The sequence below is a fragment of the Coregonus lavaretus genome, assembly GCF_964263955.1.
Source record: "Coregonus lavaretus genome assembly, chromosome: 1".
Taxonomy (NCBI): domain Eukaryota; kingdom Metazoa; phylum Chordata; class Actinopteri; order Salmoniformes; family Salmonidae; genus Coregonus; species Coregonus lavaretus.
In genome coordinates, this window is record NC_139988.1 from 70872541 (window position 1) to 70944629 (window position 72089).

The 72089-nt window shown below is 43.6% G+C and overlaps 1 protein-coding gene across 1 annotated transcript; it reads right to left on the bottom strand.

Annotated features, from left to right (window-relative positions):
* Positions 1 to 18466: 18466 nt before the first annotated feature.
* On the bottom strand, positions 18467 to 60108 carry kcnj19b (potassium inwardly rectifying channel subfamily J member 19b; the record flags this gene model as incomplete). Its single annotated transcript, XM_084167512.1, has 3 exons — positions 18467 to 18981; positions 21035 to 21251; positions 59440 to 60108. 3 exons carry the CDS (start codon positions 60106 to 60108, stop codon positions 18467 to 18469), a joined length of 1401 nt encoding a protein of 466 aa, XP_084023638.1.
* Positions 60109 to 72089: the final 11981 nt, after the last annotated feature.

Genomic DNA, 72089 nt, shown 5'->3' on the forward strand with positions numbered 1-72089 from the left:
GTTTTGTGTCTCTGTTAGGAAGTAACGACCCAGTGCCAATGAAGATCCTGATGGACACAGGTGCCTCTGAGTTATTTGTGTTAGAGTCTGTGTTACCCTCCTCTGCTGAGACTGATTCGGGGAATAGTGTTTTAATTAGGGGAATCGGGTTGAACATTGTCAGTTACATTGCATAAACCGATGTTGGATTCTGAACTGGTGAAAGGAGAGGTTGTTGTAAGGGTGCGTCCTTCGTTGCCTGTTGAGGGTATCGACGTTATCCTTGGGAATAACTTGGCTGGTGATGTGTCTGTATGGCCTGATGTGTCTCCACCTCTAGTGGTTTCCACTAAGCTGTCGTTTGTAGGGATTCCCGATGAGAGCGCACAGAGTTTCCCAGAGGTGTTCTCTGCTTGCGCGGTGTGACAGAAAAAAGGTTCATATAAATTATAGGTGTGTACAATCCTGTTACTCTGGTTGTGTAAGTTGCTGTTTTAACTTAACTTTGTACCTAATCAACCACGGCTGTGCACATCTCGTGTTCTTACCCCCACCCTCTGTACTCTGAAACTTGCATGTTCGGATACAAGGTATCTCTGTTCCAAACAAAGTCCCTCCTTATCCTCTATTCTAAGAACAAACAGTTCTTAGTACCCACATGAGAACACAGAGGACTCAGAATGTTTGGCCACCTCATCCAGTAGATTTCTGTTGCTTCGACACATTGAGACAGTTGTGGTGGAACCAGCCATGACTAAGCATTTGTGGGTCTATTATATAAGACTCTGTTTATCTCTGTATGTCAGAGCTCTCAGCCCAACACTCAAGAGTGTGGGGTCGACCAGCCTCATTATTGCAGAGCACTTACTCTATTCATTTGTGTGTATAGTGTGACCTGCTCCCTTATTAATACGTTTTGAATAAAGTAATATCCTGATTGGTGATTGACCTTATCTCTCCTCATTAATTAATTAGAATTTCCACGACAGCGGGGATGCATTCCATGAGTCGTGGCGACCTGGTCACTGCACCTGCTAATGATAATGTTACAAAGAAATCTGTCACTACTTTCCCTGTTATCCCGTTATCTGTGCCCCGCTCCGATCTAATCAAGGAGCAGTGGGCTGACCCCACATTAGAAGAGTTGCTTGACCAAATTGTGCCTGTGGAACAGTTGGGAGATGTCGCCCATGGCTATTTTCTCCAGGATGATGTCCTGATGAGAAAATGGGTACCTCATAGTAGTTGTTTTGTGGGGGAGGCTATTAGTCAGGTTGTTGTACCAGTTAGGTTTCGTGAGTTGGTGTTGAAAACTTCCCACAACAATTTTGCTGGACATCTGGGTGTGAGGAAAACCAACAATCGCATACTGAGACATGTATATGTTGGCCAAGGTTAAAGAGGGATGTTTCTGTTGTAGTGTCTTAGAGTCTGTGATGTGCTGACCTTTGCAAAAAGTGTGTTAGAGGAAACTTGGCTCTAGGATTTTGCTGATGTTGCAAAATGGGGTAACAGATGAACTTTATTCTACTTTGCTGAAACATCTGGAAAGCATTACTAAAGTTCATGGAAAGATGATATGGGGAGAGATGTGAAAAAGACCAGGGATTGGATTTTAGAATCACACCATATTACGTCATAAATGATATAAAACCATGTCTTGAACAATAGGAGAGAGGAATAGCGAATTACAGAATTTGGCTCTTGCTGTTCTTAAGATATCTGCAGGTATCTGTAAAATCTGACGCTGAAAACTCTTTGTTATAATAAACCTTTATAAACAAAGTACAGTGTCGGCGGACTCCTTATCATCACAGCATGGATCAGCAAAGGTGTGTCTTTTGGACACTACATTAATGGCGACGAGGTTGTTTTATTTTTTTTGGGGCGTGATACATCTTTTCTCAGCATTCCATTCCTGGGCTACAAAGTGACTCCCGCTCAAGAAGCCGGCAAATAAGGTGAGTTTAATCCCTTACATTGGGCGCTGGCCGTTTTGTGAGTCCAGAGAGTGTGTGCATTCAAGATGTACCGTCAAAGAATCTGTGCGTGCGTTTTGCTGGTTTTTGCTGTGTGATAGGAATTCCGTTCTAAATTTTCTAAATTAGTTTGCGTTGAGAACAACGCAAAAAGTGGGGAGTGTCTATAGGGCACACCGATGGGGCACACCGATATTTTGGCTTGAATAAACGTACAAGGAGTGTCTAGAAGTGTCTAAAAGTACAAGGAATAAGGCTAGAAAATAAGTAAAAGTATACTTTAGGACGCCGTTAATTTAAGGAAGCCCTTGAAAAACAAGGCATCAATATGATGGCCATAAATCTTGATAGTTATTAGATTAACTCTCAAGTCAGTTCTGGGAACTGCATGTTGGAAGGTAATATGTTCAATTGTATGTTTACCGATCAGAATCTGTTTGACGAAGCATTTGTCTGAAGTAATCCTCTCTTTTGAATGCCTACAACCTGAAGGTAGCAGAAATTTAGGATGGAATATAAAGAAAATTAGGAACGGCGGTAAGCATGCTTTGCATGAACGGATGCATTCCTCTTGAACTGTGTGTGTGAGAGGAGGACAGCCTATGTCTCTCTGTGTGTGTGAAACAGAGAGAAGGGGGGCTGCGTCTCTGATGAGTTCCAGCTGTGTGTCGACTCATGTTAAAATAAGATCTATGTTAGAGATTTATACATATATATATATATATATATATATATATGTTTTGGTTGAGAACAGGGATGTTTTCATAAGAAGTTAAGCCCCTAGAAAAAAAAAAAAAAAAGCTAAGCCCCTACAACGAAGTTAAGGTTAAACATCTTATGAGTCTCTGTTTGTGAGAACGTTTATAATTCTTAAACTATATAAACTATGAGCCCCCTGGAAGGACAATAAGTTTAAAAATCTTATGAGTCTCTAGAAAAAGAGAACGTTTACTTACTAATCATGAGCCTACAGGGAGGACTTTTTAAGAGTGCATAGAGATGTTTTGTAATTGATAACAACATAACTATAGGTTAAGTGAAAGATAACAAGCTTGGAAGTGGGATTTGTGTTCTGTGTTCTGTGTGTTTCGTGTTCGTTTGTGAGTTCTGTAGAGTCTTGTTATTGTCTATGGGAGGAGAGAACGGAGCGACAGCGGGTCTGTCTACTCTGTAGTTCCTTTCACTCTGAAATCGCATGGGTGACTGAACTGCGCACGCGTAGGATTTTATGAGTTTAGAACAACAGATATGCCACTCCCCTGCACTGAACTGTTGGGAGAGGCAGTTTCAGAGCAGACAAAAAGAAAAGGGAGGGGGAATCTTGTACACAAGTGAAATGTTCTGTTGAATTAACTGTTGCTTGACTGTAAAATTCTTTGGTTGATAATCGGTTGAGTTGGTGAATGAGAGATATATTGACGGATTAAAAATAATAATAATAAAATAAATGAATAAAATAAAATGTTATTGAGCTATTTATAATATTCCTGAGTTAAGCTGTTTGCTTATTTCTTAGCGTGAATGTGAATTTTTTTTTTTTTATATATATATATAAATAATAATAAACTACATTCTTGTTTGTTCTTTTGTCTTTCTGTCATATGAGAGACGAGAAGGAGGAGACAGAGAGAGAGAGAGAGGAGGTGCTAACATCAGCTGGCATCAGTGACAACCACCCAGCCAAATCAAGGCCAGTACTGTTCTTATCCACAAAACCTACTTTCCCTTACAGGATTTAATTGATACATTGTGTCTACATAGAATATTTCATGTTGTGACCATTTCGCAGGAACTTGGCAACAGACTGATGAATTGATGTAATTGATAATTGCACATTAGAGTTTTTGTCAATGACTTGTTTTGATTAGAGTTGTGTTGGAATTCCAGCATTGACATTATTCTGTAAAATTAAGGTAATTAGGTGCTTATTAAGCAATTGGGTTGTGAGTTGGTACAGGTCTTTTATTTTTGAATTGCTCTGGAGTTGACTACTTTCCTTTACTCTTCCTCATCGGATGTGGTAAGACTGCCACTAATCAATAATTTGGTAAAATAAAATTCACAGAATAATTAGTTGATTGATTGAATTAGTTGGTTGGTTGGATTGATTGATTGATTGATTGAAGTAATTGATTGATTGATTTAGTTGATTAGTTGATTGATTGGATTAGTTGGTTGATTGGTTGAATTAGTTGATTGATTGATTTGATTAGTAATTGATTGATTGATTTGATTGATTAGTTGATTGATTGGATTAGTTGATTAGTTGATTGATTGGATTAGTTGGTTGATTGATTGATTGGATTGATTGATTGTTTGATTGATTTAGTTACTTGATTGATTGATTGAAATAAATTGGTTGATTGATTGATTGATTTAATTGGTTAATTGATTGATTGGATTAATTGATAAATTATTATTATTATATATTTAAAAATAAAAAAATAAAAAAAATAAAAAGGAGGGAAACAAGAGGGAAACAAGAGGGAAACACATAACATAGTCGTTACAATGGGGAAAAAGGACATCAAAACTACAAAAGCAATTACTCCTCTTCATGTAGTACAGAATAGTAATCCTCTAGTTAATGGTATAGCAAAATTATCTGAAAAATGGAATAAACGTTGGCCTGACATTGAACAACCATGGCCAGTGGAAGGGACTCTTAACCCAGACGTCATCAAGATAATGCAAGTGCTTGTATCCACGTATAAGGCAGATCAAAAGAAGGGGAAGACAGGAAAATTACGCAAAGAAAAAAGACAAAGAGAGCTGGGTGTTCTTAAGCTGTTTGAAAATGAAGGACAAAAACTGATAAAAGATACAAAAGATAAGAGAGACAGAGGTACAGAGAAAATGGCCAAAGAGGTGAAGGTGACAGAAAAACTAATTGCAGAAGTCAATACACCTTTCTCATATATGGATTCAGCAAAAACACCCCCACCTTATGAGAAAGAAGCCAAGTTTAAGGACGTTTATCCTCAGCTTCCAGTGATCATTCAGGAGGGTGATTATTGCATCAGAGATGAAGATGAACGAATAATAGAGAGAGGACAAGCAGAAACGACCATAAAGATGAATCCAAACTCCAAAAGCAGGAAGAAAACGAGATGTCTGGAGACTAAGGGTAGAGTGAGGTCAAGGAGGATGGAACTTGATGATGACGATGATGATGATGATGATGATCAGAGTGATTCAGAAGAGATCATGGGTGGATATGACCCTGTCATCAGACAGAGGTTGGCCAGAGCGGAAAGAAGGGGTGATGGAAGTTGGAAGAAGAAGAATACAAGCGATTCGAGTTCTGATGAAAACTAAGATGGAGACAACGATGAAGATTTGGAGACTAAAGGTGCTTCATATTCAAGAGGATTTTATCCTCCAATGACTAACACAGAAGAAATAGAAAGAGATATAGACCGATGCGTATCATTCCTGTATAAGGCCAATAATTTAGAAGAAGTAAAAGAACTGGAAGAACAACTCAAGAAGCTGAAGACGAAGGAAAAGAAGCTGCTGAGAAAAGAATCCCAAGAATCTGAGAAGAAATATACATTGAGGCCAAGGAAAGATGGCACTAGTAAGAAAATTATGCCGGTGATCATTCGAGGACAAAACCTAGAATATAAGCCTTTGCAGAACACCGATATGTCAGATATACTTGAGAAGCTGCCTACTCTTCAAGATGGAGCATATCCTTGGATTTCAAAGTTGGAAGAAATTACGGTGGGAACACAGTCTGCCATAGGAGACATTAAGAGACTTTTGGCTAATCTCCTTGGGATTCCAGGCATGGAAGAAATTTTTCAGAGAGCTGGACTTCATAGATATGTGGGAACTGCTGTGAATGATCCTGAATTGTTGGCTGCAAGCAGGAATCGGCTGTGGAGAGCACTGAAAGATACGTTTCCAACAAATGTGCATCCTGACAACATTCTGATTGACCCACTAGGACAACAAGAAAATCCGAGAGCCTACGTGTCAAGAGCAGTGGCGGCTCCTGAAAAAATTCTCAGGAGGGGCAATTTTTCTGATGATTTAGGTGACCTACACACATTTAAAAAAAGATATGTCCAGCAACAACATGAAGACAGGGGCAGCATATAAGTCAATACCAGAAGCATTTATTGACTGATCTGGGGAGATGGATTCCAGTTTCTGTGACAGATTATAAATAATCTCTGATGCCTTTGTTATATTAGCTTTTGGTTGAATGTACTGTCGTAGTAAATATATAATGTTATAGCTTGGTCTGACTAAAATCTTGTGCATGACCCATTTTGTGTTGGGCGTTTGTTTTCAATCAATGCTGTTCCTATCCTATAACAATGGACAAAAGAGTCCTATCTTGTCAGCCTTGTCAGCAGGTGGCCAAGGACAACACCCACGCCATAGGTCTCTCAGTTCTTCCAACTCACGAGTTCTTGCTCTGAGGACACACACACACACACACACACACACACACACACACACACATCATCACTGATAACACACACACACACACACACATCATCACTGTTAAACACACACACACACACACACACACACAAAAATCCCCTCTCTTTAGGCTGAACATTTGAAGACAGAGAACCCGATTCAGAGCCAATGCAACAGTGGAGGGGACCTCGCCCAACTCATCAGGACCAATCAGAAGATCAGAACTACTAGATTCAACCTACATCATTTATTGTATAAAATGTCTGCACACAATGTTTTCGGGGCTCTCTTCTCCCTAAGAGTTTGACGAACGAGTCCGTGCACGCGATTCCAGATATCTTTACCTCTGAATAAACTGCCTTTATTATACCATATCCACCCTGTCCAAAGTCTCTACTTGGTCTCAGTTCTCCAGTAAACTTGTGATTATCAACAGTACACAATGGTAACAAACAATTGGGGGAACTCACGGGGCAGATAGTAAGGTCGCAATGACACAGAAAGCAGTTCAATGTCGGGGTACAGAGTCGCTCTCTTACCAGGATCGCGGTCCGCTCTGACCAGGGTGAAGCCGGCCGGCTCCACTTCTCTGTCCGGGACTCTGTCATCCAGCCAAGTCTCCCAGCTGTATTGGATTCCGCTGCCAGCAGCGTTTTCATTATTTAGTCCGTTCGTAGCGGGTATGTACACGATCAACAAGATCAGTCCAAAACCCAACACTGGAAATCCATGGTTGGCAGAATGTTTGTAAACTAAGTCTACAAATTAAAAACATAAAATAACGCCACACTGCAGGTCGCAACAGAGACGCTGCTAGCCGCTATTGTCTTAGTTACGTTCATGGTTACGTCACGTATGACGAAAGCGCGTAAGTGCAAGCCCACAGACACCCATAGAGAATGTATTGAAAGCTTTGAAATTTGAAAAAAATAGATTTTACATGACAGGCTATGAGAGACTTCTGGGCGATTTTCAACCTGACTGAAATCGCCCCAAAAACGGGCGGGGCCATTTGAAGCACGACTTTAGCCTGATTTGACATTTAGTGGCTGGCAGATCAGACGTGAACACTGATAACTACTGTATAATTGATTAGAAAAAAAATCCCTTCCTTTTCCCGTTTGTCAGTGCGTCGCCCATATCGCCCTATTGAACAGGCCGTCCCTGGTCAAGAGTTCATCAAGTGTGGAGAAATATTACCGGAAATGATCCAGATGTGAGTCAAATTGAGCAGTCAATCTTGAGAGCTAAACTACAGATGGGACTGCCCTTACCGGTAAGGAGCAAACTGGCAGAAGTGGTTGGACTTGGGAGCATGACAAAAGGTGTCTATACAGATCATATAGCCCATCAAGTGGATCTGTACCGGAAAAAGGAACACAACCAGAAAGAACAGGACCAAGAAACTCTCAGAAAACTCAATCAAATACAACTGGTGGAGAAGAAGAAGGAGAAGAGAAGCTTTGGTTATGCAGAATCAGTGTGAACCAAATCAACAATCACTGCTACAGCTTCAACTGAACAAGGTCAAATACAATTATACCAGCCACAACAAGTGGTATAAATTGTTTCATATCCATAGATAGTTTCTGGAAAGAAAGAACTTCAGAGGAAGATAAAGGAGCAAGTGAAGATCACCGGTCCTCCAGGTGAACCCTATAGGAGAAAGGAGAAAGTATTCTAGGGGTGCCTAGAAGATCCGAAAGGAGGTTTCAGCTGGTAGCACCAGTTAGGGAAAAATATTCAACAATTGAAGTGAAAATAAACAATGGACTATGGGAAGTGATGATGGATAGCAGAAAGGCTTTTATCTGTGTTCAGCCTGAAGAGGTTACACATCTCACGATGTCAAATCAACTAATTAGGAGAAGGATTTGGAGGAGTGAAGATGGATTGAGAATCTATGGAAGAAGAGATGTTGAAAAAGGTTCAAGAATGTTTGAGATATTAAAGTAGGACTGATATTGGATTTGTGAAATCAGCTCAATTGAGGTGAAAGTTGAGGAGGCAGACCTCCTTGGAAGAATCAGTTTCCATTGAAAGATGAAGCAATCCAAGGGATTGAACCAGGAATTGAAGGACTTTCGAAAGCAAGTGTTTTGAAGACAAAGAAAAAACATCCTTAGAGTAGCAATCAATTATTGTTTTGGAGAAACCATGATGATTTAGTAAGCTATGGGTTAGCTTATGTTCTAAAGGGGAGTTTAGGATAAAGATCACAAAGGAGTATGGTTTTTGGGAACCATATTTTCTTGAATAGATTGACTATGTCATAGGTAGGTGCATAATCTGTCTGAAAAATAATGTGTGACTGTTATTCTTGGTTACATTTATATACCAAGAGGTGCATAAGATGTTCAACTAAGCTAAAATATGCTCAGTCGGTTGCAAAGTTGTTGTGTAAAGAAGTCATAAGCAGGTGGGAATTTCCCGATTTAATATCCTCAGAAAGAGAGTTTTGTGAATAAATCAGTGAAATGGTTTTTGAAAAAATTAGAGAAAAATAAAAATTGGAAAAAGTCAGACTAAAATGTTATGAAAACTAGGGTTGAAATAACTCTAGGAAATTTGGAATATCTGATTGTGGGATGATTATATTATTGTTATGAATCAAAGGGGGAATGTGATTCATTTTATATATAATCTTAAATATACATTCTTATATTATTGCTGATATTGATGTTTTAATTTGCATGTGTTGTTTTGCAAAAGATATTGTTTGGTATTTTCTTTTCTTCCAGAAGCATATGGGGGAATATGTAGAGGGACTCAAATACTCAAACATGGACAATATGAATGGACTGGAGGAAGTGGAACAAGGAAGGAGTGGAAATGTTCCGATTCCATCATCGACGTCGCATTGAAAGTCGACACTGTGGAGGAGATGAAGTGTAGTGGACTACATTCCAGTGTTATATTCTTTCTGTATTAATTTTTGAAGAATTATGTTTTCTGTTGTTGGGTACATGTGGGGACCTCAGATGTTTTTGTTTATTTCGTTGAAGTTTAGGGATATGGGGTCTAGGCAAGGACAGAGAGAATCCACAGGAGGGTCCGATGGGTCGACCAGCCTGAATGTGGACATTTTGATTGTATTTTGTTTGCTGGGGTTTTCATATGTATTCAATTGCATCATAGCTTAAAATGTATTGATAAAGATGTATAAATTGATCTGGAGTACTTAGGTGGTCGCCTAGGGCAGAGGGGCCGTGAGAGAATTTTCCTGTCTTGACTGACTGATGGATATTTGGAATGAAAGCTGCCAGACAGGTTTTTCGCTCTTACACTCCATAACAATTTATTTACACTCCATAACAGTTTATTTACACTCCATAACAATTTATTTACACTCCATAATAATGTATTTACACTATATACAAAAATGTGTCTATATAAACATGTGTTTACTCTCCATAAATTTTGGTTTATTGTTAAAGTTACTCAAGAACAAGAATTGTTGTTTGTCATAATCCTATTCTTTTTGTTTTCGAGACTTAATTAGTCTCGAAGGGGGGAAATATGTAGTGTCTTAGAGTCTGTGATGTGCTGACCTTTGCAAAAAGTGTGTTAGAGGAAACTTGGCTCTAGGATTTTGCTGATGTTGCAAAATGGGGTAACAGATGAACTTTATTCTACTTTGCTGAAACATCTGGAAAGCATTACTAAAGTTCATGGAAAGATGATATGGGGAGAGATGTGAAAAAGACCAGGGATTGGATTTTAGAATCACACCATATTACGTCATAAATGATATAAAACCATGTCTTGAACAATAGGAGAGAGGAATAGCGAATTACAGAATTTGGCTCTTGCTGTTCTTAAGATATCTGCAGGTATCTGTAAAATCTGACGCTGAAAACTCTTTGTTATAATAAACCTTTATAAACAAAGTACAGTGTCGGCGGACTCCTTATCATCACAGCATGGATCAGCAAAGGTGTGTCTTTTGGACACTACACTGTGTTCATCAAAACCTGTCACACCTGTAAATTAACGGGTAAACCTAATCAAGCTATTAAGCCGGTACTGCTGTTTCCTATTCCCGTAGTCAGCCAGCCTTTTGAGTATCTGATTGTCGACTGTGTTGGTCCTCTGCCTTGCTCTGTGAATGGTAGTAGTTACCTGTTCACTGTGATGTGTCATACCACTAGGTTTCCTGCTGCCTATCCTCTCCGGTCTATCACTACTTAGTCTGTGCTAAAAGCTTTGACTCAGTTTATCTCGCTGTTTGGAATCCATAAGGTTATTCAGAGTGACCAAGGTTCTAATTGCACCTCTAATCTGTTTAGACAGGTTCTCCAACAGCTCCATATTAAACACAATTTGGCTAGCGCCTATCACGCGCAGAGTCAAGGAGCGCTGGAATGTTTCCATCAAACACTTAAGTCTTTGTTGAAAGCTTATTGTACAGAGATGGATAAGGATCGCGAGGAGGGGTTGCATTGGTTACTGTTAGCTGCCAGGGAGGATTCACAGGAGAGCACAGGTTTCAGTCCAAATTACCTAGTGTTTGGACAGCTTCTAGCAGTGCTCCAGGATGACTGGAAGTCTCCTGAGCCACCTCAGTCCCTGTTATCTTATGTGTGTGATTTCTGGCGACGCCTGTACGCCGCTGGTGAGATGGCTAAAGATAAGCTGTCATCTTCACAGGGATGGATGAAAGGAACATTTGATTGACGAGCTGAGCCTCGTCAATTTAGTCCAGGTGACCCAGTTCCTGCTCTGCTGTAAATAGTTGGTTCTCCTTTTCAAGCCAAGTTTCAAGGTCCATATACTGTTGTGCGCCAGTGCACTGTGAAAAACGATCTAGTTGCTACTCCGGAACGGAGGAAAGCGCACCAACTGTGCTAAAACCCTATTACGCACGGGGGTGTATTCTTTCTCTCTGCTCTTGTTTTCCTTAATAGGATTACTTGTTACTTGTATATAGTTTACATTGTTTAATAATAAATATATTTTTGTTATTTCTTTATCTCCACGTTGTCTCCCTCTTTGTTACGGGCTACGAGCCGATTCGTAACATCTGTGTCAATCAGGGAAAATACATCCATAGTGTCTTTGCGTGGTAGGCTAGGGGGCACATATCATCAAACTTCTCATCATGTATTGTTTGACTGATACCCAGTCTAATGTTGGTTATCTTATCTCTGAAATATACCGTAAACTCATCACATTTAGATGTGGAGGAAAGTTCACATAGGTTTGCGGGTGTAGGATTTATCAGGCCATCAATGGTCAAGAAGAGCACTCTCAAATTATTCTGATTAATAGTGATCAAGTTAGAAAAATGAGCCCATCTGGCATTTCTAATTGCCTTGTTATATATGCCAAGTTGCTCTCTCAGAATATCATAATGGACCTGCAACTTTGACTTTCTCCACTTCCGCTCTGCCTTTCTCCAATTTCTCTTTAATTGATTAGTTTCCTCACTCATCAAAGGGGCTCTCCGTTTGGATGTGGCCTTCTTCAACTTTACTGGAATTATGGCATCAATGGTTTCCCTTAATTTGCTATTAAAGTTAACTAAATCATCACAAGAGGAAGGCAGAATAGGTGGTGGTGTATTGTTCATACACTCAAGAAAATCTGTAGCAACTTCAGAGGTAAGTATTACCCTGTGCTATGGGCAACAAGGTAGTAAAAAATACGTGGAGTGGTGATCAGATAAAGCAACATCAATAATAGAGGATATGTCAATAGAAAGCCCCTTAGTAATAACCAGGTCCAGACTATGGCAGCGGTTATGGGTGGGCCCATTACTGTAAAGTGAACCTCCAATCAGATATCAGATCTACAGGATGTAATGACAACAGAACCTCTGCCACCCAGAGGTGTGACAAGAGGGGGTTGGCAAGATAACACAGAGAATGCTGAATTGCTGAGGAGACAATAAAACCTTTTGCATAGAGTGTTGATAAGAGTCACTTCGTGGGCTGGGCCGCCCGAAAAATGTTTTATTCAATAAGAGAAAAGCTGCGAAATTGAGAGTTGAAAATAAAGAGAACAGTAGCCTAATGTTTGGTAAAGATGTTATGTGTGATGATTGTGAGGCGTTATACAAATTTCCACAGTCACAAGACAGGGACACAAATATGGCACGTCAAGGGAACTGTACTGTTTTTCAGATGGGCTCAATGGAATAGTAACTGAATTCTGGACACTGACTGTAGGTCTATAACCTCTCACATAGCCAATATAATATTAACTCCTGCAGAATTAAGCAGTTATTGCAGTAAAATGATACACCAAATGTAAATTTTGACTGGGAACATGAGTGGAGAAATGTGATTTATTATTTTCAGCGTCTTGAGAGAATGAATGTGAGGTTAGGGACCGTCTATAAAGGTACCATCTTTATCAGCATCATAAAAGCTGATTGTATTTCAACCACATAAAATATGCATTCAGACCGAACTGAAATCTTATCAGAAACATGTTGGGTCGTTTTCACAGCTTTTAATTCCCTTAAAACCGGTCAAACTGATGTCATTTGGAAATGTTGCACGGTAAATCATTCCAGTCTTTTTTTTCTTGCATTTTCTCCCTGGTCCCTAAACGTCTTTGCTGCGTGAGAGAAGCAGAGATGAAAGAGAACTTTACCGATATCACTTAGATTGAAGCATTCATTCTATCAATGTATGCCATATTTTATGGTGAGCAATGGTTTATTTACTCTTCTATGGCAACAAGTAATGACAGAAGAGAAGCTGCACGTATCTAGTTATAGAGAAACGTTTCTCTAGGACCATCAGGCAACATCCTGATGACTGATACACTGAATGTCCTGAGAATATCCTAAAAACGTCCTGACCTCGTCCTCAATGACATCCCAGGAACATAGAGGGAACTAGACAAAAGTCTCTTAGAAAATGTTCACTTATGACATCACACGACGTCCCAATTACAACAAAAAAATATGTATTGGGAACATCCTAAAAACGTATTTAGGGTTGTCCCCGGAAGATGCCAGGAACTAGAAAAAATCCTCCATGGGACCTTCACAAAACGTTCATAGAACGTCCTATAGATTTCCTTGGGGACGTCCCCAGAACAAATCGGGAACTAGACAAAAACCTCCATGGGACTATGATGCAACATCATTAGAACGTCCTTAAATCGTCCATGGGGACGTCCCCAGAAACAAACCGGGAACTAGAAAAAACTTCCACAGGACCATGACACAACGTTCTGACGACTTTAGGCGACCATTTTGTGAGGTTACGTCAGGGTAGTGCCATAGTGCAGAAAGGGTAAACATCTTCATGATTTATATCAGCCTCCAGACAACTAAATTAATTAAGCGACACCCACAAACGTCCTGAGGTGAAATCTATGGAGGTTGGAAAGGATAGCTGTGGTCTTCTGTAGAGTTCATTAGGCACCAAAATGGAAGAAAACAGACTGAAACAAGGAGGGACTACCTTGACTAACCAATAACACTCTTTTTCATTTTCAAACGTTTGCTTTTGCGTACCCTATAATGAACACGGCCCAGGTTTTCTCATTGATGCCTTTGGCAGGCAAAATGATATTGCTGGTCAAATCGTGAGGTCTTGCAAATGTGATAAGTGTTAGTTGTCTGCCATGGGAGGCTATGTTTGAGATGCTAATGCTAGTTTAAACATTACTCATGCACCTAAAGGCAAGTGTGGCACAAACATTAGTGAAGCAGTTAATGGTCTACTTAATTAATTAAGGGATGTCATTACTTAGAAATTAATAATTAATTGATCAATTAACAAATAAATGTGTGACACCTCCAACAAAATAATTTATTATTAGTTTGCTGTAATTTGTAGTACATTTTGAAGCGTGAAAAGGCTTTCATAATAAATTCAGACATCAATAACCCCAACCCCCAACAATATCATAGGCAAATTTCAATAAATCAATATGACGAGAATTAACCTTTTGTTTGCTCACACCTGCTCATAGTGGACAAGTTCAGGTACTGCAACCATAACACATTCCTGTAAAAACTGTACAAAAAAGAAATTCAAAATGTAATCAATAAACAACTCAAATAAGTTAATAAATACATATATCCATTCATTTAAGATACATAAATAAGGTCAGAAAAACATAATAATAACGTTGCACCATTAAAAAAGGAAATGCACCATTATGTTATTAGGAAAAGCAATTAATAATCAATTCAAAGGGGATCATTCAAAGTGGGACTGGTGTAAGTGGCATACAGAACTGTAACTGTAACAGATTAATACAAGGGCAGAGCTGTCAGAATCAATGGGGGCACCTGTTAAAAATAAGTCAAAGCTGATCGAATTGGATGAGTTGTCCAAGTTGTCCTTCTATTGTATGGCAATGGACGACTTGGTACAAAGCAGCCCACTGGGCACACCATGTCATTTCAACGGGGATAATTGAGTAATATTTGGGTAAAGCATTGATCAGTGAGATTACAACCTATATTCACCCACTCAAAAAGATAGCTAAAAGTGAGTTGAATTTCCAATGTGTTATCACTATTCTTTCAACCATCTAAAAGCACAACCAAATTCCAATGGAAAAACTATGTCTGATTTCTGGCTTAGTTGTCACCCAAATGTTTATCTCTGCAGGTTCAACCATTTAAAAGCACAGCAATATTCAAATGGGAATACAATGTCAGATATTTAGTTTATTTATACAGCAGGTTATTGTGTTATCACTGTGCATCATCTAATAGCAGAACCAAATGAAATGCATTGCAGTTGAGATTAAATTAAAAGTAGGCCTACATGGTGCAAGTAATCAATGCCGTTCAAGATTCTATATTATCTTGAACATACACACTTTATATGATTACATAAGAAGACATGTATAGTTACAGGAACCTCAAAATGTGGCCATGGATGTGTTACTAATTTTAAGGTTTGTAGGATAGCCTTAACTTTAGGCTATACTGTATTACAAAAGTAATGTTAAATTGTGTTTGGTTGACAACGCAACCAAATATCAACATTTAAAGGTGATGTGTCTTCTGCCTGGATAGTTCTATGAGTGCCACTGACTTAGTCTAGCTTTAATTCCAGTTTGTCTACAAATTAATACTTGATATGTTGGATTCACGTCTCCATCTCAACCAAAAATCTAAGTTAAAGAATAGGACTAGGGCTGTTACGGTGACCGTATTACCGCCACACCGGCGGTTATGAGTCATGACGACAGTCAAATACCACGTGACCGTTAGTCACGGTAATTAGGCTTCTCCAAGCTCTGATGCTGCTGATGGTCATTAGTAGCCTACCAAACTTGCTAACTGCCTGGTACTCAGCACTCTATTGTCCCTCTAATCATTCTGACATCAATGCAAATGTAATCAAAAATCTAATCAAAAACTTCATGAGAGCCCATGAGCTCATGTTGCGCAACATTTATATAGGCTATGCAATAGCGTGAGAAAACAGAGTGATGGCGTCAATTAAAAAGAGGAGGATCCCATCAGCTTTCTATAGGCTAGGCCTACTATATTTATTTATCAACTTTCCTAATATTAAGCACATTGCTTCTCTTTACAACAGGAGTATAGACTACCTGGCTGGCATGAAAACGAACCATGGGAAATGTGTCCTCCTTTCGCTATTTAAGTGCCTAGATGTCATGTTCTTGTTTTTTTGCTGCCCCTGTTTCGAGACATGTGCATGATAATGATCCATTCTAAATGAAAAACAAATTTCACACATATATTATTTAGTATATGTAAAGACAGGATTAAATCAAGAATAGTCTGATGGGTGACAATATTAGCCTATCATTTGTGAGTGATATATTATCACTTGTGAATGATGCCCAGATTAAGGCAAGAAAGAGCGCCTGCCTTTTTTTGCAACTTCTTCAAATCATAGTCGCATACTTCATGTAGTCTAGTCCGTAGGCCTATATGTTTTGAAAAGGTTTGTATCACAACTAAAGTGGCCAAATAACTTCTTAAAATGAAACACATTAATCCACTTTACAACGAGTGTAGAGCCTAACTGGCATACATACGATGAGTTTCAAGTTTGGGGAAGATAATTTTCACCATCAAAATGCACCTTTATAATAAAAGCATTATATGCATTATCGCACTTGCGGTCAATTTTGAGAATGGTGTTTTCCTTCTAATGGAACATTCACACTTATAGCCTACTGCCGTGTGCGCATTGCTGCACTTATAATGTGAAGAAATAGCCTAATAGTTCATCAACATTTTAAGCTAAATATTCTGATCTGTTGCATCAGCCTCATCATGTGACGGAGAGCCATGTGAGTGAGAGGTGCTTCGGAGCACGCAGCCGGGAGAAGGGAATTATAATTATTATATTCAGCCCTAGGGCACAACTGCCACTGGCCGTAAAAGGCATGGATTTTTTTAGGGGGCATTACGGCTACACAAAGGGGATGCTGCCGGGAAATTCAAGGCATTATCAAGTGCTTGTCAAATTATGAATGAGAGACTGATGAAGTGTGTAGAGCCTGCGTAAAAAATAAAGCAGAGCTCATGCATTTCATGCATCTTTTTTCAAATCATCATTAGAGTCACATCATGCAGCCTTAGAATGTATTAAAAATCTAAACATATAGCCCAACGTTTGTATCACAACTAAAGTTACATAAATAACTCTAAAGTAAGCATGTAGGAGTACCTGTTTCTACTACTCAACACAGAATAGCCGCATGTGCACACTCCCTCAAATCATTTGGAGAAAATATTATTTCTATTTTATTCAGCTATGTTCAATTGTATTATTCATACTATAAAATACTATAAAATAATGCCACGGAATTCTAAGCAAATCGTGTCTGCTAAATGAACTAGCATTGCCCACAGCCATATGGCATAGCCAGATTAGGGCCTAACATAAGGGCAACTCAGAGTTTGCTATTCTGTTCTTCTGAAATGTCTTACTTCATATCATATTTCTTTAGACCTGTCTAAAATAAATAATGGATTTATTGTGATGGTGTAGGCTATATTACATGGATTTATTAGACTTTTTAAAATGTAGATGTTCCAAAGGTCTGCATCAGTGGCTTGTAGGCTATGTGTGGAAGCCAGGTGATGCTAAATGTGTTTATGTTAATTAACGGTCAATTACCATGAGACCGGCAGTTAATTGCTTGACAATCACTAGCTGACAGAATTTCATGACCACCACAGCCCTAAATAGGACTAAACCAAATCAAACTTGATTTAAAGTGCATTTAAAGTTTGATTTGATTTAGTCCTATTCTTTAAAAGTTACATCTCCTTCAAATGTTGATTTTTGGTTGCTTTGACAACCAAACACTATTCAATATCACTAAATAGCATTACATTTTAAATCAACCAGAGCATGAAAACCTAGGCCTATTGCAATGTCTATTTTTAGTTGAATTCTGGAGTGAATTGAAACATTAGCTGTTGATGACGTTGCAAATGCTATATAGGCCTAAATAAATACCATAATTGATGATACATGAGTGATAAAGTATGGTCACATTTCATTTGTTCTGTTAAACCTAGCCTTTGGAATGATTTTGATAGCAACAGTGAATCTATTTAGTTTGTAAGTGGAGATCTCTCAACAATCATTCTCACTCACGATTGCACATTGGTAATAGTCAGTGACAAGTATCATAGCTAGGCAGAGCTGCGCGTAGTTAAAACTCTGGATGGGAGACCAAAGGGTAGCTGTAGATAGATCAATTCTCCAGTAGGACGTGCTGCCCAGCCTATAGTATTTTTTCTGATAGTGGATATAACGTTGAAGATCTGACGTTGTTTTAAAGGTACAAATTCAACATATTTTATACAAGGTTTGTCTATGTTGAAATTTGGTTAGGATGATGACATAATCCTGTGGTTGAAATTTCCCCTCAAAACAAAATGTATTTTCCGCGTAGATTCCACGTCACAATACGTTGACAAATTACATTGAATCAATGTTGACTCAACCAGTTAAAAGTCATCACAGTAGTCAAATTTCCTGTTGAAAACTGCGTTATCCATTAAGCATTGCTTCCTATATCTATTTAGAGTTTTTTGGGGAGTCTGTTTGTTTCCGCCGATTAATAGTCATTTAACGGTCAATTGTCCACGGTCAATGTCAACGGTCAGTGTTCATTCGGCGCAGTTTGGCAGGCAGGTTATCCTCCTGCCGCCCCCCACCCTCAGGCAAAGGGATCTGGACAATGGTTGGGTTTGGGGCCAGCATGGGGCTCAGGGCAGGGGGAAGTCTCCGCTCTGAATGAGTCAGGTCCTCCTTGTAAGAGCTCATACGCTGTAACTTGCTGGGCAGCCTCCCCATCGCTTGTTCCTGGGTAGCCTCTCCATGGTCGGCAAAGTCCACTGACAGCATCCTCTCCCTGCGGCCCCGGCCCTGGCCCCCATTCCCCAGGGGAGGGGAGGTGGGGACGCCTGGTGGAGGGTTGGGGGAAGTCAGGGAGTTCTTCTCCTCGTGCTCCTTGATGCTGTAAGGGGGAGTGTTGACCTCGAAGGTGTTGTGGAATTGGGAGTAGTCGACCCGGAAGAAGCCCTCCTCCAGGGACATGACGGGCAGGAAGCGGTGGCCCCACAACACCTCGTCCTCCGTGTAGGAGGTCCGTGCCTGACACGTCATACCTGGGACGAGGGAGGGAGGGAGGGAGAAAGAGTAGATGGGGAATACAGAGAACAGATGGGAAGATAAGGAGAAAAACAGAAGTTAAAGCGAGTGAGAGGTGCATAGAAGACAAGATGGAAAAAGAAGGACACAGAGACAAGGGGAGGGAAAGACGAAGAGAGAAATAGAGTGAGAGGGAGAAGTGTCGGAGAATGACAGAGATAAAAAAGAAAGCGAAAACCTATAATTTAATCTAATATTGAACCTTTTCACATGTGAGTTCCAAATATCTCTAACGGTCGCCCCAGCGTGAGTTGTTTTATGCACGTGATGTCAGAATGCATACACTATTCCAAAATGTGGTTGTTATGCAACTGGACAGTTAACACACACTGCCTGCTAATTATCTATAGGCTATGTTTCAACTTGTCAATTTCAAATTATTTTCTAACAAGTTGTATTTTCTAACAACAGTTTGAATTGAGGTGTGTTCCGCCTCCTCATTAATTCACATAGAAGTAGCCCATTTCAGTGTTGCGGACAATTTTATGTTTGAGGCTTTACTGAGCCGGACAAACTTCCCTCTTTGAGGAGAGCCCTTCCCCATTTTCTCCGCACATCAAGTATGCAGACATTTGCACAGTCTTGCACGAACTGGCTCATTTTCTGGCTGGCGCTCACATTGCCTCCATGTTTTCCTTACAAATAATAACTTTGGACATGTGTGCGTTCCTATCAAAGTAAGTGCCTTATTTTCTGTATATCGTGTTGTCGTTTCTACTGTAGCATGAAGTCTGTATGTATGTATGGAGCATAATGTATTTACAGTTTCATTCACATGTTTTCAAGTACTGGTGACAAATCATGCATTCAGATTATTGCATAGATTGTAATGGACACCTATGATGTGTGTAAAATACTTTTTTGAAGGTTGTACTGATTATAATGAGCTAATGCTAAGCTATTTAACAGCTATGTGTGGCGTCATGTTTGTTGACATTATACAATGCATTCTCTGTGTCACGTAAACGTCTGTCAGACCAAAGATGTTATAATGAGGTGAAGGAATGGTTCACTCATCTTTCGGGTAAACTTCCAGAAGTGAATGAAGGGAAGTGAATGATCATAGACGACACACCCCCTTCAGCATGCATACTGCAAACAGACCAAACTCATCTTGTCTCCTCTTATTATCTTTGGTTGACGTGAAAAACAAACTTGGCGACGCGCACTAACTACCCATTGTTGGTTTACTTTCGATTTCTAGAAAGTGTTTTACTCAATTATTTCGATCAATGTTGAGCACACCCATGATGTGATGAATTATAAATGGTAATTGCTATTAGCTAATTCATATTGTGGTTTCTGTCAGCCGAGAGTTATCTAAATATGACCGCTTGTGTTACATCAATCTTTCCTCAGTTAGCGCAAGGACTAATGTAGCCTATATTTTCCGGTTTGGATGATTGTGTTATGCTGTTGCTACTTCTGTGAATGTCTAAACATTGCATCCAAAAATAAATTGGTCACATTCAGGACATAACTTTGTAAGGACTGTGTTTGTGCAAAATGTTTCTGTGAAAAAACAGTGTGGCTAGCTCAAATGCTGACTGTTGCGTCAATCGAAACTGGACGTTCTAAATTAGCGTTCTAATCACACCGGTTTGAGCGTACGCTGCAGGGAACCCTTCAGAATGATCACACCCGTTTGTTGGTACGTGTGAAAAGGTTAAAGATAAATGTAATATTCTCTTAATATTTGATTTGATTATACTGGGAATGGTAGTCCTCATATTTTGCCTCAAAGAAATGGAGAAATATGTATTTTATTGTTTTTTATTGTTTTGAAAACAAAATACAAACAAGACTACAAAATATACACTATCAACAAGCTTAACAAGCTTATATTTTGGGTTCAGATGGGGTAAGGCAGTTGAACTAAACCCATGAGCCATTTACTGTATATTCTTCCATCAATGGCTATATATCATGAATTTAAAAGTCCAGAAATGGATGTACCCCAGAATGCCCATTTAAAGAACAGATTGAATTAAAGAAAGAGTCTGCTTTTACCAGTGGTTTCCACAATGCCCTCCAGGATGACCACGATCTCAAACTCATCGTTCATGAGCGAGCGCTGGGACAGGTCGAAGAAGGGGCTCTTGGAATTGATCTCGTGGCAGATAGTCAGAGGGGACACCAGGAAGAGCTGGTCTGCCCCCGTCCCGAATCCTACGTCTAGCTCACACTGGTCCAGAGGTAGAAACTCCCCCTCTGGAGTCTGACGAGACTGGAAAACAAAAGAGTGTGGCACATGTTATGCCTGTAAGAGGAGGGATGTTGTGTAAGAAACTGTACACTGTGATACTGCATTATGGTAGAAACTCAGTACTACTGTATAGGGATTCTCCCAAGTTTCAATACCGGGAATAATTCATACTTATCCCGAGAGTCTTGGGGAATACAGGAAAAATTGGAATTGCCCATTTAAAGCATTTAAAACCAAGATATGGTCACTATGCCAAGGTTCTCCCCAAATAAGAGGGGCAGTGCGCCACCTTGTCGGCTTGCCTGCGAAACTACAATAGGTAAAGATTGCAGAGCAAATTAAACTGACATTTAGTAATGATAGAGTAACTATCTTTGATCACCAATGATATTGGTTTGAATTGCCAAACAGGCCATTCATAAATTCTGAGCATGATCATGTTCCTCAATGAATTCAGCACATTTCAGCAGTAGGCTATCCCGACACAGAGCACACTCAGGACGCACAGAGCGCACCCCGAGTATAGCATTGTCGAATCATACAAACATTGTAACGGCAGTCAAATGACAAAAGTTGTTAAGTTTGCTAGATAACCTCCTTCAACAATGACAGAAATCTCCTACAGTGGGGAAAAAAAGTATTTAGTCAGCCACCAATTGTGCAAGTTCTCCCACTTAAAAAGATGAGAGAGGCCTGTAATTTTCATCATAGGTACACGTCAACTATGACAGACAAAATGAGAAAAATAAATCCAGAAAATCACATTGTAGGATTTTTTATGAATTTATTTGCAAATTATGGTGGAAAATAAGTATTTGGTCAATAACAAAAGTTTCTCAATACTTTGTTATATACCCTTTGTTGGCAATGACACAGGTCAAACGTTTTCTGTAAGTCTTCACAAGGTTTTCACACACTGTTGCTGGTATTTTGGCCCATTCCTCCATGCAGATCTCCTCTAGAGCAGTGATGTTTTGGGGCTGTCGCTGGGCAACACGGACTTTCAACTCCCTCCAAAGATTTTCTATGGGGTTGAGATCTGGAGACTGGCTAGGCCACTCCAGGACCTTGAAATGCTTCTTACGAAGCCACTCCTTCGTTGCCCGGGCGGTGTGTTTGGGATCATTGTCATGCTGAAAGACCAAGCCACGTTTCATCTTCAATGCCCTTGCTGATGGAAGGAGGTTTTCACTCAAAATATCATGATACATGGCCCCATTCATTCTTTCCTTTACACGGATCAGTCATCCTGGTCCCTTTGCAGAAAAACAGCCCCAAAGCATGATGTTTCCACCCCCATGCTTCACAGTAGGTATGGTGTTCTTTGGATGCAACTCAGCATTCTTTGTCCTCCAAACACGACGAGTTGAGTTTTTACCAAAAAGTTCTATTTTGGTTTCATCTGACCATATGACATTCTCCCAATCCTCTTCTGGATCATCCAAATGCACTCTAGCAAACTTCAGACGGGCCTGGACATGTACTGGCTTAAGCAGGGGGACACGTCTGGCACTGCAGGATTTGAGTCCCTGGCGGCGTAGTGTGTTACTGATGGTAGGCTTTGTTACTTTGGTCCCAGCTCTCTGCAGGTCATTCACTAGGTCCCCCCGTGTGGTTCTGGGATTTTTGCTCACCGTTCTTGTGATCATTTTGACCCCACGGGGTGAGATCTTGCGTGGAGCCCCAGATCGAGGGAGATTATCAGTGGTCTTGTATGTCTTTCATTTCCTAATAATTGCTCCCACAGTTGATTTCTTCAAACCAAGCTGCTTACCTATTGCAGATTCAGTCTTCCCAGCCTGGTGCAGGTCTACAATTTTGTTTCTGGTGTCCTTTGACAGCTCTTTGGTCTTGGCCATAGTGGAGTTTGGAGTGTGACTGTTTGAGGTTGTGGACAGGGGTCTTTTATACTGATAACAAGTTCAAACAGATGCCATTAATACAGGTAACGAGTGGAGCCTCTTAAAGAAGAAGTTACAGGTCTGTGAGAGCCAGAAATCTTGCTTGTTTGTAGGTGACCAAATACTTATTTTCCACCATAATTTGCAAATAAATTCATAAAAAATCCTACAATGTGATTATCTGGATTTCTTTTTCTCAATTTGTCTGTCATAGTTGACGTGTACCTATGATGAAAATTACAGGCCTCTCTCATCTTTTTAAGTGGGAGAACTTGCACAATTGGTGGCTGACTAAATACTATTTTTCCCCACTGTATATTTGGCAAAATCGAGTTAATGATTACACAGATAGCAGATCAGCTCATGAATAACGGGGAGGCGAAGAGTGCAAATAATTTAAATATTAACGTGTACCAACTCTGTTTAAAAAATATCCATATCTACTCTCATACCGTTTGTTGATCACACATTCTCTAGCGAAGCTCAGCAAGTACGAGGAAATGTTATAGCGGTATTTTGACATGCATAGGCGAGACAGGCTTTCATAATGCAACCTATATATTACAGAATAAAGTTAGGAATTTTCATGCAAGACATGTGTCAGGATTTTGGGTTTCTATGGAATTGGGACTGCATAGGAAAATAGCCTGGGCTCTAGGACAGGAGAAGATACTATAGCATTTTCCCTCATGCCTCTGAATTGTTAACAGACTTCATGTCTGTGACAGTGACACATAGTGAATTGTGCATAGACCTATCAAATTTGTATTAATGACAGCCCCGGGATTCCGGTTACCCATGTTAATCCCTACTACTGTATATGCCTTACAGATCCTTTCAGATCTATGAAGAGCTATCGTATAAAGAAGGGTCTAGAAGAGGGGGTAGGGGAAAGTGATTAATTTTGGACTGGGTGCAAGACTGAATCAGATAAAGACTGATCCCCTACTCCATTTCCTCTCCCGTGTAGCAATTACTAAGGACTTAAAACCAGCTCTGTATGCTGCATGAAGGAAGATAACTATTTTGGAAACCGAGTGCGTCTTCATCCTTACATTTTGCAAAACGTTTTAATCACTGTGGAAATAAAGACAATTAATTTCCTAAAATAACTTTACCCGACCCATTGTGCAACTGACACGTTTACTTTAGGCCTATAGCATTGGGTTCCTATAGTTCTCCCAAACTCTCCAGTAGCGTGCTCTAGCACAGAGAGCCTGGCCTCTTTGACAAGACTGCCAGGAGGACCACAGATGGCGAAACAGACTGCGATTCTTATTCACAGCGGCGTTGGGGACAGAAGGGTGCAACATTTCACAGGAAGGAGTCTGTACCCACAGCTCCCTCATCGCCTTGGCTTGGAAAAGCTGTTTTTTCCCAGTATCTTCACATTTTAGTGCCAGGCGCCTATGGTGCATCATTAAAATGTCTTATAGCCATTGATGGAGGCAGTGTGTAAGTTACATGTTTACGGTCAATGTTCCTGTTATGGTCCTGGTGTGAGCTCTTAACCTGAACGACATGCGATGGTCATAACCACTTTAAACACATAAACCCTTTATAAGGCATATGCTTCACAAATAAGTTATAGGCAAATGTCATGTCAATAACTGGCCTGCTACACCAGACGTGTAATGTTTGCAGAGCGTGATATGCTCCTACTCATTTCAATGACGTGCCGGCTTTGTGAGAGTAAAAAGTTACGCTTCCAGTGTAGCAAGTAAAAAAACTGTTTTCTAGATGCCCTAGTGTAGCTCCTAAATTAGACTATAAAGGGTGGCAAAAGGATTATACAGCATTTGGTCAAGCACCACATTTTATATCACCCTTTATGTAGTATGATCTTGCTTATTAATGCTTTATGAACACTCAATAAAGCCTTGATAAGTTGTTTTATTCAGATTAAAGTGGGATCCAATGGTCTAGTATACCAGAGAGACGTATGTTGAGAAGAAGGGAGCGGAGCAGAAGAGCAAGAGGTCAAAGAGAAGGAGTGGTGTGTGAGAGTGAGGGGAGAGCAATAGACAACAATGAGAGACAGAACATTAGAGAGAGAAGAGGGGAAGGAAAGAAAAAGGGAAGACAAAGTCATGAGGGAGAGAACGTGAGTCAGAGATAAGAAAGAAGAGACAGAAATAAATCAGGAGTGATGTGGGATTGAGAGTAGGGCTGTTACGGTGACCGTATTACCGCTACACTGGGGGGTCACGAGTCAGGATGGCAGTCAAATTCCACGTGGCCGTTAGTCACGGTAATTAGGCTTCTCCAAGCTCTGATGCTGCTGATGGTCATTAGTAGCCTACCAAACTTGCTAACTGCCTGGTACTCAGCTCTCTATTGTCCCTCTAATCACTCTAACATCAATGCAAATAGTTTCGAAAATCTAATCAAACACTTAATGAGAGCGCATGAGCTCATTTTGCTCAACAATTCTCTCTTTACAACAGGAGTATAGCCTACCTGGCTGGCATGAAAATGAACCACAGGAAAAGCGCCCTCCATTCGCTATTGAAGTGCATAGATGACGTATTTTTTCCCCTGCCCCTATTCCGACAGGTGCATGATAATGGTCCATTTTAAATCAAAACTAATTTCACACACATTACCAGTCAAAAGTTTGGACACTGTCACGGATGCCGCCGAGGCCGCTCCTCCTCCTTGCTCGGGCAGGCTTCGGCGTTCGTCGTCCCCGGAGTACTAGCTACTACCGCTCGATGTTTTCGATGTTTGTTTTGTAATGTCTAGTTGGTACACCTGTTTCGTATTCTGTATTGATTATGTTACATATAAGTTCCCTTGTTTTATGTTTGCCTTTGTGTGTTATTGTCCGCGTGTCCTGTATGTATGGTTGGCATTGATCATCCTGTTTATTACGCACTCCGCGTATTATCCTCCTCTTGTGTTTTGGAGGCTTTTGTTTTGTGCGTATTTTTGGAAAGTAAAGCAGTCGTTACTGATCTTCTGTGTCCTGCGCCTGACTTCACCGCTGCATACACTTCAGCATTTTGACAGAATAACACACCACCCATGGAGTCAGCAGGAGCAGCGGCGGTGACCGAGTCACTGGAGGATCGGGTCAGCAGCCAGGACGCCATGATCCATAGACTCGGCTCCGCCATGCAAGACGTGATGGACACCCTGCGCCGATGGGAAAGAGGAGGCTTGCCCACACCTCCTCCTACATTACCACCACCATCGGCCAGCCCCATCGTACCATCTCCGGAGTCCAGTGGGATTCGGCTCTCGCTCCCGAGGGCATTTGATGGCACCGCAGCCGGGTGTCAGGGGTTCCTACTTCAAGTGGAACTCTACCTGGCAACCATACACCCGGCGCCCTCGGGATACGAGAGCGTTTCCGCCCTCATCTCCTGTCTATCCGGCAAGGCGCTGGAGTGGGCCAATGCCGAATGGAGGGGAATAGACGCCGCCACCATCAGCTACGCGGAGTTCTCCCGCCGCTTCAGGGCTGTTTTCGATCATCCCCCAGAGGGTAAAGCGGCGGGGGAGCGTCTGTTCCACCTCCGACAGGGGAAGAGGAGCGCACAAGAGTTCGCCCTGGACTTCCGGACTCTAGCGACGGATGCGGGGTGGAATGAGAGGGCCCTCATCGACCACTATCGGTGCAGCCTGCGAGAGGACGTTCGACGAGAGTTGGCCTGCAGGGACACCAATCTAAACTTCGATCAGTTGGTGGACATGTCGATCCGTCTGGATACCCTGCTGGCTACCCGCGGACGTCCGGAGTTGGGGCCGTCCATTCCATCCCCCAGCACCTCCGAGCCGAGCCCTATGGAGCTCGGGTGTGCTGGCGCTATAGAGAGGAGGAGAGAGATCCGGAGGGAGGCCGTCCTCTGTACCAACTGTGGCCGTAGAGGACACACTGCGGTTCGGTGCTGGGGAGGGACTCCAGTGGATCGAGGCAACAGGTCACGCACTGGGGAGTCATTCCAGGTGAGTAGGCGCCCAACTCACCCAGAGCTCTCTGTTGTTCACCTGTGTATACCAGTAGTATTTCCCCAGGTTGCATCTCATTCCCAGCATAAGGCGCTAGTCGATTCAGGCGCAGCTGGGAATTTTATTGATCGTAATTTTTGTGTTAAGTTAGGGATTCCCCTCCTACCAGTAGATGTGCCCTTTCCTATTCATGCCCTAGATAGCCGTCCGTTGGGATCTGGGTTGATTAGGGAGGTCACAGCGCCACTAAAGATGAAGACGCAGGGGGGTCATGAGGAGATCATTCAGTTGTATCTGATCGACTCTCCTGCGTATCCCGTGGTGCTGGGACTTCCTTGGTTAATCTCCCATGAGCCCACCATTTTGTGGCAACAGAGGGCTCTCAAGGAGTGGTCTGACCAGTGTGTCGGGCGGTGTCTAGGTGTTTCCGTAGGGGCGACCACGGTGGAAAGTCCGAACCAAGTGCCCGCACTGCACATTCCTCCTGAGTATGATGATTTGGCACTCGTGTTCAGCAAGACGAGGGCGACGCGATTGCCACCTCATAGACAGGGGGATTGTGCGATAGACCTCCAGGCAGGTGCTGCACTTCCGCGTAGTCATGTGTATCCTCTGTCTCAAGAGGAGACGGCGGCTATGGAGACATACATAGCCGAGTCTCTGAGACAGGGATACATATGGCCCTCCACTTCTCCTGCGTCCTCGAGTTTCTTTTTTGTGAAGAAGAAGGATGGAGGGTTGCGCCCGTGTATTGATTACCGTAGTCTCAATCAGATCACTGTTAAATACAGTTATCCTCTCCCTCTGATTGCGAGTATGACGGAATCATTACACAGAGCGCGTTTCTTCACAAAACTGGATCTCAGGAGCGCCTACAACTTGGTGCACATTAGGGAGGGAGATGAATGGAAGACAGCATTTAGTACCACCTCGGGTCACTATGAGTATCTCGTCATGCCATACGGGTTAATGAATGCTCCTTCAGTCTTCCAATCCTTTGTGGACGAGATCTTCCGGGATTTGCATGGGCAGGGTTTAGTGGTGTATATTGACGACATTCTAGTGTACTCTTCTACACGAGCCGAGCATGTAGCCCTGGTGCGTCGAGTGTTGGGTAGGCTGTTGGAGCATGACTTGTATGTCATGCTTTAGCGTTCCAGGTGGAGGTGGACGCGTCAGAGGCCGGTATTGGGGCTGTACTGTCTCAACGCTCAGGCACGCCTCCTAAACTCTGGCCCTGCGCTTTTTACTCTAAGAAGCTCAGCCCGGCGGAACGTAATTATGACGTGGGGGACAGGGAGCTGCTAGCCGTGGTTCAAGCCCTAAAGGTGTGGAGGCATTGGCTTGAGGGGGCTCAACACCCTTTTCTCATTCTGACTGACCATCGTAACCTGGAGTACATCCAGGCAGCTAGGAGACTGAACCCTCGTCAGGCTAGGTGGGCCATGTTTCTGGCCCGGTTTGTTTTTAAGCTCACTTACATCCCAGGGTCCCAGAACGTTAAGGCAGACGCCCTGTCCCGGCGATATGACACAGAGGAGAGGTCCATTGAGCCCATTCCCATACTGCCAGAGTCTTGTCTGGTGGCACCGGTGGTGTGGGAGGTCGATGCGGAAATCGAGTGGGCGTTACGTACTGACCCTACTCCTCCAGAGTGTCCAGTGGGGCGGACGTACGTTCCGCTCGAGATTCGTGATCGTCTCATTTATTGGGCTCATACGTCACCCTCCTCTGGACATCCTGGTATTGGCCGGACAGTGCACTGCCTTAGTGAAAAGTACTGGTGGCCAACATTGGCTAAGGACGTGAGGGTTTATGTCTCCTCCTGCTCGGTGTGCGCTCAGTGTAAGGCGCCTAGACACCTGCCCAGGGGGAAGTTACAACCCCTACCCGTTCCACAACGGCCGTGGTCTCACCTATCGGTAGACTTTGTCACGGACCTTCCCCCCTCCCAGGGGAATACCACTATTCTGGTCGTTGTGGATCGGTTCTCTAAGGCCTGTCATCTCATCCCAATGTCGGGTCTCCCTACTGCCCTACAGACTGCTGAGGCTTTGTTTACCCATGTCTTCCGGCACTACGGGGTACCCGAGGATATAGTGTCTGATCGGGGTCCCCAATTCACCTCTAGAGTCTGGAGGGCGTTCATGGAATGCTTGGGGGTCTCGGTTAGCCTTACCTCGGGTTTCCACCCTGAGAGTAATGGGCAGGTGGAGAGAGTGAACCAGGATGTGGGTAGGTTTCTGAGATCTTATTGCCAGGACCGGCAGGAGGAGTGGTCGGGGTATATCCCCTGGGCAGAGATTGCCCAGAACTCCCTTCGCCATTCCTCTACGAATCTGACCCCTTTCCAGTGTGTGTTGGGGTATCAGCCGGTTCTGGCACCATGGCATCAGAGCCAGATCGAGGCTCCTGCGGTGGATGAGTGGTTTCGGCGCTCGGAGGAGACATGGAACGCTGCGCATGTACATCTGCAGCGGGCTATCCGTAGGCAGAAGGCGAGCGCCGATCTCCACCGCAGTGAGGGTCAAGTGTACGCACCTGGAGATCGAGTCTGGCTCTCGACTCGAAACCTGCTCCTTCGCCTGCCCTGCCGGAAGCTGGGTCGGCGGTTTGTGGGGCCATTTAAAGTCCTGAGGAGATTGAACGAGGTATGTTACAGGTTACAACTGCCTAATGATTATCACATTAACCCCTCGTTCCATGTGTCTCTCCTCAGGCCGGTGGTAGCTGGTCCACTCCAGGACAATGAGATACGGGAGACTCCTCCGCCCCCACTGGACATCGAGGGGGCTCCAGCGTACTCAGTCCGGTCCATCGTGGATTCGAGACGTCGGGTGGGGGGTCTGCAGTATCTCGTGGAGTGGGAGGGGTACGGTCCAGAGGAACGGTGCTGGGTGCCTAGGGGGGACATTTTAGATCCCTCCCTCCTGACGGAGTTCCACCGGAGTCATCCCACGCGCCCTGCTCCGTGTCCTCCTGGCCCTCCCCGAGGCCGGCTGGAGCCGCGCGTCAAGGGGGGGGTACTGTCACGGATGCCGCCGAGGCTGCTCCTCCTCCTTGCTCGAGCAGGCTTCGTCCCCGGAGTACTAGCTACTACCGCTCGATGTTTTCGATGTTTGTTTTGTAATGTCTAGTTGGTACACCTGTTTCGTATTCTGTATTGATTATGTTACATATAAGTTCCCTTGTTTTATGTTTGCCTTTGTGTGTTATTGTCCGCGTGTCCTGTATGTATGTGTCACGCCCTGGCTCTGGGGACTATGTTATGTTGAGCCAGGGTGTGTAAGTCTATGTTTTGTATATCTATGTTGGCCTGAGTGACTCCCAATCAGAGGCAACGAGTGTCAGCTGGTTGTCTCTGATTGGGAGCCATATTTAACTATCGGTCTTTTCACTTTGTGTTGTGGTTTCTTGTTCCTTTTGGTTTGTGTATCGAAGGACTTCACGTTTCGTTCATTGTTTTGATCGTGTGATCTAGTTAATAAATATAAATATGTTCACCCGCAACGCTGCGCCTTGGTCCACTCTGTTAGACGATCGTGACAGAAGAAACCACCAAGACAGGACCAAGCAGCATGAAGAGGAGAGAGGAAGGACCTGGGATCAGGGGAGTAGGAGTTTCGGCTGGGCCACGCTAAGTGAAGAGGAGAGAGGCTGGTCTATGAAGCAATGGATCGAGAGTCTGGCGAGAGCTAGGGAGGCCTGGTCCACGGGGAGGAGAGAACCCCAGAAATTTTTTAGGGGGGGGCTCACGACGTGGACGACGGGGCAGCAGGAGGCCGCGATGGAGCGGTCCAGCGGGTGTGAAGAGGAGGCCGCCAGGTTAAGGGGGCCACTGGTCACAGAGGAGAGGGAAAGTGTGGAGGCACGGCGAGAGGTACTGGGGTGTATTACCAGTCCGGTCCGGCCCGTTCCTGATCCCTGCATAGGGCCAGTGGCGTGTGTCCCCAGTACGGTTCGGCCTGTTCCTGCCTCTTGCACCGAGCCTGTGGTGCGCGTCGTCAGCCCTGTCCGGCCCGTTCCTGCTCTCCGTACCAAGTCGGTGGTGCGCGTCGCCAGCCCGGTCCGGCCCATTCCTGCTCTCCGCACCAAGTCTGTGGTGCGCGTCGCCAGCCCAGTCCGGCCCATCCAAGCTTCCCGCACCAAGCCAGTGGTGTGCGTCGTCAGTCCGGCACGGCCCGTTCCTGCTCTCCGCACCAAGTCTGTGGTGCGCGTCGCCAGGCCGGCCCATCCAAGCTTCCCGCACCAAGCCAGTGGTGTGCGTCGTCAGTCCGGCACGGCCCGTGCCTGCTCTCCGCACCAAGTCTATGGTGCGTTTCGTCAGCCCTGTCCGGCCCGTTCCTGCTCTCCGCACCAAGTCTGTGGTGCGCGTCGCCAGCCCAGTCCGGCCCATCCAAGCTCCCCGCACCAGGTCAGTGGTGCGCGTCGTCAGCCCGGTCCGGCTCATTCCTGCTCCCCGCACCAAGTCAGGGGTGCGCTTCGTCAGCCCGGTCCGGCCCGTTCCTCCTCCACGCATCAAGCCAGGGGTGTGCGTCGTCAGTCCAGCACAACCCGTGCCTGGGTCATGGCCGGAGCCGGATCCGCCGCCGAGGCGGAGTGCCCACCCGGTCCCTCCCCTGTTGTGGTTGTTTGGCGCGGCCGGAGTCCGCGCCTTTGGGGGGGGGTACTGTCACGCCCTGGCTCTGGGGACTATGTTATGTTGAGCCAGGGTGTGTAAGTCTATGTTTTGTATATCTATGTTGGCCTGAGTGACTCCCAATCAGAGGCAACGAGTGTCAGCTGGTTGTCTCTGATTGGGAGCCATATTTAACTATCGGTCTTTTCACTTTGTGTTGTGGTTTCTTGTTACTTTTGGTTTGTGTATCGAAGGACTTCACGTTTCGTTCATTGTTTTGATCGTGTGATCTAGTTAATAAATATAAATATGTTCACCCGCAACGCTGCGCCTTGGTCCACTCTGTTAGACGATCGTGACAGTATGGTTGGCATTGATCATCCTGTTTATTACGCACTCCGCGTATTATCCTCCTCTTGTGTTTTGGAGGCTTTTGTTTTGTGCGTATTTTTGGAAAGTAAAGCAGTCGTTACTGATCTTCTGTGTCCTGCGCCTGACTTCACCGCTGCATACACTTCAGCATTTTGACAGACACACCTACTCATTCAAGGGTTTTTCTTAATTTTTACTATTTTCTACAATGTATAATAATAGTGAAGACATCAAAACTATGAAATAACAGATATGGAATCATGTACTTACCAAAAAAGAGTTAAACAAATCAAAATATATTATATATTTGAGATTCTTCAAATAGACACCCTTTGCCTTCATGACAGCTTTGCACACTTGGCATTCTCTCAACCAGCTTCACCTGGAATGCTTTTCCAAAACTCTTGAAGGAGTTCCCACATATGCTGAGCACTTGTTGGCTGCTTTTCCTTCACTCTGCTGTCCGACTCATCCCAAACCATCTCAATTGGGTTGAGGTCGGGGGATTGTGGAGGCCAGGTCATCTGATGCAGCATTCCATCACTCTCCTTCTTGTTAAAATAGCCCTTACACCGCCTGGAGGTGTGTTGGGTCATTGTCCTGTTGAAAAACAATGATAGTTCCACTAAGCCCAAACCCGATGGGATGGCGTATCGCTGCAGAATGCTGTGGTAGCCTTGCTGGTTAAGTGTGCCTTGAATTCTAAATAAATCACTGACAGTGTCACCAGCAAAGCACCCCCACACCATAACACCTCCTCCTCCATGCTTTCCGGTGGGAACTACACAAGCGGAGATCATCCATTCACCCACACCGCGTCTCACAAAGACACAGCAGTTGGAACCAAAAATCTCCAATTTGGACTCCAGACCAAAGGACAAATTTCCACCGGTCTAATGTCCATTGCTCGTGTTTCTTGGCCCAAGCAGGTCTCTTCTTCTTATTGGTGTCCTTTAGTAGTGGTTTCTTTGCAGCAATTCGACCACGAAGGCCTGATTCACACAGTCCCCTCTGAACAGTTGATGTTGAGATGTGTCTGTGACTTGAACTCTGTGAAGCATTTATTTGGGCTGTAATTTCTGAGGCTGGTAACTCTAATGAACTTATCCCCTAGAGCAGAGGTAACTCTGGGTCTTCCATTCCTGTGGCGGTCGTCTTCCATTCCTGTGGCGGTCGTCATGAGAGCCAGTTTCATCATAGCGCTTGATGGTTTTTGCGACTGCACTTGAAAAAACGTTCAAAGTTCTTGACATTTTCAATATAGACTGACCTTCATGTCTTAAAGTAATGATGGACTGTTGTTTCTCTTTTCTTATTTGAGCTGTTCTTGCCATAACATGGACTTGGTCTTTTACCAAATAGGGCTATCTTCTGTATACCACCCCTACCTTGTCACAACACAACTGATTGGCTGAAACGCATCAAGAAGGAAAGAAATGTCACAAATTAACTTTTAAGAAGGCACACCTTTTAATTGAAATGCATTCCAGGTGACTACCTCATGAAGCTGGTTGAGAGAATGCCAAGATTGTGCAAAGCTGTCATCAAGGCAAAGGGTGGCTATTTGAAAATCTCAAATATAAGATATATTTTGATTTGTTTAACACTTTTTTGGTTACTACATGATTCCATATGTGTTATTTCATCGTTTTGATGTCTTCACTATTATTCTACAATGTAAAAAATAGTAAAAATAAAGAAAAACCCTTGAATGAGTAGGTGTGTCCAAACTTTTGACTGGAAGTGTATATTGTTTAGTATATGTAAAGACAAGATTAAATCAAGAATAGTCTGATGGGTGACAATATTAGCCTATTACTTGTGAATGATATATTATCACTTGTGAATGATGCCCAGCTTGTGTGCAGTAAGGCAAGAAACGTATGCTTTTTTTTGCGACTTTTTCAAATCATAGTCGCACACCTCATGTAACCTAGTCCATAGGCCTATATGTTTTGATAAGGCTTTTATCACAACTAAAGTGGCCAAATAACTTCTTAAAATTAAGCACATTAATCAGCTTTACAACGGGTTTAGAGACTAAGGGGCATACATACGCAGCACGTGAGTTTCAAGTTTAGGGAAGATAATTTTCACCATAAAAATGCACCTTCATAATAAAGCAATACATGCATAATCGCGTTTGCTGTCACTTTTGAGAATGGTGTTTTCCCGCTAATGGAATATTCACGCTTATACCCTACTGCCATGTGCGCATTGCTGCGCTTATAATATGAAGAAATAGCCTAATAGTTTATCAACATTTTAACATTTACATTTACGTCATTTAGCAGACGCTCTTATCCAGAGCGACTTACAAATTGGTGCATTCACCTTGTAGCCAGTGGGATAACCACTTTACAATGTTTTTTTAATTTTTAATTTTATTTTTTGGGGGGGGTGGGGTAGAAGGATTACTTTATCCTATCCCAGGTATTCCTTAAAGAGGTGGGGTTTCAAGTGTCTCCGGAAGGTGGTGAGTAACTCCGCTGTCCTGGCGTCGTGAGGGAGCTTGTTCCACCATTGGGGTGCCAGAGAAGCGAACAGTTTTGACTGGGCTGAGCGGGAACTGTGCTTCCGCAGAGGTAGGGGAGCCAGCAGGCCAGAGGTGGATGAACGCAATGCCCTCGTTTGGGTGTAGGGACTGATCAGAGCCTGAAGGTACGGAGGTGCCGTTCCCCTCACAGCTCCGTAGGCAAGCAACATGGTATTGTAGCAGATGCGAGCTTCAACTGGAAGCCAGTGGAGTGTGCGGAGGAGTGGGGTGACGTGAGAGAACTTGGGAAGGTTGAACACCAGACGGGCTGCGGCATTCTGGATGAGTTGTAGGGGTTTAATGGCACAGGCAGGGAGGAAGAACAGCTCCATCTTTCCAAGGTTCAGCTTGAGGTGGTGATCCGTCATCCACACTGATATGTCTGCCAGACATGCAGAGATGCGATTCGCCACCTGGTTATCAGAAGGGGGAAAGGAGAAGATTAGTTGTGTGTCGTCTGCGTAGCAATGATAGGAGAGGCCATGTGAGGATATGAGAGAGCCAAGTGACTTGGTGTATAGCGAGAATAGGAGAGGGCCTAGAACTGAGCCCTGGGGGACACCAGTGGTGAGAGCACGTGGTGCGGAGACAGCTTCTCGCCACGCCACTTGGTAGGAGCGACCGGTCAGGTAGGACGCAATCCAAGAGTGAGCCATGCCGGAGATGCCCAGCTCGGAGAGGGTGGAGAGGAGGATCTGATGGTTCACAGTATCAAAGGCAGCAGACAGGTCTAGAAGGACAAGAGCAGAGGAGAGAGAGTTAGCTTTAGCAGTGCGGAGAGACTCCGTGACACAGAGAAGAGCAGTCTCAGTTGAATGACCACTCTTGAAACCTGACTGGTTTGGATCAAGAAGGTCATTCTGAGAGAGATAGCAAGAGAGTTGGCTAAAGACGGCACGCTCAATAGTTTTGGAGAGAAAAGAAAGAAGGGATACTGGTCTGTAGTTGTTGACATCAGAGGGATCGAGTGTTGGTTTTTTGAGAAGGGGTGCAACTCTCGCTCTCTTGAAGACAGAAGGGACATAGCCAGCGGTCAAGGATGAGTTGATGAGCGAGGTGAGGTAAGGGAGAAGGTCACCGGAGATGGTCTGGAGAAGAGAGGAGGGGATAGGGTCAAGCGGGCAGCTTGTTGGGCGGCCGGCCGTCACAAGTCGCAAGATTTTATCTGGAGAGAGAGGGGAGAAAGAAGTCAAAGCATAGGGTAGGGCAGTGTGAGCAGGAACAGCAGTGTCATTTGACTTAACAAATGAGGATCGGATGTCGTCAACCTTCTTTTCAAAATGGTTGACGAAGTCATCCACAGAGAGGGAGGAGGGGGGGGGGGGGATTCAGCAGGGAGGAGAAGGTGGCAAAGAGCTTCCTATGGTTAGAGGCAGATGCTTGGAATTTATAGTGGTAGAAAGTGGCTTTAGCAGCAGAAACAGATGAAGAAAATGTATAGAGGAGGGAGTGAAAAGATGCCAGGTCCGCAGGGAGTCTAGTTTTCCTCCATTTCCGCTCGGCTGCCCGGAGCCCTGTTCTGTGAGCTCGCAATGAGTCATCAAGCCACGGAGCTGGAGGGGAGGGCCGAGCCGGCCGGGAGGATAGGGGACATAGAGAGTCAAAGGATGCAGAAAGGGAGGAGAGGAGGGTTGAGGAGGCAGAATCAGGAGATTGGAGGGAGAAGGATTGAGTAGAGGGAAGAGATGATAGGATGGAAGAGGAGAGAGTAGTGGGAGAGAGAGAGCGAAGGTTGCGACAGCGCATTACCATCTGAGTAGGGGCAGAGTGAGTAGTGTTGGAGGAGAGCGAGAGAGAAAAGGATACAAAGTAGTGGTCGGAGACATGGAGGGGAGTTGCAGTGAGATTAGTAGAAGAACAGCATCTAGTAAAGATGAGGTCAAGCGTTTTGCCTGCCTTGTGAGTAGGGGGGGACGGTGAGAGGGTGAGGTCAAAAGAGGAGAGGAGTGGAAAGAAGGTGGCAGAGAGAAATGAGTCAAAGGTAGACGTAGGGAGGTTGAAGTCCCCCAGAACTGTGAGGGGTGAGCCATCCTCAGGAAAGGAACTAATCAAGGCGTCAAGCTCATTGATGAACTCTCCAAGGGAACCTGGAGGGCGATAAATGACAAGGATGTTAAGCTTAAATGGGCTAGTGACTGTGACAGCATGGAATTCAAATGAGGAGATAGACAGATGGGTCAGGGGAAAAATAGAGAATGTCCACTTGGGAGAGATGAGAATTCCTGTGCCACCACCCCGCTGACCAGATGCTCTCGGGGTATGCGAGAACACATGGTCAGATGAGGAGAGAGCAGTAGGAGTAGCAGTGTTTTCAGTGGTAATCCATGTTTCCGTCAGCGCCAAGAAGTCGAGGGACTGGAGGGTAGCATAGGCTGAGATGAACTCTTCCTTGTTGGCAGCAGAACGGCAGTTCCAGAGGCTGCCTGAGACCTGGAACTCCACGTGGGTGGTGCGTGCAGGGACCACCAGGTTAGAGAGGCAGCAGCCACGCGGTGTGAGGCGTTTGTATAGCCTGTGCGGAGAGGAGAGAACAGGGATAGACAGAGGCATAGTTGACAGGCTACAGAAAATGGCTACAATAATGCAAAGGAGATCGGAATGAAATGAACTAAACATCTGGGAAAGGAGAGAGCGGGGCCTCCCTCACCACAACACCCAAATATAACTCTCCCAACTTCCACCTCAGAAACTATAATTGTTGTAAACTACAGCGGTTCAGTGTTTTCTAGGAATAGACTAACTTAGTTTATTCAGCTAGCTAACTTGGTACAGTATTCTTCCGTGAAAATCGTCCAGGGCACCTAGTCATAAGACGCCACAGCCAGCTAGCATGCCGGACTCCAACAACACGGTTTACCACCAATACTCGGCCACAACAAACCACCAGTGTGTCAACACGCCAAGCAGATCATTCGTGTCCGTGTCTAACGTTGTGGGTTAGTCCCGACAGCTTGAGCGAGTCTGTCGTCAATTTATTCAGCCAGTTAGTTAGCTAGAATAGTTAGCATACTAGCTAGCCATTGCTTTCAGACAAAGAAGAAACCCCTCATTTTCACGGCACGAACACACAGAGAGCCAAGCTAACGTTAACTAGTCACCCATGTCCTGAATTCCCTTGAACGACTCTGGCTACCAATATGTAAAAACAAAACACAAATGTAGGTTATAACTTACCCCTAGCAGCTACTGTTAGCTAGCCAAGTGTAAAGCTAGCCACTGAATTGACTCAACCAGTTCGCGTCAGTTTAAGCTAAACGTTCTGATCTGTCATGTCAGCCTCGTTGCTTGAAAAAGTTATTGGGATGCTAGTGGTTGTATTAATTTGGGATCTATCCCATCCCACAACTGTCCCAGACTATGTTTGGAATATTTATTTCTCGTACAGAATAGAATAGATCAACTTTTGTACTATGGGGGATAGTAGGTTGACATAGGCTAGTGCTTTTGCTGTTCGTTAGGCCTACTCATCTTGTTGGCTGACGAAAAGTAAATGTGGACAGATGTTCCAATATCTTCAATATGCACCTCGGAATTGGATAAGGACGTGTGCAGTTGCGTCCCCGATGTGTCTGTCTTCACTTGTAGCCTGTGAGAAAGACCTGATCACGTGACAGAGAGCCATTTGAGTGAGAGGTGCTTTGGAGCATGCAGCTGGGAGAAGGGAATTATAATTATTATATTCAGGCCAAGGGCACAACGGCCAATGGCAGCCAAAGGGGAGTCGCATCATGCAGCCTCAGAATGTATTAAAAATCAAAACATATAGCTCAATGTTTGTATCACAACTAAAGTTACATAATTAACTCTAAATTAAGCATATATGAGCACCTGTTTTGTTTTGTTAACTGCTCAACACAGAATAGCCCCATGTGCGCACTCCCTCAAATCGTTTAGAGAAAATATCCTTTCTATGTTCAGTTGTATTCTTCATACTATAAAATAATATAAAATAATGCCACGGAATTCTAAGCAAATCTTTTCTGCTAAATGAACTAGTGTAGCCCACAGCCATATGGCATAGCCATATCAGGGCCTAACATAAGGACAACTCAGAGTATGCTATTCTATTCTTCTGGGCGGCAGGTAGCTTAGTGGTTAAGAGTGTAGTGCCAGTAACCGAAAAGTCCCTGAGCCGACTAGGTGAAAAATATGTGCCCTTGAGCAAGGCACTTAACCCTAATTGCTCCTGTAAGTCGCTCTGGATAAGAGCGTCTGCTAAATGACTAAAATGAAAAAGACTACATTTTCTTCATGTCATGTTTCTTTAGACCTGTCTAAATAAATAATGGATTTATTGTGCTGGTGTAGGCTATATTATATGGATTTATTAGAATTTTTAAAATGTAGATGTTCCAAAGGTCTGCATCAGTGGCTTGTAGGCTATGCGTGGAAGACAGGAGATGCTAAATGTGTTTATGTTAATTAACGGTTAATTACCATGAGACCGGCAAATTTCATGACCGCCACAGCCCTAATTGAGAGACGTATTCACAGCCTCACTCTTCCTAAGTCTTCCCTCTTCAAAGAAAATCCATCCTATAAAGCAGTGGTTCCAACCCTTTTCGGTTACTCTACCACCAACTGGATTTTGCTCTGCCCGGAGTACCCCAGAAGTACCCCCTCATGTGCATTTTACCAGTAGGCCGATGGTCTCATGAGTCTTCTCAAGTACCCCCAGAGGTCCTAGTACCCCTGGTTGGGAACCACTACTATAAAACCAACACACACAAGACATCTCCCTCCAAGGATTCCCGGGAGTAACTTCTAAAAAGATGAGGGAAAATGAGACAGCTGTGGCCCTCAGATCCCTATTATACCTGTTGCATTATCATAGCAAGGAATCCAAGGCAATATTTAGTTATTTCGACATTCCCAGCCATGCTTCCCATGGCATTCCACTCCCCTACACCAGAGGGGCATTCTTTAATGGCTGTCAGTTGAAGTTGATCAGTTCACCTACAGTGAACAAAATGATTGCTATATCTTGTCTGTAATGTGACCATTTATGGTGCATTTATGGTCTTAACAGGATTTGAATGCACCTCACAATGGTGCTCCATAGTGATCTGTGACCTCCACCTCAACATTGTGTATTTGAGCCCCTGTAGATATTGTGCCTCTCCAACAGTGAGTATAAACATCTTACAGGTTATGGCAAGGTGACATTTTATGTGATCTCCATTCAAAATATATTGTCTTGAGTGCCATGGTGGAAATGAATGTGGCCTTGGACAAGAACTTGCAATGCTTGCAATGAGTCCATGCTTCAGACATGTCTAAAAAAGTAAAGATATCCTAAAGTTTGATCCATCTGAGTTTGAGTCAACATGAAAGCACAAAAACAGTAAGCAGGTGTGTGTGTGTGTGTGTGTGTGTGTGTGTGTGTGTGTGTGTGTGTGTGTGTGTGTGTGTGTGTGTGTGTGTGTGTGTGTGTGTGTGTGTGTGTGTGTGTGTGCGTGTGTACGTGTCCATATGTCCCGGTCGGTCATCCCATCCCGCTTACACTCTAGCCAGGCTTCTGTTGTTCTCTCCCTATAATCCCATTAGTTGTCAGAAGGTGTGCTGTGAAGGTGTGGTGCAGGAATCAAGCGCAGGACGCAGGAACTTAGTCCAATAGACTTTAGTGAACCAAAACTCAAAACGAGTCAAAAGAGCTTGGAATACGAGCGATTACGCACACAGGCGTAAAATCAAAGAAAATAACAATAACGCACAAACACGTGCGAGAACCTCTCCAACACAGAGGAGAGAACGAAGCACAGACATACACGACAGCAAGTTCAATCACACACAACACATGACAAACACAACGAGAACTTATAGGACAATAATGAACGCTAAACGATAACAGGTGTACAACATCAAGACAAAACCAAACGAACATCGAAACATACAACGGTGGCAGCTAGTACTCCGGAGACGACGACCGCCGAAGCCTGCCCGAGCAAGGAAGAGAGGCAGCCTCGGCCGAAACCGTGACATTAGTTCTAATTCAAACTGTATCCATCTCTCTCTCTCTCTCTGTCCCTCTCTTTCTCCCTCTATTCCTCCTGTGTTGAGGACCACAACCAATGTGGCAAGTCACAATAGCATAAGCTTCTCAGAATGTGCCTACCTCGATCACTCCCTGCAATGTGCCTGCCCCACCGAGAAGTGCCTTTCCTTTATATATATTTTTTGTTTTGTTTTGGGGGTAGATTAGCTTTAATATTGCAGATAGATTGTGGGTTCTATCAATGTAAATGTTTGCATAATTTCCAATCCCCCATATATACAGTATATACATTTGTTCTTCTTCTTAATATTATTTTTTTCCTTTATTATTTTCCCCTAACCCTATCTCCCCTCCCCTAATTGGAGTAAACTAATGGACAACAACAATTAGGCTTCTACTACCAGCTTATACAGTTATCTCTTTTCTTTTTTTTTCTCTTCTCTTTTTTTAATCCCACCTTTCAGTTACCCTCAACCCCTCCCATCTATCTCTAAAGACCATCCTGTCTTGACTTCTACTTGCCAAAGATTTTTCAACTGTGCTGTGATGTTTCACAAAAGTTCTGAACCTTTTTATTCTCATAGTTTCCACATATTCTAAATTAAAGATGAACACCTTTATTAAAAGTACTATTACAGTGCATTCGGAAAGTATTCAGACCACTTGACTTTTTCCACATTTTGTTACGTTACAGCCTTATTAATAGTTTTTTTCTCCTCATCAATCTACACACAATATCCCATAATGACAAAGAAAAACAGGTTTGTACAAAATGTTGCTAATTTATTTAACCTAAAAAGCGGAAATATCACATTTACATAAGTATTCAGACCCTTTGGCAGCGATTACAGCCTTGCGTCTTCTTGGGTATGACGCTACAAGCTTGGCACACCTGTATTTGGGGAGATCTTCTCAAGCTCTGTCAGGTTGGATGGGGAGCGTTGCTGCACAGCTATTTTCAGGTCTCTCCCGGGTTCAAGTCCTGGCTCTGGCTGGGCCACTCAAGGACATTCAGAGACTTGTCCCGAAGCCACTCCTGCGTTGTCTTGGCTGTGTGCGTAGGGTTGTTGTCCTGTTGGAAGGTGAACCTTTGTCACAGTCTGGGGTCCTGAGGGCTCTGGAGCAGGTTTTCATCAAGGATCTCTCTGTACTTGGCTTTGTTCATCTTTCCCTCGATCCTGACTAGTCTCCCAGTCTGAAAAACATCCCCACAGCATGATGCTACCACCACCATGCTTCACCGTAGGTATGGTGCCAGGTTTCCTCCAGACGCTTGGCATTCAGGCCAAAGAGTTCAATCTTGGTTTCATCAGACCAGAGAATCTTGTTTCACATGGTCTGAGAGTCCTTTAGGTGCCTTTTAGCAAACTCCAAGCAGGCTGTCATGTGCCTTTTACTGAGGAGTGGCTTCCATCTGGCCACTCTACCATAAATGCCTGATTGGTGGAGTGCTACAGAGATGGTTGTCCTTCTAGAAGGTTCTCCCATCTCCACAGAGGAACTCTAGAGCTCTGTCAGAGTGACCATTGGGTTATTGGTCACCTCCCTGACCAAGGCCCTTCTCCCCCGATTGCTCAGTTTGGGAGGGCGGCCAGCTCTAGGAAGAGTCTTGATGGTTCCAAACTTCTTCCATTTAAGAATGATGGAGGCCACTGTGTTCTTCGGAACCTTCAATGCTGCAGACATTTTTTGGTACCCTTCCCCAGATCTGTGCCTTGACACAATCCTGTCTCGGAGCTCTACGGACAATTCCTTTGACCTCATGGCTTGGTTTTTGCTCTGACATGCAAAAACCAAGCCAGACCTTATATAGACAGGTGTGTGCCTTTCCAAATCATGTCCAATCAATTGAATTTACCACAGGTGGACTCCAATCAAGTTGTAGAAACATCTCAAGGATGATCAATGGAAACAGGATGCTCTTAGCTCAATTTTGAGTCTCATAGCAAAGGGTCTGAAAATGTATGTAAATAAGGTATTTCTGTTTTTAATTTTTAATACATTTGCTAGAATTTCTAAAAACCTGTTTTTACATTGTCATTATGGGGTATTGTGTGTAGATTGATGAGGAAATAATGTGTTTAATACATTTTAGAATAAGGCTGTAATGTAACAAAATGTAGAAAAAGTCAAGGGGTCTGAATACTTTCCGAATGCACTGTATATTATTGAGAGACTGACCTTTGCTTTTCAAGTCACCCAGCAGTGCTAAAAGAAATAAACATACACAAGTGTTTCCCAACTGTCAATCTTTCTTTCTCTTCATCTTTCATTGTCTCTCTCTCTTTTTGAATACTGTTTGAATACATTCAGTAATCACTGATCTGTATATGACAGGACAAGAGAAAGCAAGGTTCCAGCCTACTGCTTTCATCAATCCTACCCAATCAGGAGGCTTCAGGGAAGGGAGGATAGAATTATGATAAAAAAAAGCATAATTCAAAGACTGTTCCATCATGAGAGGTGTGTGTACTGTAGTACTACTCCCTGTTTTGTATTACATAGATCAATCTGTCTCAAAAGTGCTACTATATACTGTACTAAACAAATATACTGTGTTTGTGGTAGAGGGAGTTAGACACTTGCCTCTGCACCACATAATCATAGGATTCATTCTATCCTAAAGTATATGAAGATACTTCAAAGATTTGGATTGATTCAAAATGTAATTAAAGCTCCAGGACCATTCATTAAAAGTCAAGGACTAGTATCCATTTCAATATGTACTGGGGTGTCTGAGACTTTATGCAGTGCCTTACCAGTATATAATTTCATCTCTCCTGTCAGGCTATCCAATTTGTTCTATAGCCTAAAAGTGCCGGGCAAATCATGCATGTCAATTACAAGAGAGGTCAAAATTACATGGTTGTGTGTGTGTGTGTGTGTGTGTGTGTGTGATTTATAGTATGGTTTTTATTCATACAGTACATACTTTCCTAACCTAAACATTTTCCTAAATAATCTACAGGAGCAGAGTATTTTTTTATCTACCAGTTGGTGCTGAAACAGAGACGAATATGCATAGATGGCTTTCTTTCATTGATACCTACAGTGGGGAGAACAAGTATTTGATACACTGCCGATTTTGCAGGTTTTCCTACTTACAAAGCATGTAGAGGTCTGTAATTTTTATCATAGGTACACTTCAACTGTGAGAGACAGAATCAGGTCTGGAGACTGGCTAGGCCACTCCAGGACCTTGAGATGCTTCTTACGGAGCCACTCCTTAGTTGCCCTGGCTGTGTGTTTCGGGTCATTGTCATGCTGGAAGACCCAGCCACGACCCATCTTCAATGCTCTTACTGAGGGAAGGAGGTTGTTGGCCAAGATCTCGCGATACATGGCCCCATCCATCCTCCCCTCAATACGGTGCAGTCGTCCTGTCCACTTTGCAGAAAAGCATCCCCAAATAATGATGTTTCCACCTCCATGCTTCACGGTTGGGATGGTGTTCTTGGGGTTGTACTCATCCTTCTTCTTCCTCCAAACACGGCGAGTGGAGTTTAGACCAAAAAGCTCATTTTTGTCTCATCAGACCACATTACCTTCTCCCATTCCTCCTCTGGATCATCCAGATGGTCATTGGCAAACTTCAGACAGGCCTGGACATGCGCTGGCTTGAGCCCTACCCTATGCTTTGACTTCTTTCTCCCCTCTCTCTCCAGATAAAATCTTGCGACTTGTGACGGCAGGCCGCCCAACAACCTGCCGCTTGACCCTATCCCCTCCTCTCTTCTCCAGACCATCTCCGGTGACCTTCTCCCTTACCTCACCTCGCTGATCAACTCATCCTTGACCGCTGGCTATGTCCCTTCCGTCTTCAAGAGAGCGAGAGTTGCACCCCTTCTCAAAAAACCAACACTCGATCCCTCTGATGTCAACAACTACAGACCAGTATCCCTTCTTTCTTTTCTCTCCAAAACTATTGAGCGTGCCGTCTTTAGCCAACTCTCTTGCTATCTCTCTCAGAATTACCTTCTTGATCCAAACCAGTCAGGTTTCAAGACTGGTCATTCAACTGAGACTGCTCTTCTCTGTGTCACAGAGGCTCTCCGCACTGCTAAAGCTAACTCTCTCTCCTCTGCTCTTGTCCTTCTAGACCTGTCTGCTGCCTTTGATACTGTGAACCATCAGATCCTCCTCTCCACCCTCTCCGAGCTGGGCATCTCCGGCGCGGCTCACTCTTGGATTGCGTCCTACCTGACCGGTCGCTCCTACCAAGTGGCGTGGCGAGAAGCTGTCTCCGCACCACGTGCTCTCACCACTGGTGTCCCCCAGGGCTCAGTTCTAGGCCCTCTCCTATTCTCGCTATACACCAAGTCACTTGGCTCTGTCATATCCTCACATGTCCTCTCCTATCATTGCTACGCTGACGACACACAACTAATCTTCTCCTTTCCCCCTTCTGATAACCAGGTGGCGAATCGCATCTCTGCATGTCTGGCAGACATATCAGTATGGATGACGGATCACCACCTCAAGCTGAACCTCGGCAAGACGGAGCTGCTCTTCCTCCCGGAAGAGGAAGGACTGCCCGTTCCATGATCTCGCCATCACGGTTGACAACTCCGTTGTGTCCTCCTCCCAGAGTGCGAAGAGCCTTGGCGTGACCCTGGACAACACCCTGTCGTTCTCCGCTAACATCAAGGCGGTGACCCGATCCTGTAGGTTCATGCTCTACAACATTCGGAGAGTACGACCCTGCCTTACACAGGAAGCGGCACAGGTCCTAATCCAGGCACTTGTCATCTCCCGTCTGGATTACTGCAACTCGCTGTTGGCTGGGCTCCCTGCCTGTGCCATTAAACCCCTACAACTCATCCAGAATGCCGCAGCCCGTCTGGTGTTCAACCTTCCCAAGTTCTCTCACGTCACCCTGCTCCTCCGCACACTCCACTGGCTTCCAGTTGAAGCTCGCATCTGCTACAAGACCATGGTGCTTGCCTATAGCGCTGTGAGGGGAACGGCACCTCCGTACCTTCAGGCTCTGATCAGTCCCTACACCCAAACGAGGGCACTGCGTTCATCCACCTCTGGCCTGCTGGCTCCCCTACCTCTGCGGAAGCATAGTTCCCGCTCAGCCCAGTCAAAACTGTTCGCTGCTCTGGCACCCCAATGGTGGAACAAGCTCCCTCACGACGCCAGGACAGCGGAGTCACTCACCACCTTCCGGAGACATTTGAAACCCCACCTCTTTAAGGAATACCTGGGATAGGATAAAGTAATCCTTCTACCCCCCCCCCTTTACTCCAACCCCCCCCCCCCCAAAAAAAAAAATACATTGTAAAGTGGCTATCCCACTGGCTATAAGGTGAATGCACCTATTTGTAAGTCGCGTCTGCTAAATGACGTAAATGTAAATGTAAATGTTGAGCAGGGGGACCTTGCGTGCGCTGCAGGATTTTAATCCATGACGGCGTAGTGTGTTACTAATGGTTTTCTTTGAGACTGTGGTCCCAGCTCTCTTCAGGTCATTGACCAGGTCCTGCCATGTAGTTCCGGGCTGATCCCTCACCTTCCTCATGATCAATGATGACCAACGAGGTGAGATCTTGCATGGAGCCCCAGACCGAGTGTGATTGACCGTCATCTTGAACTTCTTCATTTTTCTAATAATTGCGCCAACAGTTGTTGCCTTCTCACCAAGCTGCTTGCCTATTGTCCTGTAGCCCATCCCAGCCTTGTGCAGGTCTACAATTGTATCACTGATGTCCTTACACAGCTCTCTGGTCTTGGCCATTGTGGAGAGGTTGGAGTCTGTTTGATTGAGTGTGTGGACAGGTGTCTTTTATACAGGTAACGAGTTCAAACAGGTGCAGTTAATACAGGTAAAGAGTGGAGAACAGGGCTTCTTAAAGAAAAACTAACAGGTCTGTGAAATCCGGAATTCTTACTGGTTGGTAGGTGATCAAATACTTATGTCATGCAATAAAATGCAAATAAATTATTTAAAAATCATACAATGTGATTTTCTGGATTTTTGTTTTAGATTCCGTCTCTCACAGTTGAAGTGTACCTATGATAAAAATTACAGACCTCTACATGCTTTGTAAGTAGGAAAACCTGCAAAATCGGCAGTGTATCAAATACTTGTTCTCCCCACTGTATATTCGGAACCTGTTCTCTCGATGTATACGATTGAGTCTGTCGATAAATGTCTAATTAACCTCTTAAGGATCGGACCCTTTTTTTCAATTTTCGCCTGAAATGACATACCCACATCTAATGCCTGTAGCTCAGGACCTGAAGCAAGGATATGCATATTCTTGATACCATTCGAAAGGAAACACTTTGAAGTTTGTAGAAATGTGAAATGAATGTAAGAGAATATAACACATTAGATCTGGTAAAAGATAATGTGCAAAGTTTCAGATTGATCCAGTGAAGCATTGCAATACTGGACTATTTTGTATCAAGTCTGACCCTTAGGATGACAAATTAGAGCAAGATTACTCAATGCAAGTACAAGAGGTGAATGTATCAAACCAGTTGCCGTGATAAGTTTTTTGTTGTTGTGCACTATCCTCAAAAAATAGTATGGTATTTTTTCACTGTAATAGCTACTGTAAATTGGCCAGTGCAGTTAGATTAACAAGATTTGAAGCTTTCTGCCGATATAAGACATGTCTATGTCCTGGAAAATTTGCTGTTACTTAGAGTGGGGGGAAAAAAGTATTTCGTCAGCCACCAATTGTGCAAGTTCTCCCACTTAAAAAGATGAGAGAGGCCTGTAATTTTCATCATAGGTACACGTCAACTATGACAGACAAATTGAGCATTTTTTTCCCAGAAAATCACATTGTAGGATTTTTTATGAATTTATTTGCAAATTATGGTGGAAAATAAGTATTTGGTCACCTACAAACAAGCAAGATTTCTGGCTCTCACAGACCTGTAACGTCTTCTTTAAGAGGCTCCTCTGTCCTCCACTCGTTACCTGTATTAATGGCACCAGGTTGGGAAGACTGAATCTGCAATAGGTAAGCAGCTTGGTTTGAAGAAATCAACTGTGGGAGCAATTATTAGGAAATGGAAGATATACAAGACCACTGATAATCTCCCTCGATCTGGGGCTCCACGCAAGATCTCACCCCATGGGGTCAAAATGATCACAAGAACGGTGAGCAAAAATCCCAGAACCACACGGGGGGACCTAGTGAATGACCTGCAGAGAGCTGGGACCAAAGTAACAAAGCCTACCATCAGTAACACACTACGCCGCCAGGGACTCAAATCCTGCAGTGCCAGACGTGTCCCCCTGCTTAAGCCAGTACATGTCCAGGCCCGTCTGAAGTTTGCTAGAGTGCATTTGGATGATCCAGAAGAGGATTGGGATAATGTCATGGTCAGATGAAACCAAAATAGAACTTTTTGGTAAAAACTCAACTCGTCGTGTTTGGAGGACAAAGAATGCTGAGTTGCATCCAAAGAACACCATACCTACTGTGAAGCATGGGGGTGGAAACATCATGCTTTGGGGCTGTTTTTCTGCAAAGGGACCAGGACGACTGATCCGTGTAAAGGAAAGAATGAATGGGGCCATGTATCGTGAGATTTTGAGTGAAAACCTCCTTCCATCAGCAAGGGCATTGAAGATGAAACGTGGCTGGGTCTTTCAGCATGACAATGATCCCAAACACACAGCCTGGGCAATGAAGGAGTGGCTTCGTAAGAAGCATTTCAAAGTCCTGGAGTGGCCTAGCCAGTCTCCAGATCTCAACCCCATAGAAAATCTTTGGAGGGAGTTGAAAGTCTGTGTTGCCCAGCGACAGCCCCAAAACATCACTGCTCTAGAGGAGATCTGCATGGAGGAATGGGCCAAAATACCAGCAACAGTGTGTGAAAACCTTGTGAAGACTTACAGAAAACGTTTGACCTGTGTCATTGCCAACAAAGGGTATATAACAAAGTATTGAGAAACTTTTGTTATTGACCAAATACTTATTTTCCACCATAATTTGCAAATAAATTCATTAAAAATCCTACAATGTGATTTTCTGGAGAAAAAAATTCTCATTTTGTCTGTCATAGTTGACGTGTACCTATGATGACAATTACAGGCCTCTCTCATCTTTTTAAGTGGGAGAACTTGCACAATTGGTGGCTGACTAAATACTTTTTTCCCCCACTGTACAACAGTCATGCTAATCACATTAGCGCACGTTAGCTCAACCGTCCCGTATATGGGACACCGATCCCGTAGAAGTTAAAAGGTACACCATATTTAAAGGGAGGCCTTAAGAGATTGTACTGAAAACCCCATTGAATGAAAACTCCTCAAGAACATCTGTTGGCCAGCAAGTGGGAGGGTTTTCAGCAGTTGAATGACATTTATTCAGAGCACGCAAGGTAGCCGCACCTGCAAAGCCTGTTACGTACCTTCATAAGGTAAGTCTGAACACCAACACAGCACAGGAAGTTGTGCGTAAAAAAGGCGACATTTCCTAAATTGGAATCGGGCCCAAAATTAATAGCAGGTGAATAGCACGCTAATAAGTTCAAGGTCAGAATACGCATTGAGAAAAAAGTGCATAAAAAGGGAATTACGTTCCATTTACATGCGCTTAACTCGGGTCGGAATTGGGGCCCATGTGAATAGGATTTATACGTGTAGTGTTTTTGCATTAGTGTTTATCCACCTATTTACCCACAGCGCTGAGGGTTTACAATGCCTTGCAAAAGTATTCATACCCCTTGGATTTCTTCACATTTTATTGTGTTCCAACTTTGAAATATTATTCCACTTTGAAATACTCTGTAATGTCAAAGTGGAAGAATTATATATATATATATATATCTTTTTAAAGATTAATAGAAATGAAATAACTAAAATATATAGATATTCAGCTCCCTGAGTCAATACATGTTAAAAACACCTTTGGCGGCGTTTACAGCTGTGAGTTTTCTTGGGTAATTCTCTAAGAGCTTTCCACACCTGGATTGTGCAATATTAGCCCATTATTCTTTTCATAATTCTTCAAGCTCTGTCAAGATGTTGGGGATCATGGCTATACAGCAATTTTCAAGCCTTGCCATAGATTTTCAAGCAGATTTAAGTCAAAACAGAAACATTCACTGTCTTCTTTGTAAGCAACTCCAGTGTAGATTTGGCCTTGTGTTACTTTCCTGCTCAAAGGTGAATTCCTCTCCCAGTGTCTGTTGGAAAGTAGACTGAAGCAGGTTTTCCTCTAAGATTTTGGTCTCTACTTAGCTCCATCCCATTTCTTTTTATCCTGAAAAACTTCCCAGTATTTGCAGATGTCAAGCATACCCATCCTGTGAAGCATGGAAGTGGGCGGATTTCCTTGTCCTTCTCGCCAGCCGTGATTTTGGGCAGCTCCATGGTAAGAAATGTCCTTGTCCTGGTGCAAAAACAATGTCTTATCCCGGAGCTCGAGTAAATGACGTTACTAAGCTGCTCCCGAATGTTTTACGCCAGGACATGGAAATCAAATCTATCGTAGTCCATGTGGGTTTTAATGACATTATGAAGAGCTGATTGATTCTCTGCTAGACACTAATAAAAGACCCATCATATCTGGCCCTGTGCCCTCTCTGAATCGTGGCATTGAACGCTTTAGCAGAATTGTTTCTCTTCACAACTGTCTACGTCATTTTTGCAGCTCAATGGGTGTAACTTTTGTTGACAATTTTGATACCTGTTGGAAACAAAACACGTTTTATAAGGAGGTTGGGATCCACCCAAATAATTTGGGTTCCTGGATCCTTTCATCGCATTATAAGGCTGCATTGAGACAATGACTTATCAATGATCCAGAAAAGTGCTAAAAATGGCTCACGTTAACATATGTAGCTTAAGAAACAAGGTTAAGGAAATTAATAACTTGCAAGTAACAGATGACATTCATATTCTGACTATCTCTGAAACCTACTTAGATAATACCTTTGATACAGTGGTAGCAATACATGGTTATAACATCTACAGAAAAGACAGAAATGCCAATGGTGGAGGTGTTGCTGTTTATATTCAGGACCACATTCCTGTAAAGCTTAGAGAGGATCTCATGTTAAATACTGTTGAAGTAATATGGCTACAGGTTCATCTGCCTCACATAAAGCCCATTCTTGTGGAAAGCTGCTATAGACCACCAAGTGCTAACAGTCAGTATCTGGATGACGTGTGAAATGCTTGATAATTTATGTGATATCAACAGAGAGGTATATTTTCTGCAGTGGTGCAAAGATCTTAAGTAAAAATACTTGAAAGTACTACTTAAGTCATTTTTTGGGGTATCTGTACTTTACTATTTTTATTTTTGACAACTTTTAATTTTACTTCACTACATTACTAAAGAAAATGGTGTACTTTTTACTCCATACATTATCCCTGACATCCAAAAGTACTCGTTACATTTTGAATACTTAGCAGGACAAGAAAATTGTATAATTCAAACACTTATCAAGAGAAAATCCCTGGTCATCCCTTCAGCCTCTGATCTCGCGGACTCACTAAACACATGCTTCGTTTGTAAATTATGTCTGAGTGTTGGAGCGTGCCCCTGGCTATCCGTAAATTAAAAAAACAAGACAATGGTGCCGTATGGTTTGCTTAATATAAGGAATTTGAAATGATTTATACTTTTACTTTTGATACTTAAGTATATTTTAGCAATTACATTTACTTTTGATACTTAAGTATATTTAAAACCAAATACTTTTAGACTTTTACTCAAGTAGTATTGTACTGGGCAACTTTCACTGTTCCTTGAGTCATTTTCTATTAAGGTGTCTTTACTTTTACTCAAGTATGACAATTGGGTACTTTTTCCACCACTGATTTTCTGGGTGATTTTAAATATTGACTGGCTTTCATCAAGCTGCCCACTCAAGAAAAAGCTTCAAACTGTAACCAGCGCCTGCAACCTGGTTCAGGTTATCTACCAGGGTAGTTACAAACAGCACAGGAATGAAATCATCAACATGTATTGATCACACCTTTACTAATTGTAAGGTTCTGTATTTGTTTTCTTAGTTCACCTTGTGTTCTTGTACGTATCCCTGTTTCTTTGTGTTCTTGAACGTAGCCCTGTCTTTCATTTTTGTTCATTGATTTCACCTGTGTTAGTTACTCACCTGGTCTCATCAGCTCCTTATTTAGTTCAGTTCTTTCTGTTTGTGCCTTGTGAGGTATTGTTCGTTTTGACTCTACTAAGCCTTTTCCTAGCTCATTTGTGAGAACCAGTTTTAGCTTTCAGTACTAGTTTTGTTTCACCTGCCTGTTTGCCTACCTGTGTATGACCATTGCCTGCCTGTGACAACGATTCCTGGCGTAATAAACACCTGCCGTGCTCAGCTCGTGAATCTACACCTTTTTCTCCCTAAGTATTCATTACACTAATGCTGCAGAAATTTGCTTGAAGGCAGTATCCAGATCCCTCGGATGTAGGGATCACAATATAGTAGCCAAATCTAGGAAAACCAAAGTTCCAAAGGCTGGGCATAATATAGTGTATAAGAGGTCATACAATACGTTTTTTTGTAGTGATTCCTATGTTGTTGATGTAAATAATATTTGTTGGTCCGTGGTGTGTAATGAGGAGCAACCAGACACTGCACTTGACACATTTATGAAATTGCTTATTCCAGTAACTAAGAAGCATGGGCTCCCGAGTGGCGCAGCGGTCTAAGGCACTGCATCTCAGTGCTTGAGGCGTCACTACAGACCCCCTGGTTCGATTCCAGGCTATATCACAACCGGCCGTGATTGGGAGTCCAATAGGGCGGCGCACAATTGGCCCATCGTCGTCTGGGTTTGGCTGGTGTAGGCCGTCATTGTAAATAAGAATTTGTTCTTAACTGACTTGCCTAGTTAAATAAAGGTAAAAAACATCAATAATAATTTTACAGGCTGTCAAAGTGGTGACTAAAGGTAATAACTAATGTCTAAATTGGTAGGCCTAACCGTTTAAAAAATGCACCCATTAAGAACATGTTAAATCCCTGTGGATTGATGAGGAATTGAAACATTGTATGGTTGAGAGGGATGAAGCAAAACAAATGGCAAATAAGTCTGGCTGCACAACCGATTGGCAAATGTACTGCAAATTGACAAATCATGTGACTAAAAATAAGAAATTATACTATGAAACAAAGATGAATGATAGTAAAAAGCTCTGGAGCACCTTAAATGAATTTTTTTACAAAAAGGCAAACTCATCTCCATCATTCATTGAATCAGATGGCTCATTAATCACAAACCCCACTGATATTGCCAATTACTTTAATTATTTTTTCATTGGCAAGATTAGCAAACTTAGGCATGACATGCCAGCAACAAACGCTGACACTACACATCCAAGTATAACTGATCAAATTATGAAAGGCAAGCATTGTAATTTTGAATTCCGTAAAGTGAGTGTGGAAGAGGTGAAAAACGTATTGTTGTCTATCAACAATGACAAGCCACCGGGGTCTAACAACTTGAATGGACAATTACTGAGGATAATAGCGGACGATATCACCTCTCCTATTTGCCATATCTTCAATTTAAGCCTACTAGAAATTGTGTGCCCTCAGGCCAAGAGGGAAGCAAAAGTCATTCCGCTACCTAAGAATAGTAAAGCCCCCTTTACTGGCTCAAATAGCCAACCAATCAGCCTGTAACCAACCCTTAGTAAACTTTTGGGAAATTGTGTTTGACCAGATACAATGTTATTTTACAGTAAACAAATTGACAACAGACTTTCAGCATGCTTATGTGGAAGGCCATTCAACACACACAGCATTTACACAAATGACTGATGATTGGCTGAGAGAAATTGATGATAAAAAGATTGTGGGGGCTGATTTGTTAGACTTCAGTGCGGCTTTTGACATTATCGATCATAGTCTGCTGCTAGAAAAAGGTATGCGTTATGGCATTACACCCCCTGCTATATTGTGGATAAAGAGTTACCTGTCTAACGGAACACAGAGGATGTTCTTTAATGGAAGCCTCTCCAACATAATCCAGGTAGAATCAGGAATTCCCCAGGGCAGCTGTCTAGGCCCATTACTTTTTTCAATATTTACTAATGACATGCCACTGGCTTTGAGTTAAGCCAGTGTGTCTATGTATGCGAATGACTCAACACTATACACATCAGCTACTACAACGACTGAAATGACTACAACACTTAACATAGAGCTGCAGTTAGTTTCAGAATGGGTGGCAAGGAATAAGTTAGTCCTAAATATTTCGAAAACTAAAAGCATTGCATTTAGGACAAATCATTCACTAAACCCTAAACCTCAACTAAATCTTGTAATGAATAATGTGGAAATTGAGCAAGTTGAGTACACTGCTTGGAGTAACCCTGGATTGTAAACTGTCATGGTCAAAACATGTTGATACAACAGTAGCTAAGATGGGGAGAAGTCTGTCTATAATAAAGCGCTGCTCGGCCTTCTTAACAATACTATCAACAAGGCAGGTCCTACAGGCTCTAGTTTTGTCCCACCTGGACTACTGTTAAGTCGTGTGGTCAGGTGCCACAAAGAGGGACTTAGGAAAATTACAATTGGCTCAGAACAGGGCAGCACGGCTGGCCCTTAAATGTTCACGGAGAGCTAACATTAATGATATGCATGTCAATCTCTTATGGCTCAAAGTGGAGGAGAGATTGACTTCATCACTACTTGTTTTTGTAAGAAGTGTTGACAAGCTGAATGCACCGAGCTGTCTGTTTAAACTACTAGCACACAGCTCGTACACCCATGCACACCCCACAAGACATGCCACCAGAGGTCTCTTCACAATCCAGAGGTACTACATAGAGAAATGACTACATGGAACTCTATTCCACATCAGGTAACTGATACAAGCAGTAGAATCAGATTTAAAATAAAGATAGAAATACACCTTATGGAACAGTGTGGACTGTGAAGAGACACACACAGTTACAGACACATGCATCCACACACGGGCGCTAGCACATGCACTCTACACACACGTACATTGTGGTATTGTTGTATGATGGTATCGTGCATTTTGTGTTGTGGATATGTAGTGGTGTAGCGATTTTATATGATGTACTGTTTTATCTTTTGTTTTATGTGTAAGTGTCTTGATGTGTTTGGACCCCAGGAAGAGTAGGTGCTGCCTTGGTAGCAGCTAATGGGGATCCCTAATAAATTACTAATACAAAATACTATGATGCAGTCACCACCATGCTTGAAAATAAGAAGGCAGTTACTCAGTGATGTGTTGTGTTGGATTTGCCCCAAACATAAGGCTTTGCATTTAGGCCAAAAAGTGTATTCCTTTGCCGTGTTTTTTATTTATTGCAATATTACTTTAGTGCCTTGTTGCATTCAAGAAAATGTATGCACTCACTAACTGTAAGTCGCTCTGGATATGAGCGTCTGCTAAATGACTCAAATGTAAATGTAAGATGCATGTTTTGGAATATTTGTGTGTCTGGGTGGTTTAATACATAATCTACAGCATAATTATTAACTTGACCATGCTTAAAAAGATATTCAATTTTTGATTTGCTATTGTTACCCATCTACCAATCACTGCCCTTCTTTATGAGGCTTTCGAAAATCTCCCTAGTCTTTGTAGTTTGAAATTCAATACTTGACTGAGGGACTTTACAGATGTCGTATGGGGGACAGAGGAAAGGGTAGTCATTAAAAAATAATGTCAACCTCTTATTTTACACAGAGTGAGTCCATGTAACTTATTATGTGATTTGTTAAGCCTAATTTTACTCCTGAACTAATTTAGGCTTGCTGAATACTTATGCAACGACTATATTTTTGTTATCTAATTTGTATTAATCTTTTTTAAATGTTAGAATTTTTTCTTCCACTTTGATACAGTATTACCGATTATTTTGAGTAGATTGTTGACAAAAAAATTCAATTCAATCCATTTTAATCCCACTTTGTAACACAATAAAATGTGAAGAAATCCAAGGAGTATGACTACTTTGCAAGGCACTGTATACCTTTTTTACCACTACATATCTTACATCTCTGACTATGATACTATTCCCAAGCAAGGGCTACTATATTTTTGACCCTGAACAATAATCACTGTCAACATTGTTCAGTCCAGTAACAAGACAGAATCTGTGAGAGAAGTGTTGAGTGCACATGATCCAAACACTTCGTCAAGGCTGAGTTGCCACAGCAGTTGTTGCAGGTATTGTGTCCTCTCCGATAACATACTATAGGATTAACTTGAATGTCCCCAAGGGGAAAATTCTCTTAGACACTTAGTACTGCTATATACAAAATAGACACTGTACATTACACACTCAACATAATACATACATTGCACGTTACCCTTACACATTGTACACTTCTCATATAGCCACATACATAACACATTGCCCATTCCCTTATTCTGTCAGTGGAGTACTAACACAGCTCAGCTTTACTTATTGCTGTTTAGGTATTTGATGGAAATGGGAATGAAGGAGTGCTTATACCTGTTCAGCTTAACCGTAGGGACTGTATAGCGCCTGCCTAAGTGGAGGAGCTGATACTTGAAGTGAAGTACATGAGAGGGATCTGAAATAATATAGGGGGGTCTACATAAGGCATTCGTAACACCTGTATGAAACCAGTCATTAGTCATGACACCTACATGAATGTTGCAGTGTAATTCGTAACAGGCTTCATAACACAATTGTGTTATGACTGTTTTCATAAAGCTGGTATAAATGCCTTACCCCCAATAGTAAAGTGTTACCTAATTTCCTAGTATACTGTATACTGTATCAACTTCTATCCCAGATTATCTTCTAAATGCGTATATAGGCTACTAGACTTAGCCTATTGATCCATTATTAGCTAAGGCAATTTTAGAAGTCGTGTTAAACTTTCAACAATCAGCAATCCAGAGCAATGGCAGTTATACCTTTTCCAAAGAAAGGTTCAGGAAAAACTGTTCTTACTCCATTATGGCATCAATACAATAGAGTACAATGAGGTTTTTTTAACCGTCAATCGATACGACTGATTTCTCAATGACTGTCCCCCGGGGGACCATCCATCTCCAGTCAGTTACTACGGGGGTTGACGTGAGATAGGGGCGGCAGGTAGCTTAGTGGTTAAGAGCGTTGTGCCAGTAACCGAAAGGTCGCTGGTTCTAATCCCCGAGCCGACTAGGTGAAAAATCTGTCGATGTGCCCTTGAGCAAGGCACTTAACCCTAATTGCTCCTGTAAGTCGCTCTGGATAAGAGCGTCTGCTAAATGACCAATTATTATTATTATTATTATTATATACGGCCCATTGAGCGCCATACTGCTGACTGTAGAACAGTGGGGTTATTTGATGACCCCATATGGTGTGTTTTGCGTCACACTCAGCAGATCAGTGACAGAAATGACCGTTCGATCCCAGGCTGTGTCACAGCTGGCCGTGACCGGGAGACCCATGAGGCGGCGCACAATTGGCACAGCGTCGTCCAGGTTAGGGGAGGGTTTGGCCGGCCGGATTTCCTTGTCCCATCGCGCTCTAGCGACTCCTTGTGGCGGGCCGGGCGCCTGCTAGCTGACTTTGGTTGCCAGCTGGACGGTGTTTCCTCCAACACATTGGTGCGGCTGGCTTCCAGGTTAAGCGAGCAGTGTGTCAAGAAGCAGTGCGGCTTGGCAGGGTTGTGTTTTGGAGGACGCATGGCTCTCGACCTTCGCCTCTCCTGAGTCCGTAGGGGAGTTGCAGCGATGGGACAAGACTGCAACTAACAATTGGATATCACGAAATTGGGGAGAAGTAAAAAAAAACAAAAAAAAATGAACATATATATATATATATATATATATATATATATATATATATATATATATGAAATTACCGTTCTCACACACACTGACACACTCGCACACACACACATCGAGAAGTGATTCCGTCAACATAGCAGATCAGTGACAGATATGATAGTTACCAGTGGTGTGTATTCATGGACAAGAAATTGGCCAAGAAAAATACATAAAATAATGTATCTTTCGTCTCTCTGTGTTTCTTCATTTTCATTCAATTCGCAAGAGGCTGAATGTATCTCACCGAGACAGGATCAGAGGGAGCGAAACAGCGCCCCTCTGTCTCTGTATGTGTAGGCTAAAAGCGTATGACATTGTTGCCGCCCGTAGCATTGAATGCCAGGGAAGCCAGCGAGCATTTGGCATCCCTTGATAAAAACAAAACATAAAATAATAGCCAATCAGCATTGAGCTAAACTGATTGATCTCAACTGTGAATGGTCCTGACGCACCAAAAAAAAGTGTGAAGGGAAGACAGTTTGCATTTGTCTTCACTCCAATCACATTGCATGGAGAGCATACGTCATTGACACAAACCTGTTGTGCATCTCGTTGTGTTGTTGTCCTCCAGTGGCTAGCTACCTAGCTAAAATTGGCCCTTTCCTGAATTAACCATCGACGGCGATAGGGATTTGGACTTCTGGTTTTACTTAATTCTCCATACTGGCCAATGATTATAATGGCGATTCTGTTCCAACCATAAATTCATACATTGTGCCCCTGGCCTGAGGGTGTAGAAGGCTAACATTAACTAGCTAACGTTGCCCATGAAAGGAAGTTAGGCTAGCGAGCAAGCATTTTAGCCATGTAGCCTAGGACAACAAAAAATGAAAGCTGTACTGTATGACAGAGTGATAGACCGTTTCGTCAACATGAAGGAGAGGAGGATGGCATTGGAGTTTCTCTACAAGTAGGGTGAGTCAACATGTTTTTTCTACTGTTTGTGTGCACGAACGCGCGCACACACACACACAGAAATCAGAACCATGGACAGCCACATCATATTTTGCTTAGGTTGATTGGACTAAATAGTTTTTGGTATCTTTTAGTTGTTACTGTATTAGACTAAGCATAGGTGATTTGAAGATGTTGAATTGTTGAAGTTGAAATGGTGCTGGAATAGTGGAGGCAGCTCCTGTTTTCTTTGCAACTTGCGGTAACTCTCCATGGTTCTAAAACAATAGTTGTTTAGTGGTCTGAAAATGTCGGAAACATTAACTTGCTTGACCAAGCTGTAGGTCATGTAAGTGTTTGTTACATGCAATATGCTTTGTGGACTTCACCGGACAGAGGTTGCTCTCCGGTTTTGTGATGAAACAGAGGTGTAGTTGAATTTATTCTGCCACTGTGTCTTCTTATTGTCTCGGCCTTAGGCCTATATATCATCGTCGCAAGACATATGAACTAACAGGTTATAGAGCAAACAACGCAATTATCACAACACCTTTTTTTTTCTGGCTTGGCTTCCCCAGTGATTTTACCCATGCACTACTACTGCAGTTCACACATGCACACACACACTCAGACCACTACACACAGAGAGAGAGAGAGAGAGAGAGAGAGAGAGAGAGAGAGAGAGAGAGAGAGAGAGAGAGAGAGAGAGAGAGAGAGAGAGATAATAAAGCCCCTTTTGACTTAAATTGAGGGAGAGATAGACTTGCTTTCATCCTCTAGTGCCATGATAGTGTGTTATATCGATTTTATTAGTTCAATTTTGAACTAATTCCACTTTGATTCCAAAACACACCTTGCAGCCCAAGGCAGTATCTGTAACCTGCCAGGAAATCTAATTTAGTGGCCCACATGGAATTCAGTCGATACTGGAGGATAATTTAATTTAAATTACTGAAAAGCCCTCATAGAAAACTATGGGCAAAATACAATTAATCCCTTGAATTGACTAAATAGGTATTTAATTGACCTCAAATCTGCTATACGTTTTGAGTTGTGTAACAAACACTTTGAGGCACAGCAGTCACTTTACAATGGTATAGGCATGACATGCCAAATTGATGAGAGAAAAAGGGCGGAGACAATTTGAACATTAGAAAACATTTACCTTGATGAGTTTGCACCTGATCTGGGCCGACACCATATGGCTGTTCCGCAGGTTCCCCACTCGGAACATGAGACACAACTTCCCGTCCCGTTGCGAGATAACGGCATCCTGGCTAAACATGAGCGTCTCCGCGCGCTTCTTCGGCTGGGACATCTTGATAAACATGCAGCCGATAAGAAATGCGTCCACTATAGAACCCAGGAGAGACTGGAAGAGAAAAAGAATAATGCCTTCCGGACACTTTTCTGTGATGTAGCGGTAACCATAGCCGATAGTAGCCTCTGTTTCAATGAAGAACAAGAAAGCAGACGGAAAGTTGTAGACGTTCGTGACGCACGGGGTGTATGACGAGTCGTGGCCTTGTGGTTTGATGTCACCGCGGATGTAGGCTATTATCCACCACATAGATGCCATAACGAGCCAGGCTACCGTGTAGGTTAATATAAATATGAGTAGGTTCCAACGCCACTTCAGGTCGACGAGCGTGGTGAAAAGATCGGAGATATATCGGCTTGTCTCCCCGCCAAGGTTACCATGCTGGACGTTACAGCGGCCGTTCTTCTCCACAAACCGCTGGCGCTTTCTCTTCACGGGTGCAGAGACAGTCATGTCCCGTTTGGTGTTCACTACCTCGTAGTCCTCGCCAAATTTCCTGCGTATCGCAGACATAATGACCGATTTGCGCTGAACCAAATTGGCTTTACGCAAGCTTGGCACCACTATTCAAGAGATGCAATAATATTCACTTGCTCGTCATGAGATGATCCTGCTTGTAGGTTAATTAATAGTGATAACAAAAAAGATACATTACAATCCATGTATCAGTCGAATAAATATGCATTCTAGCATTTATTGACACCTCAGTCCTTGTTGGCCAACTTTTATGTAGTCCCGGGCTTCACATCGTTGTTGTGATGTGACAGTATGACAGAAGCTCACTGAAAAATGCAAATGATGTGTCCTTGAAAAATCCAAACGGATCCAAGCCGATTGTCCTCCTTCTGCGCTGGAGACCACTCCAGGAGTGGCATGTTCTTCGGGCTCGCCCCACAAGCTGCTGCTGTCTGCTTGGGCACGCGTTCAGTCAGATGATAGACTTCTGAAGAGCTGCAGCACTTGCTGACAGGTGTAGCCGATACTGTGTTCGTCGCTGTAGGGGGAGGGAGGGAGGGTGAATTTGCCTCTTTGTCCAACCCAATCAGGTATGAGCAGAGAAAGTTACAGTATAGCGCAAAGGACTTATGGTTCATATTCTCCTATTTCCCCACTGTGCTATCAATATAATATTATTTACCTAGGCCTAGAGGCTTCATTGTGTGAAATTTGCACATGACTAATTCGGACATACAACAAAACAGCTTGACTATGATACAGTAAAGCTATAATCATGTTTATTTCCAGGACCCTGCCAATTTGATCTATAACAATTTAGTTCCCCCTAGTGATACGTGGTTGGAAGTGCAACTCTCAACTTTATAGGATATATTATAGCCTACAATTATGAAAGTAAATTATAAGTGTACATGCATGTAAAGGATGATTTGCACATGTAAAATATGCGTTGCACCTGTCAGTGAGTTGCCCTAATCAGTTTTGTATTTGCAAAAAATATTTGCAAACATGTAACTTCTTTTGAGAATAAATGCAACACTCGCAAGCACGTGATGTGTGAATAAATACAACAACACTTGCAAACATGTAACTTGATATGTGAATAAATTCAATAAGATTTGCAAGCATGCAACTCAATTTGAGAATGAATGCAACTCATTTAGGCTTGTTGCGACTGGTTAATCTTCTTCTGTGAATCAAAACGACATTTGCTGATGTCGGATCTGCACACTAAGAGTTTTGTAACTACTTTTAAGAGCTGCTCTGCAAGCAAGTAGCAGCAGAGAAAAACAGACAGCTCTAGTTGCTTTTTCTTCCGACCAATCAGATGAGATGTTGTCATTCTGGAATGTGCTTTCAAACAGAGGTCCAGGGTTCCAGTATGGAAGCTAGCTAGCTAGCCTCTTTTCAATTGAAATTACATGGCTAGTTAACAAGCTAGCTAGCATTAGAGCCTTTTGGCTAGCCTGTGGTTCTTACATTGTGTAACAGAGCAATAGGTCTAGCTATGTACTTGCAATTTGGTTTAGACTAACATTAGCTTAGAAAATACTTGTTTGCTCTGTGTATATTTGGTGTGTAGTTGTTTTGCTTTGCTAGTTAGCAAGCTGAGATATCTGCTCAAGTTGGCTAATGTTAGCTAGCTTGTTAATAATGTTTTGAGGAGAACAGGCTAGCTCCCTGTAAAATTAAGACAAGAGGAAGAAGATTAGATGTTCAGTTGCTTCATCTGGCTGATGCAGTGCCCAGACAAGATGAGAGCAAACTGCTATAGAGATTTTTTTAAAAGGGGAGATCTCTCAGATTCTATCTTGATTAGCTTGCTAGATGTCAATGTTGAACCAATGCAATGATATACATTTTATTAGCTTGCTATATGAGCTACTTTTCCTGAAAATGTCTATCTGATATAGCTAGCTAGTTGTTGTTGTTCAAGTGCAATGTCCGTTAAATGTTACAGCCACAACATCATGATCATGTAGTCATGCATACCTAGAACAACATCATCTAGCTAGCTATAATATCAGATATACATTTTCAGGAAAAGCATGGATAGAGCTAGCTATCTGTAGTAACATTATTATTTGAAACCACCACATGTTACATTTCATATTATGTTTTAATATATTTGTACTGTATTGCTATCTGTCTCAAGTTGTACAAATCATCAGCATGAAGAATACTGAATTCTGTTGAATTGTCAAGTGGACTGAATTCTCATTAAAATATTGTTGTGCCTCTCTTTCAGATCTCTTTCCTCTGCCTCTGCTAGCCACACAACCACTGCCTCGTAGTGGTTGGGTAAGCTCCCTCCTGCTTGGCCCTGTCCAGGGGTGACATTAAACGGGGCCACGGTGTCTCCCAACCCCCCTGTCTCATTCCCCAGTAATTATTTTGCAATAGCTTATGTTCCGTGGAGCTAGGGTCAACTTGTCTTATCTGGACCCGTATTCACAAAGCGTCTTAGAGTAGGAGTGCTGTTCTAGGATCAGTTTTTCCTTTTAGATCATAATGAATGAAATTATATTGACTAGAGGGACCTGACCTAGATCAGCGCTCCTACTCTAGTGGCGCATTTCTATATAGGATTTAGCCCAGTGAATATGGGCCCTGGTGTAATGTGTGATCTTAGGCATGCTCCCACAATCCCCCCACCACCCCCTTTCTCTCTGTGTCTCCCCTCCCGGAGGACCTGAGCCCCTGGTCGGGCTGCCGTTCCGACTGCAGCTATGGTCCCCTTGCCTGATATCACTGTGCGTACTACCTTGTCCGGGACCCCTGCTGATCAAGCCAGGTAGTTACTCTGCTTCTGCCTCTGCATTGCTTGGTCTTTGATGTTTTAGGCTGGGTGATGAACACTCCTCAATGAACACTCCTCAATCTATTGTACATGGAACAACAAAGTTAATATTCCCTTTTGTCAATAACAGCTTCTACACATCATGGCAACATGCTTGACTGAAAAAATCTTTAAACATGTCTTTAGACTTTATGGATGTTATCAGAGTGATGCTGTTGTTAATCAGATTTCATATTATCAAATCAAATCAAATTTGATTGGTCACATACACATATTTAGCATATTTGCGGGTGTAGCGAAATGCTTATATGTATTGAATATACCAATATGTCAAAGTTATAAATTAGGAAAGATGATGCTGTTCAGAATAACAACATGACTGTTGATGTTCATTGTGATACTGTATGTTTCTTGTTGAATATGAAATATAGTGAAACAAAATGTGACTCGTTTCAGGAAACTAAGCCTATGTCGCACGTCACTACTTCACAGGAGCGCCATTAGAACGTAAACTTTTTTTAAAAATCAAAATGTGTTTTTTGGCAGAAATGCCTTCTGGAACATGTGAACTTTCATTTGCCTTAATAACAAACTTGTATGCCATCTGTAAATACGAATAAAATGTTAAATTACGAGCCTAGTTGGTTTAGCCATGGAAAAAGACAGCAACCTTCCCGCTAGCCATGATTGGCTGAGATAATAGTCCCCTGTAGCTCAGTTGGTAGAGCATGGCGCTTGCAACGCCAGGGTTGTGGGTTCGTTTCCCACGGGGGGCCAGTATGAAAATGTATGCACTCACTAACTGTAAGTCGCTCTGGATAAGAGCGTCTGCTAAAAGACACAAAAAAATAATGAGTGGGCTGGACATGCCGAGAGATGAGTTCGGATTGGTCTGCCATGTAGCACGCTTCTGTCTATAATATGAGCTGGTCAGTATGTGTAGGTAATCCTTTCTAACAGGGCTTTTTTGAAATATATCACGTACTAGAACTGCATAAGTGTTGCTCTCCACTTTCTGGAGGACCAAGTTTTGAAATCAGTGGAATTAGAGTATGATATCTAAGGAGATGGAGAAAATTCTGGCGTTTGATTGCAAATATGCAGACGGAGTCGAAAAGAGAACACACGGAAGGCTGTTGTATAAAGCACCTGTCTCCGGATTACATCTTCAAACTAAGGGCAACCATGGCATCCGTGACAGAGAGGGAGAAGCGTCCATCCATGTACAGTGGGGAAAAAAAGTATTTAATCAGCCACCAATTGTGCAAGTTCTCCCACTTAAAAAGATGAGAGAGGCCTGTAATTTTCATCATAGGTACACGTCAACTATGACAGACAAATTGAGAAAAAAATTCCAGAAAATCACATTGTAGGATTTTTTATGAATTTATTTGCAAATTATGGTGGAAAATAAGTATTTGGTCACCTACAAACTAGCAAGATTTCTGGTCGCACAGACCTGTAACTTCTTCTTTAAGAGGCTCCTCTGTCCTCCACTCGTTACCTGTATTAATGGCATCTGTTTGAACTTGTTATCAGTATAAAAGACACCTGTCCACAACCTCAAACAGTCACACTCCAAACTCCACTATGGCCAAGACCAAAGAGCTGTCAAAGGACACCAGAAACAAAATTGTAGACCTGCACCAGGCTGGGAAGACTGAATCTGCAATAGGTAAGCAGCTTGGTTTGAAGAAATCAACTGTGGGAGCAATTATTAGGAAATGGAAGACATACAAGACCACTGATAATCTCCCTCGATCTGGGGCTCCACGCAAGATCTCACCCCGTGGGGTCAAAATGATCACAAGAACGGTGAGCAAAAATCCCAGAACCACACGGGGGGACCTAGTGAATGACCTGCAGAGAGCTGGGACCAAAGTAACAAAGCCTACCATCAGTAACACACTACGCCGCCAGGGACTCAAATCCTGCAGTGCCAGACGTGTCCCCCTGCTTAAGCCAGTACATGTCCAGGCCCGTCTGATGTTTGCTAGAGTGCATTTGGATGATCCAGAAGAGGATTGGGAGAATGTCATATGGTCAGATGAAACCAAAATAGAACTTTTTGGTAAAAACTCAACTCGTCGTGTTTGGAGGACAAAGAATGCTGAGTTGCATCCAAAGAACACCATACCTACTGTGAAGCATGGGGGTGGAAACATCATGCTTTGGGGCTGTTTTTCTGCAAAGGGACCAGGACGACTGATCCGTGTAAAGGAAAGAATGAATGGGGCCATGTATCGTGAGATTTTGAGTGAAAACCTCCTTCCATCAGCAAGGGCATTGAAGATGAAACGTGGCTGGGTCTTTCAGCATGACAATGATCCCAAACACACCGCCCGGGCAACGAAGGAGTGACTTCGTAAGAAGCATTTCAAGGTCCTGGAGTGGCCTAGCCAGTCTCCAGATCTCAATCCCATAGAAAATCTTTGGAGGGAGTTGAAAGTCCGTGTTGCCCAGCGACAGCCCCAAAACATCACTGCTCTAGAGGAGATCTGCATGGAGGAATGGGCCAAAATAACAGCAACAGTGTGTGAAAACCTTGTGACATACAGAAAACGTTTGACCTGTGTCATTGCCAACATAGGGTATATAACAAAGTATTGAGAAACTTTTGTTATTGACCAAATACTTATTTTCCACCATAATTTGCAAATAAATTCATAAAAAATCCTACAATGTGATTTTCTGTATTTTCTTTCCTCATTTTGTCTGTCATAGTTGACGTGTACCTATGATGAAAATTACAGGCCTCTCTCATCTTTTTAAGTGGGAGAACTTGCACAATTGGTGGCTGACTAAATACTTTTTTCCCCCACTGTACATGGATGGACGCTTCTCCCTCTCTGTCACGGATGCCATGGTTGCCCTTAGTTTGAAGATGTAATCCGGAGACAGGTGCTTTATACAACAGCCTTCCGTGTGTTCTCTTTTCGACTCCGTCTGCATATTTGCAATCAAACGCGAGAGTCTAGCTAGCTACATTTTCAGATATTACACGTTTGTAATTTTGCATTGCTAGTTATAGCCTAATGTTAGCTAGCTAACATTGAACCTGGTTGGTTAGCTACCTGGAGATTCACGCAGGGTAGTAACATTATGAATTGGGATTATGGTTCATTGTTTAGCTAGCTAGCTACATGTCTAATCAAAAGACTCCACTATGCAAGTAACTATTTCAATAGAATGTTTATGATGCCGCTGCGACAACTATCAATAGATGTAGCTGGTAAATTCTTTCTGGCTATCTACTCCGATTTCAGAGCACTCTCGTCTGAGCGTGCCAGAGCGCAGAATAACTGATGAATTTACGAACGTTCAACACCTGTTGAATATGGCCAGTGTCAGTAAACGTTGGCAAAAAAGCGTAATGAAATTGTTGCCGCCAGCACAGTTGCAGTTACCAACGTTCTGGATAACATAAAAACAGCCTATCCAGCTCTGCTAGGGCAAGTAAAATCGTCAGAGTGAGCTGTTCTCTCATTTGTATCTGGAACTAGCTAGCAAGCTAGCCAACGTTAGCCAGTTAGCTTGGGTGCTTGACTGCTGTTGTTAGGACAGAACGCTCAGATCAACCCTACTTTTTGGCCAGAGCGTCCAGTTAGCGCTCTGAACGCGCCGAGAGCTACGCTCTGAATTTACGAATGGCCAATCTGACAACGCTCTGAGTTTACGAACACCCAGAGCACACTGGCACTCCAGATTAAATTTACGAACACACCCGTAGTATAAACCAGCCTTTAGTCTTGAAATCTTTGGTTGTACATAGACTCACATGTGAATCCTTAAAGAGATGGGTGGGGCTAAAGCTTAAGAGGGTGTGAACGATGCTGAATGGGTGTAGACAAAGAAGAGCTCTTCAGTAGGTACCAAAACATTCAAGGACCATTTTCTCAAAAGTGATGTTACAAGTTTATCAACTTTCCCATTGTTCCTCAACTGTAGTGTATGATATACCATTTTCTAGCTCAGAGTCTCTACTTTTATCCAATGTAAAAAACACAATTTCACATTTTGCTACATAATAATAATATACCATTTAGCAGACGCTTTTATCCAAAGCGACTTACAGTCATGCATGCATAAATTTTTGTGTATGGGTGGTCCCGGGGATCGAACCCACTACCTTGGCGTTACAAGCGCCGTGCTCTACCAGCTGAGCTACAGAGGACCACATAAGACCGAATCGAGCCGGTCGGTCAGAAATAATGTTTTATATATGCTTCAAACTACAAATTTAAGGGCACTGAAGTGGTAAACACAATGGCATAAAAAGGCAAACATAAAAATGAAAGAGGAGAAAATAAATTTAGAATGGTTATCTCTGTATTAGTATTACCCACATCAGCCCATTAAAACACCTAGGTAGAGCAGAGAGGACGTAGAGCATGTGGCTTTGCAACACGTAGGTGTTTCATCTCCACACTGGAATGATTTTATCACTGCGACGCCACACAGGCCTCATGCCGCTCAGGTAGGATGGTACCAGAATTTGTTTTATAAAAACTAAACTAAAGAAAGAGCATACAGGGCAACAACACTTCAGGAGCACACAGACACCAAAAATATCCCTAGCATTAATATTTTCAACTGGCTCGGCTCGCTATTACAGCACCACCAATTTCCATATATTAAAGGTGGATACAATTCCTATTGAGATGGTTGGCCGGAAACAGCCAATGAATCTGCCAAAAGCTCCAGCAATGTGCTTGTTAAAGTGAAAATCGGGAGATACTCTATTTGTTTGAGCTCCTCTGCAAAAACCTGTTACAGAGTCTAGCCTTGCGTGGTGTGGCACTGTCGTTGAAGAATATGAGCACCATGATCATGGTGAGATAGAGGATGGTAGTGGCCACGCTGATTAGCTTCAGCTTAGAGAAGTAGTGCACGTCATAGATAAACAGGTAGACTGCCATCAAGAGACTGATCAGGAAGGAGTGCCACCACCAGTGAGTCCTATATAAAACACAACACCCTCAGCTCAATAATTTTTTGGGACACTGTAGTGAGGTCTAAGTGCTTCGATCGATGAGCAGAGATAAATTGAATCAAAATCAAATCAAATCAAATGTTATTTGTCACATGCGCCAAATAAAACAGGTGTAGACCTTCTCATGAAATGCTTACTTACAAGCCCTTAACCAACAATTAAGTTTTAAGAAAATAAGAGTTAAGAAAAAATTTACTAAATAAACTAAAGTAAAAAAAGTAACACAAGTAAGTTAATAAAATAACAACAACGAGGCTATATACAGGGGGTACCGGTACCAAGTCAGTTTGTGGGGGTACAGGTTAGTTGAGGTGATTGAGGTAATATGTACATGTAGGCAGGGGTTAAGTGACTATACATAGATAATAAACAGCAAGTAGCAGCAGTGTAAAAGTCTGGGTAGCCATTTGATTAATTGTTCAGCAGTCTTATGGCTTGCGGGTAGAAGCTGTTAAGTAGCCTTTTGGACCTAGACTTGGCGCTCCGGTACCGCTTGCCATGTGGCAGCAGAGAGAACAGTCTATGACTTGGGTGGCTGGAGCACGCACCCCTGAGGGGCCCACATGTTGAGGATCAGCATTGCAGATGTGTTGTTGCCTACCGCCTGGGGGCAGCCCATTAGGAAGTCCAGGATCCAGTTGCAGAGGGAGGTGTTTAGTCCCAGGGTCCTTAGCTTAGTGATGAGCTTTGTGGGCACTATGGTGTTGAGCTGTAGTCAATGAACAGCATTCTCACATAGGTGTTCCTTTTGTCCAGATGGGAAAGGGCAGTGTGGAGTGCAATTGAGATTGCGTCATCTGTGAATCTGTTGGGGCGGTATGCGAATTGGAGTGGGTCTAGGGTTTCCGGGATGATGGTGTTGATGTGAGCCATGACCAGCCTTTCAAAGCACTTCATGGCTACAGACTTGAGTGCTACGGGGCGGTAGTCATTTAGGCAGGTTACCTTGGCGTTCTTGGGCACAGGGACTATGGTGGTCTGCTTGAAACATGTAGGTATTACAGACTCGGTCAGGGAGAGATTGAAAATGTCAGTGAAGACACTTGCCAGCTGGTCCGCGGATGCTCTGAGTACACGTCCTGGTAATCCATCTGGCCCCGCTGCCTTGTGAATGTTGACCTGTTTAAAGGTCTTACTCACATCGGCTACGGAGAGCGTGATCACACAGTCGTCCGGAACGGCTGGTGCTCTAATGTATGCTTCAGTGTTGCTTGCCTCGAAGCTAGAATAAAAGGCATTTAGCCCATCTGGTAGGCTTGCATCACTGGGCAGCTCGTGGCTGGGTTTCCCTTTGTAGTCCATAATAATTTGCAAGACCTGTCACATCCGACGAGTGTCAGAGCTGGTGTAGTAGGATTCAATCTTAGTCCTGTATTGACACTTTGCCTGTTTGATGGTTCATCTGAGGGCATAGCGGGATTTCTTGTAAGCGTCCGGATTAGTGTCCCGCTCTTTGAAAGTGGCAGCTCTAGCCTTTAGTTCGGTGCGGATGTTGCCTGTAATCCATGGCTTCTGGTTGGGATATGTATGTACAGTTACTGTTGGGACGACGTCATTGATGCACTTATTGATGAAGCCAGTGACTGATGTGGTATACTCCACAATGCCATCGGTGTGACACTCTGGCTCCGGGACTTTTATATTTGAGCCAGGGTGTATTTGTTTTGTTGGGGTTTGGTTTGGGTATGTTGGGTTTTGGGTGTATTTCTTGTTTGCATTTCTGTGGGGTTCGTTTCTAGGTTTGGTCAATGACTCCCAATCGGAGGTAACGAGTGTCAGCTGTCGGCTCGTTATCTCTGATTGGGAGCCATATTTATTCTGATTGTTTTCCTGTGGGATTTGTGGGTTTTTGTTCCAAGTTCAGTCATTGTCACTGTGGACTTCACTATCGTCTTTTGTTTTGTATTGACGTGCTTTACTAATTAAAGTCATCATGTTCACTCAACGCGCTGCGTATTGGTCTGCTCCCTTTATAGACGGTCGTGACAGAAAAACCCACCATAAAAGGACCAAGCAGCGTGTCAAGCGGCAACAGGACCTACCTACAAAGGAGTTATGGACGCCTATCAAGGATTCATGGACTTGGGAGGAGATACTGGATGGAAAGGGTCCTTGGGCACAACCGGGAGAATATCGCCGCCCTCGTGAAGAGCTGGAGGCAGCTAAAGCCGAGAGGAGGTGGTATGAGGAGGCAGCACGGAGTCGAGGCTGGAAGCCCGTGGGTACTACCCAAAAATTTCTTGGGGGGGGGCTAAAAGGGAGTGTGGCGAAGTCAGGTAGGAGACCTGCGCCTACTCCCTGGACTGACCGTGGAGAGCGAGAGTACGGGCAGACACCGTGTTACGCAGTAGAGCGCATGGTGTCTCCTGTACGCAGGCATAGCCCGGTTCGGTACATTCCAGCTCCACGTATCGGCCGGGCTAGATTGAGCATTGAGCCGGATGTCATGAAGCCGGCCCAACGCATCAGGCCACCAGTGCGTCTCCTCGGGCCGGCTTACATGGCACCAGCCTTACGCATGGTGTCCCCGGTTCGCCCACATAGCCCGGTGCGGGTTATTCCTCCTTCCCGTACTGGTCGGGCGACGGGGAGTATACAACCAGGTAAGGTTGGGCAGGCTCAGTGCTCAAGGGAGCCAGTACGCCTGCACGGTCCGGTATTTCCGGCGCCACCTCCCCGCTCCAGCCCAGTACCACCAGTGCCTACACCACGCACCAAGCCTCCTGTGTGTCCCCAGAGTCCTGTGCGTCCTGTTGCTGCTCCCCGCACTAGCCCTGAGATGCGTGTCCTCAGCCCGGGACCACCAGTTCCGGCACCACGCACTAGGCCTTATGTGCGTCCCCAGGGTCCAGCATGCCCTGTTCCTTCTCCCCGCACTAGCCCTGAGATGCGTGTCCTCAGCCCGGGACCACCAGTTCCGGCACCACGCACCAGGCCTATAGTGCGTCTCGGCCGGCCAGAGTCTGCCGTCTGCCCAACGGCGCCTGAACTGCCCGTCTGCCCAACGGCGCTTGAACTGCCCGTCTGCCCAACGGCGCCTGAACTGCCCGTCTGCCCAACGGCGCTTGAACTGCCCGTCTGCCCAACGGCGCCTGAACTGCCTGTCTGCCCAACGCCGTCTGAACTGTCCGTCTGCCAAGCGCTGCATAAGCCGCCCGTCTGCCATGAGCCTTCAGAGCCGTCCGCCAGACCGGAGCCGCTAGAGCCTTCCGCCAGACAGGATCAGCCAGAGCCTTCCGCCAGACAGGATCAGCCAGAGCCTTCCGCCAGACAGGAGCCGCTAGAGCCTTCCGCCAGACAGGATCAGCCAGAGCCTTCCGCCAGACAGGATCAGCCAGAGCCTTCCGCCAGACAGGATCAGCCAGAACCTTTCGCCAGACAGGATCAGCCAGAGCCTTCCGCCAGACAGGATCAGCCAGAGCCTTCTGCCAGACAGGATCAGCCAGAGCCTTCAGCCAGCCATGAGCAGCCAGATCCTTCAGCCAGCCATGAGCAGCCAGATCCTTCAGCCAGCCATGAGCAGCCAGATCCGTCGGCCAGCCATGAGCAGCCAGATCCGTCGGCCAGCCATGAGCAGCCAGATCCGTCGGCCAGCCATGAGCAGCCAGATCCGTCGGCCAGCCATGAGCAGCCAGATCCGTCAGCCAGCCATGAGCAGCCAGATCCGTCAGCCAGCCATGAGCAGCCAGATCCTTCAGCCAGCCATGAGCCGTCCAGCCAGGATCCGCCAGAGCCGTCCAGCCAGGATCCGCCAGAGCCAGCCAGCCAGGATCCGCCATTGAGTCCGGTGCTGTCCCTTAGCCCGGTGCTGCCCCTTATCCTGGTGCTGCCCCTTAGTCCGGTACTGCCCCTTAGTCCGGTGCTGCCCCTTAGTCCGGTGCTGCCCGTTAGTCCGGTGCCGCCCCTTAATCCAGTGGGGTTTAGTTGGGGGGTGGTCATATGGAGGAGGCTACGGAAGCGGATAGTGACTAAGGTGGGGTGGGGACCACGACCAGGGCCAGAGCCGCCACCGTGGACAGACGCCCACCCAGACCCTCCCATAGACTGTATGCTGGTGCGCCCGGAGTTCGCACCTTTAGGGGGGGGTACTGTGACACTCTGGCTCCGGCACTTTTATATTTGAGCCAGGGTGTATTTGTTTTGTTGGGGTTTGGTTTGGGTATGTTGGGTTTTGGGTGTATTTCTTGTTTGCATTTCTGTGGGGTTCGTTTCTAGGTTTGGTCAATCCCAATCGGAGGTAACGAG